This window comes from Lycium ferocissimum, chromosome 11 (assembly GCF_029784015.1).
Source record: "Lycium ferocissimum isolate CSIRO_LF1 chromosome 11, AGI_CSIRO_Lferr_CH_V1, whole genome shotgun sequence".
NCBI classification, from domain to species: domain Eukaryota; kingdom Viridiplantae; phylum Streptophyta; class Magnoliopsida; order Solanales; family Solanaceae; genus Lycium; species Lycium ferocissimum.
The window spans coordinates 24781276-24853364 of NC_081352.1; the positions used below are offsets into that span (position 1 = coordinate 24781276).

The window sequence follows — 72089 nt, forward strand, 5'->3', positions numbered from 1 at the left end:
CAAATTAACCATGGACTAGCGATCAACTGTGTAGTTTTGATCAGACCATCCCATTGTTCTTTTCTTTATTCAGTGGAATTGTACACTTACACCACAAAAATATCCCACTCCAGATTCCTAGCAATGTCATGGACAAGACAATGTGGAACTTGAGCTTCACCCAATAACACTGTACTTCTATAACCGCTTGGGTCCCAAATCAACCAAATTCTGCCATTTCTTGCTGCATTATAACTATGAGCCAATCCCCAAGCCTTAGTGATATTTTTCAGCACCAGTAGATTTACGTTGCTTCACCCTAGTCTCAAGTAATATTGCAAGCTTGATATTTTTATTCTTGAGATACTGCCTTAACTCGTTCTGTTTGTATCTCTAATTGATCCTTCTCGTATTCCAGAATACCCAACTCATTGTTGACATTTTGTTCATCTTGGTTTATCGGGAGGTTTGGGAAGTGTGTTCGCCTTATTGATCAACCTGGCATGGATTGAGACACAATTTTCTGAAGTAGATGCTATAATCTGATGTTATTCCGGACAGCATGCTTCATGAGTGATTATTCTCCTTTTTTATTTGATATTTTTGTAGGTCTTTGAGAGGGTGTAAATGGTATTGATATCAGACCGAGAGGATGCACGAGATATCACAACCATCTCCTGAAGTTGTAAAGAGCAAGCAAAATTCCTGACGACTAAGAGGTAGGGGTGGGCGTTCGGTTCTTCGGTTCGGTTTTTTCAAATTTTAGTTCAGTTCTTCGGTTTTCGGTATAGGAAAGCGTGTACCGGACACCGAACCAAATTAGTTCGGTTCAGATTTTTTAATTCGATTTTTTTTTTTCGTTTGGGCCTGACTAATGGGATATTTTTCTGCTTATAAAATGGGCTACTTCTTGATTAAAAATGAGCTATTTTATGTTTTTAATTCAAAATGGGCTATTTTAAGGTTCGAAGCTCTAAGTTTTGTGTTATAAACTACACTTTTCTTAGAGTTTCGAGAAGGATTCATGATGATAGTGGACTAATCTCACGGAGGAAAAGCCAAAAGTAGTTATCATGTTCATTCCTTTGACATACACCTTCTACATTACGTTCCTACTAAAAAGAGGAACTTGGCATGACCTGCTAGATTGCCCACTGGGGACAACAGAGCCATAATTTTCATTGGAATTCAATCACTTGAAGGATTCATAATTCACAATGCACATACACCATACATTCACGAACCAGCAGCAGCCAAAGAACAATGTGCAAACATGTCGTTACAAGCAGTTATTGAGTGGCAGTGGCTGTCTGAGTATTATATTTTTTGAGCTCATGTATACAAGTTCGGTTCTTCGGTTAAATGAAGAACCAGGACCCCATAACCTAAAACCGAACCGAACCAAAATTTTTGAAAAAAGAAAATTGTAACCAAACTGAAAAATCGAAGAACCAAAACCGAAGTGCCGAATTAATTCGGTTCGGTTCGATTTTTCATTTTTTGATAGTTATGCCTACCCCTACTAAGAGGCCTTTAGAATTCATCCATTATTGGTTGGCGTGGAGCTATCTGGAATGTTCGTCTGCCCGAATTTGATGAAACTTTTTGTATCACTTCGTCCGGCTTTGCCGAGAAACGACTTTGTGCATCCTTCCTTGGTGATTTTTTTTTTATACTTTGGTGAAGAACAACTTGGTGCTTCCTCCTTCCTTGAGTCTTTACGAGTTTGGCAGGACATTACTTGGTGTCTTTGCGACCATGTATTTGGTCAGACCGCTTAGCCACAAAACTTGGTGCATCCACCACTCTTGTGGTGCTAGTAGAGACCACTTGGTGTGTCCTCTTTCCCTGGTGCGTTGGTAGAGAACATTTGAAGTATCCCTTTCCAACCTTAGCGAAAAAGAGCAAAGAGCATCTCATCGTCGCGGATTGGCGCAAGAAGCACATATGGGGTCCTCTTCTTACAATTTGGTGAAGAAGTCCATGGAGCATCCTTCTCGTATCTTGATGAAAATACATGAGGTGTTTTATCCTTCAAGATTTGATGGAAAATTACATGGAGCGCCTCTTCATTGTGGCTTGGCGAAATACACTTAGAGTATCCTTTTTTTTTTTTTGTGCAGCCAGAGCAAGCAAGTACACATAGTTAGTTGATGATTCCCCCATATGGAGTACAAATGGTCTTGATATCAAACCAAGCAAATGTAAGTGATGTCCACAAAATTGACGAGGAACCACTTGGTGCATCGACCTTTCAAGCAGTTTTGGTAGAAACAACTAGGAGCCTTCATTTGCTTGAAATGTTGATAGATTAATTACATGGTGTATCGCATCCTTGTGGCTTAGCAAAATGACACTTGGAGTAGCCCTTTCTAACTTCTTCAAAAAGAGAGAATGTGGCGCATTCTATCTCTCTCATTTGTGACTTGACGATGAAACACTTAAAGCGATCCTTCTTTCATCTTTGGCCATTGTGTTGAAGGAATAAGTTTTTTTTCTATCTCTCTCATTTGTGACTTGACGACGAGACACTTAAAGCGATCCTTCTTTCATCTTTGGCCATTGTGTTGAAGGAATAAGTTTTTTTTTTTTACTCATGTGACTGCACTTAGAATGAAACTCTAAGTTGCCTACGTACCTTAGTGAAGAGGGTCAAGTCATTACGTAGTTCAGAAGGAGTGTATTTTTTTAGGGTTTTTTTTGTAGGTAGTTTATACTCGTGTGGTATGGAGTATTAAAACATGCAGTTTTATATTGTGCTAAAAAGAGTGTAGAAACTTGCATTTTAGGCTAGTGTGTGAAGAGCACTGGATTTGCAATTTAAGCTCGGGCATCGAGGAGTAGTTTGGGAAAGAACACCAATAATGTAACCGGCCTTCGAGCACTTTAGAATGAAGCAATATTTTATTTTTTCAGTATTTGACATCGTGCCTCTTTGTGGTTGAAGAGTATTTTCACTTGATGTTGTATCGGCTTTTGGAATTCGATTCTCAATAGTTCCTTTGATTCTTTTGCCATTTGTGAGTAGCCAAAGTCCAAGTTTCACCATCATTTTGGTTGGAATGGCCATCCACCTTGCAAGTGTTTGGAGTTTCCTTTAATGCGAGAACTTTAACTGGTTCAACTCTCCCAAATTGAAACATGATCGTTCCCTATCCAATCTTAGAGGTCGCAACAAAACGCCTACTTCTTCGAGTTTCTGGCATCGGGCTCTCCTTGTGAAGATAAACACTAGCATGATTTGCGTCAGCTGTGTCTTCTGAGTCAATGATATTTTCCATCCCCAACCAACGCCATGATCTTCTCTTTCAGGATGAAATATTTTTTAGTTAGATGACTCACCACGCGATGGAATTTGCAGTATTTGGGATCATTGACTTTATTCACTTCATGAGGTCATTTTGATGTAGGAAGTCTAATAACCTTCTTGGTTAGCAACTCGTCAAGAATTGAAGGGACATCGGAGTCAGGAAAAAGGTAAGCTTTTGCTTTTAACTCCTTCAAGGCTGGATGACGCTTTTCTTCTAGAGGATGTTGACTTGTAACTTTTTCCTTCATTTTTTTGTTTAGCAGAGACTTTTACAAATGCTGCTCCTACGGCCATGGTTTATTTTGTTTGGTGCTTCTATGATCACTTGAATTCTTTTCCTTCATTCCTTGGATTGAAAACATGTGAAGTCTTTCCATGACTTGCAATGCTCAACTCGGTGTCGTGTGCTCGTGTATCCAATTTTTCAAAAGTTTGTGGCTTAAGTCCTTGAAAAATGTATGCAAGACCCCAATGCATTCCTTGGATACACTTTTCAATAGTAGACATTTCTGAGAGACAATCTTTGCAGTCTAAACTTAAAGATCGCCAACAGTTGATGTAGTCAATCACTGGTTCATCCTTTCGTTGCTTGGTGGCCGTCAAATCTATCATGTTTACCATTTGACATGCGTTGTAAATGCGGTTGAGGAACTCCTTTTCAAGTTGCTCCCAACTATCAATTGATTCTCGCTCGAGATCGGTATACCGATCAAAACTTCAAAGAGCGCACTAACTGCTTAACCAAAAGATCATTATGTGTACCAGATTACTGCAAGTCTCTACAAAATGCACTATAAGTTGCCTCAGATTCCCTTTGTCGTTAAATTGTTGCAACTTTGGTGGTTGATATCCAATTGGCATAATTGACAATCGATCCTCTTGGTATAAGGTTTTGAGTAGTATAACGAGCTTTGTGACGATCCGTCATATTGAGCTCTGATGGTGTTTGTTATCATGTCTTGCAGTTGTTGGACAGACAGTGTGGCCACTGAAGCGGATTGATTTGTATTTTGAGTTTGGGGAAATAAATAACTGCAATCATAAAACAAATGTGAGAAAAAAAAATCATTTTATTAATTTTTTTGTGAGTACAACGTAACTATCTGGATATATCCCTTGATTCTAATCTACATGTTGTTCACCTTGATTCGAGGGCCAATGTAACATCTTTCTCGAATGAAGGATGAACTTTTGTTTATATGCTGAATCTTCGAAAAACTTTGAGCAGCACTTTGGATTGTTTTTTAGGGAAAACGTATCTCAAACTCTCCTTGTTGAAGACGTTTGGAGGAGACTTATGTAGGCGTTGTTGCTCTCCTCTACCTCTAGTCAAGATGCTATGCAAATTTCAAGATCTCCTCAAAAGGGAATGTGCGACCCTTTTATATAGGTGTGAGTTAGATCTTGGGGGTATTTTGATCTCCAAGTAATTCAAGCGGACCTTGGGCTAGAAAGACGTGGGTTGGACTCGTCTTGTAGAGGCCCAATTTAATGGACTAACCCAAACGAATATAATTTGAATTTCATTCAAGTCATGTACTTTTGACTTAAATAATTAATTCGACTTATTAACCAAAGTTTAACTTGGTCGACATGTTATGAATTTAGGATTTAATCCAAATTTATTATGGATTTGGTCCAATAAAATTTGATGTCTAGAGTTTCCGATTGAGATTTTTTTCATACCTAGTACTAGTGCTCGAACACCATATCTCTCATTAAGAGTAAGAATCACTTTTAGGCTAAATTTATTTACCCTAATCGTTAGGGATGGCGGGCAGGAAAAAACCTTAATGGGACAGGGCAGGGCAATTTAACGGGGTGGGGCGGGTAGGACGGGTCAAAGCCCATTTTCAGAAAATAATAAATGGGTTAGGTAGGGGGCAAGCAAGGTTTTAGCAAACTCAAGAACAAACTAGAATTTCTTTTTTTCCAGTTGGGTGTGCCGCTTTCTATATCTTCTTTTGCAATGGTTACATTTAGGACCCGTTTGGCCATAAGAATTTTTCACCTTTTTTCGGAAAACGTTTTCACTTTATTTGGAAATCAACGTTTGGTACGAAATTTCAAATGCAACTTGAATGTATTTGGAATTTGAAAAACACCTAAAAACCTGTTTTCACTTTCAGTATATTCTAACAACTAAATATTTTTTGCAAAAACTATAACCAAATACAACTCCATCTTCAACTTCAACTTCAACTTCAAAATTCCAAATAAAGTGAAAAATATTTAGTTTTCGGGGCCAAACGCCTACTTAAATTTATAATTAATCCACAAAAGATTCTTTTCTGTGACTTAGATATAAGATCTAGACAAGATACGACAAAATTTATTCTAAAGCACACCAACTGGACAATTATCAGTTTAGTGTGACTAAGAGACTACAGAAAATATTGTTCTTTATTTAGATTCATTATAAAATAGTGACGACTGACGAGTCACTTTATTACTAGTTAACAGCTGGGCATTTGGTAGCTGTTTTCTGTGAATTTCAATTCTCTAGATTTTGGCATTTTTTAAAATGTTAATGATTGTTTTTATATGCCTAAATAAGAAAATGAAAGAAATTAATGGAAGTACATGTACATAGATTAGTTTTAGATATAAATTTTAAATTATAAAAAGTATTTCAATAAAACTAATCCAAACGTAACTCTACGTAACGTGAAGTTCAAGACTTACTCAGAACTCATTCCTCTTTCTTTTTATCACATGCATGGATAAATCACAGTCAGTTAAAAATAAAAGGGAGTACAATGACCTCCCTTAAAACTAGTTTTGGTTAAAGAAAAATCAAAATAAGGGAGGTCATTGTAATATTTCAAACCACAAGAAAACTAAGTGTTATGAAGGCAAATCTAAAGGAAGGTAAGTGTTATGAAGGCAAATCTAAAGGAATGTCTCTAAAATTATCCCGAAATAACAGAGCTATACGGGTCGGGGCAGTGCTAAATAGGGCGGGGCAAAGCAGATTGAAAAACAGAAAAATTGTTAAACGGGGCATGGGCGCTGGTTGAATCTTTGATAGGGCAAGACTTCATCCACCCTGCCCTACCCTATTGCCATCCCTACAACTGAGTAATCCTAGATCTCGCTCACATGGTCCCAAACGAGAGTTATGCTGCGACAATTTCCACCATGCATGAACGTTGAACTTTTGAAAATTACTTTTAGTGTTATCGGTTCGGTTTTAAATGTTATCTGTTTGACTTATTGGTTATTGGTCCGTAAATATGCTAAATCAATAATCAAATCGACAAGATGTTGGTTGTCGATTTATCGGTTCGATTTCGGGTTAACTGATATGAGCTAGACAATGAAATTCTAAATTGTTCAACTGACCAATATAGCATAGAAATTCTGCTTTCTTCATTTTGTAGACGAATATTGCGCGTCTATAACTTTTGTATTAATATGGTTGGCAGCTTTTTATGCTGTCATCTATTAAAGAAATGGCCTGTTTTTCTTGACATTGCAGCAGCAGCAACAACAACAACATACCTAGTGGCGGATTCAGAATTTTCACTCAGGGTGTTCGGAAAAATAACTGGACCTAAATATACACTGTAATATATGTTCAGGCTGTTCAAAAGTTAATATATGTACATGAACACAGAAAATTTACCCTAAATATACACTGTAATTTTTTATCCAGGGTGTTCGGGTGAACACCCTGGCCTCTTACTGCATCCGCCCCTGAATTTACATACCCGGTATATTCCCACATGGTGAGGTCTGGGGAGGGTAGAGTGTACGCAGACCTCACCCCTACCTTGGGAGGTAGGAAGGCTATTTCTTAACATTGCTGGATACTAAATTATAAGGGTAAGATTATAGTTTAATAATTATTATCAGGTTATCGGCTGGACTAATCGTTACCGAACCGATAACCTGGTAATAAACAAATTCTTAACCGTTACCGAACTGTTAAACCAATAATTCAACATGGGAGATTATCAATAACATTTTTTTGGTTCGGATTATCGATTTTACCCGAAATATATGCACACCCCTAGTATGCATATATACAGGGGCGGCTCAACTAAATTGGTGGCCTAAAACCAAATTTCAATATGAGGCTCCAAATTTATTTATTTTTAAAAACAAAACATGCATACATCATTTGATGTGTACTTTTCTAGCTTTTTAAATGCAAAGTTGTTAGTTGTTATTTCCGAACGTACTAATAAACAAAGTGCGTCACATAAATTGAAATGCAAGTATTAAAAAATTACAAATTAAAAAGAAAAGACATTAAAAAATAGCAAGTTATTAGAACAATAGAACCTAAACTCGATATTATACCAAAATTTAATGACTTCTATCTGCTTACTGCTATGCATGACAACCCGAGAAAAAATAAAAACGAGTGCAATTTGATTCACTTTTACCCTTGTTTTCGTGAGAATAAATAATTTACTAGAAGGAAGAAAAGAGAGTATTAAAATACATATGTTTTTTTTTATGAGAATAGAAAAAAAGAACAATAGTTTGGATTACGTATGTAAATTACCTCAAATATATATAAATAAATTTAAATTACATAACAAGCAGTTCTATAGATCTTATACCCTTTACTAGATTTTTTCAAAATATTTACACAAGACCAACTTTTAATATACTACTTAATTGATATGGGGCCTAAAATATTTGGGGGCCTAAAGCGGTAGCTTTATCCGCTTGGCCCTTGAGCCGGCTCTGCATATATATGACCAAATTTAGCAAATGATAGGTCATTATCATATTGTTCATTGGGAATTGAAGAGGGGAAAACGAGTAGACATATCAATTTCAGGTCTATTATTTGTTAGGAATCTTTTTTTTTGACAAAAACTTTTAGTGCCCCTAAATTAATAAATATTGGAATGAAATGGTTATTTGTTAGGAATCTTTTCTTGACAAAAACTTTTAGTGCCCTTAAATTAATAAACATTGGAATGAGATGGATGCAATTTAATATTAATGGTTCTGATCATGCATATAGCCTAGCCCAACCACCTTAAAATTGTACTGTAGTGTATAGTAGTTGGAGATATTGCTGTCAAATGACGAGCTAATTCGGCAAGTAATCTTTTTTTGGAATATTATAGTTTGACTAGAAGCTTCTTTGAAGTCATTATTTACAATATTTAACCACTTAAAGCGTCGCTCAGGGGTCAGGTCTGTTTTAGCATTTGTCATTTAGTTAACAAGGGCAAAAAACAATAGCCGCCCATTAATATTTGCAGTACTGGCATAGCCCTAAATTTTAGTTTCCACAAAATAACCCTAAAATAGTATAGCCATATTAATTAGAATTCGGCTAAAGATCTCGTTGATACAAAATTAACTACCGAAAATTAAGGCCACGGATTTATTACTCATTCCAAGATAGGCATGTATATCTAGCTGATTTTAACGCAAACTACAACGAATTCCATCCACAGATAATTTTGTGTCCAAAATTCAAAAAAAAAAAAAGGAACGTCACAGCAAGCACTGGGGAAAATTTTCATCTATTAACCTCCAATAACAACATAAAAAAGGGATATAATTGATGTATATGTGCGCAAGAGACCCAAAATTCAGTTACCAAAACAAGTCTGCAACACCCATGCATAATTCATGTATATCCAATCTATTCAATGTATACTAGGTGTGGATACCTTATACATAAATTATGCACATATTCGATGTGTAACATATGTATATATGCAATGTATAGTCAGTGTGTACACCTTATACATTGATTATACATTAATAAACACTGAATATACAATGTATAATGTGTATACTTCACGGTGCACTCAAGGTACTTTCTCTCATTGCACTGACGAAGGAACCCATCGGAGCAACAATAACGCCACCTAAACGTCCATTACTTTTGACCATTGAACAACTTTTTAGGAACTTCCACTTTCACCACTTTTTAGACCAAAAACTCTACTGCTTTCATTTTTTTCCTACCAGAGAACACTTTGAAGCTTCTCTATCAAGCATCCAAAGTAGATGAAAAATTCATGAATTTGAGAGAGAATAATACCAGACTTTTACTAATGACGACACATAAATCTAAGAAGTTGGTGGTGGATTTGTGGAGAAAAAAATAGAAGCATCAATGAGAAAAGGAAGAAAGGTAATATTACATTGGGATTGGAAATGTTGAAGACAAAGATGATAGAAATAAGCGGTGGTGTGAGACAGTGTGAGATACACGTTCTCTAGTTTATGTGTATAGTAATTACTGATTTTACTAGTTTGAAGCTGGCATTTGTTACATTAAAAATGTAGGCTTAGATAATTATCAAAAGTTATTTCCTAAAATGTAGGCTTAATTTATGGATCACTGCGTATTGGATTAATAGGCTTAAAAAAAAAAAATCATGACCGAACAGTTAAAAAGGGTAGAGAAAAAAGAATGAGGCTATTTTGAGTTTATTGATAATATGGGCCGCTATTCGAGTGAATTTTTCTAAAAATAACCTGCTAATATAAAATTTGTTTACACTGACAATGTATATTACTCAAACTCTATCAAATATCATAGCTCAACATATCTTTGTGAGCTTGTGCAGTGACTAAAGTTAAGGATATTTTATGCGGAAACTAAGGTATAATAATATACGATTTGTATATCACTTCCACATGCTATTACGTACATGTTTTTGTTTGTTGTAATTAAATTATAACATGCCTAATATCTTTTCTATATATTATTTCCACTTATTTTCCAATAAAATGCTCATCTACAATGACACAACCAGCAACGTAACTAAGTAATGTCATCAGTGAACGGATATACACATATTTTAATTTCCTTGCCTAGCTTGAACTTTTCTATATAAACCCCACATTAATATCAGCAATTTCATACCCAAACTTGATTTCTATTTCAATTTCTAGTCCCTCCACCTTAAGCCAATCCATTTTTTCTTTTGGTATAATATTTTGTACCCGATATTTACTAGCCCGACTTTCAAACTAGCTCCGCAAAAGACCTAAGCTACCTTTTGTTCTTCTCTTAGTAGTAGAAAATGAAAGACAAAAGCAAGATCTTAATAATTGGAGGCACAGGCTATATAGGAAAATACCTTGTGCAGGAAAGTGTAAAATCTGGTCATCCAACTTGCATTTTGGTTAGAGAAAGCACACTTGCAAACCCTGAGAAGTCAAAACTCATAGACACATTCAAGAATAATGGTGTTACACTATTTTACGTATGTAATCATTAATTTTAACACTGACGATAATGTAAATATTTGCACAATCACCATATTTTAATATGTTGTAACGGTTAATATGTCTTGTTTCTACATTACTAATACAATTTAGAATTATTAGGTTGGGGTCCGGGGGTTTGGGGCGTGGGGGTGGGATGTTCTTGAGCCAAAAAACGAAAGAAGTTTGAAAATATAAATTTCTTATAAGTACTTCAAAAAAGGTTTTTTATCGCTCTCCATCCGTTACTTGGCCCCCATGTTATCAAAAAAAATTTTGGACAATTTGATAAGGTAAGATCTTAATCCTTATTCGTTTGGTGTTTTGGGTTCTAGAAGAAGGGAGCCTAGTTTTGTAATTGATAATCTGTTTTATGTTATAAATTACTAACACGGTCACACGGTGATTTGATGGTGTAAAAATACTTTTATTAAATTGTGAGTGTGACATTACCTTGACTTTCAGTCTTATATTTCAACTTCCTGACAATTAGGGAGATATATCCAACCAAGAAAGCTTGATCAAGGCAATCAAGCAGGTTGATGTGGTGATTGCCACTGTTGGGGGAAGTCAATTTGCTGATCAAGTGAACATCATCAAAGCAATCAACGAAGCTGGAAATATCAAGGTAATTAAGGATATAGCTTCTTGATATATACTACATTTAAATTGTTTGAGGATACACACATTAAAAATATTAACCAAATTTGCTTAAGCCGCTGTTCCCATTTCCTCGCTGACCCATCATGCAAAAGGTACGCCGTTAGAGTGAGTGCTCTTTACATAAAGTAAAGGCTCTAAGCTCCGCTCCTTCGACTGATTGTTCGCATCAGATCTCAGGTTCTCTATTGCACTCCCTAAATATTACCACAAAAAACCGTGGCGAATGTCAGTTCTGTGGGTTTCAACTGATATCATTTGATTTCAGCTCGAATGATATTTACTTATAAAAGAGTTAAGAGGTATTCTCATGTTTGGTTGGTTAAAATAATATGAAATTAAAATATTTTCTTTGGGAAAACAAGTTTCAATTTAGGAAAATAATTGCCCTGATTATCGATAAGGAAAATAAGTTCCATAAGTGATTTTCCACGCTGATTGTCTCCTCAATGCTGCCCACCCCCAACCCTCAACCCCACCTCTATCTCCACTCTCCCAGTGTTTGACTAACTTATACATAATATTTTCGAGATAATACTTTCTGCTTACTTATCAAATACCAGAAATAAATAGAAAAGAACTCTTATTTTTTGCTTCAAAAATATTTCGTACCAAACACAACCATAAATCTTTGTTCAATAGCATAAAATGTTGTGAGTTGCAGAGATTTCTTCCTTCAGAATTTGGATTCGATGTGGATCACGTTCATGTAGTTGAGCCAGCTGCATCACATTTTGCTCTCAAGGCCAAAATCAGGAGGATGATAGAGGCACAAGGAATTCCATATACATATGTCATCTGCAACTGGTTTGCTGACTTCTTCTTGCCCAACTTAGGGCTCTTACAAGCTAAAAGTCCTCCTAGAGACAAAGTGGTCATTTTTGGCAATGGAAACCCCAAAGGTAATTAGTTAATTAGAGAAGAGTTTATGCTATGTGCATTGACAATACAACGTATTTAAACTATCAGATTAAGTTGATTTACAATGACACGTAACTTTCTGTGTCATTCTTGATTATAACAGGCAAAATTGCACTAATCAGGTAAAAGTTCTTTATATATTAGCATATATTGATGATGTAGAACTTACTTTAAAAGATAATTGGAGGTGACTTTAATTAATAAGATTAATAAGTAATCTAAAATAAATGGTAAGTACCCTACCACAACATTACACTAAGCGTAACAAAATGAATCTTGGGTCTAATTCAACTAAAAAACTAGCTCAATAGCTGAGAATTGATCGAGTCATATAAAGAGACAGCCCATCCCATAAGAGCCCGATGTGGGACTCTTCAACACCCCACTCCCCTCACGCCCAAGACATCTGGAGCGTGAGCAAGTTTTATTATAGAGGCTCAGCATTGAGAAACGAAAATTAGGATGAATCCTGCTCTAATACCATGTAAGAAATGGATCTTGACCCTAACTCAACTCAAAAACTAGCTCAAGAAGTGAGAATTGTCCAAACTATATAAAGAGACCACCCATCTCATATGAGCCCGATGTGGGACTCTTCATAACAATTCATTATACTGTGAATATATATAACCTAAATCCCTAACTAAAACTCATTGTAAAGAGTTAAATTATGTGATAGAAAATTTTTACGCTCTATCAGGTTGAGTTGAATTGCAACAACAGTAACTCTCCATATCCTGTTTAAATAAAGTAATAATTTGCTATAACCGGCTTTATCACACTAACAGTGTAAAGTTGAAGTTATGTAAGTGCCTTGTGCTGACTGTTTATTCTTTCTATTTCACAATGAAAGCAATATATGTCAAGGAAGAAGACATAGCCACATACACCATTAAAGCAGTAGATGATCCACGAACCTTGAATAGAACTCTTCACATGAGACCTTCTGCCAATATTTTGTCCTTCAATGAGATAGTGTCCTTGTGGGAGAAAAAGATTGGCAAGACCCTCGACAAGTTGTATCTTTCAGAGGAACATATTCTCCAGATTATACAAGGTAATGTAATAAGTACTCCATTCGTTTTTTATTTATGTAACATAGCTTAAATTGACACGAAATTTGTAAAAGAAAGGTTTAATACATCACCAGCCTCTTAAATTTGTTAGTAAATTTCGTTTAGATACTCAAATTACGGCTTATTTAAATACATAGTAAAGTATTCCTTTTTCTTTTCTTATTTTTTTCTTTTAACTTTCGGTTCAATTTTTTTTTCGGGTATTCTCAAGTGCCCATTACGTAGATAAGAAATGAAAAAAATAAATTTTCTTTTATTTATTTTTTAAAATATGGTACGAACCTTGGCTTTGATCATCCACCACTATTTCTACCTTCTACTTTCTAGAATGAAGACTTCAAATGGTAATAACTGGATTCTAAATCTATATTTAGTAAATTTCTTGATATAACAATACTGTTGCAGCAAAAACTATATATATTTAATAAATTTCTTGATATAACAATGCTATTGCAGCAAAAACTATGAATCAGGGTTCAGCTGAATCCATATTCGGGCTTCTAGCTCTGCCTCTCCTAATAATTTCCATCTTGTGATTTTCTTTTTCAACTTGTGTTTTGCAGAGGGACCTTTGGGATTAAGAGTAAATTTGGCGATATGTCATTCAGTTTTTGTTAAAGGAGATTCTGCAAACTTTGAGGTTGATCCTTCTACAGGCGTCGAAGCCACCAAGCTTTATCCGGATGTCAACTACACAACTGTCAACGAGTACTACAATAAATTTGTCTAGGCTGTGGACACTGCAATCTACTATATATGAACACAGATTTGATTAAGTTGAAACTGTTTCTATTTAATAAATAATGTTAATATTGTAATTTCGATTGTATTGGATGTTTTTTTGTTATGGTCTCATCACTATTTTAATCGAAAAGCTCTTTTTATCTCATAATCTTCATGTCATGATCGTGATTGTTGAAGTTAATGAAATATATTCTTCACATGTTATATTATGTGGCCAAATTTAATCCCATGGTTAACAAAGTTTTCAAAGTTACCCTCAAACTTAACAGATTCCCCTAATTATCATTTTAATTATCCGACTTCACTTCATTAATTAACCCACAAATCGTAAGCCATGACCCGTTTGTCCCATACTGCTTTAAGAACCCATTGAATGGCCTGACAAAAACCCAAGAAGAACCACACTGCAGACCAATAAAATGAGTCACAAACCCAAAATTCGGATTTCACAAACAATCAGTTGCGGAGCCAAAAAATTTTCTGAGGGTGTTCAAATTTTGAAGTAGTAAATAATTTTAAAAAAAAAAGATCATGAGCGAGTGCACAGAAAATTTTAAATCTAACTACCTAATATTAGCTAAGTCATAGAAGTCTTGTTGTTTTATTTTTTTTAAAGGTTTTCCCCTTTTCTAAAATAAATTTATTAAAAAAGTAAGATTATTATTCAAAAGCCTTGTATTTTGACGTAATTCAAACCATAGAGTACTCTATTTTTTATTACAAAAAATAAGTAAATCAAGCCAGCACTTGGTCTGTCTCGTTTTAAAAATAAGTAGGCACAACAAAACGGGAAACTCGGGATCGAACCACAACCCTTAGGGCGTTTTGAACACCCTTAACTGCTGGACGAACTCCTTCTATTGTTTGAAGGGTGTTCATTTCACAATATATCTACAAATCCAATAAAAATTTACCTACATACACAATACAATTTTCTGGTGAAGGGTGTTCGGCTGAACACCCTTCTGCTAGTGTAGCTCCGCCCCTGCAAACAATTCATTTTATATAAATGAATAAAAATCTAAAATTTAAACTAAAATAAAGTGAATTACCAGCCAATGCCAACCAACAAGACCAACAAACCTATCCAAGACCAAATTGATGATCAAATCTGCAAAATGGGGATTAGGTCAGGGGTTAAATGGGTTATGAGTTTATGAAGTAAAATTGGATAATCAATATGGAAATTCGTTAGCTTTGAGGATATTTTTGAAAATTTTAATAATAGTGGGCTAATTATTTAATCACATAGTATAACGGAGGATGAATGTGATTAATATTTTAAAGATGGAATAAAACGACAATCTCTTACATTTGTAAATAAACTTGGTCAATTTGCACGATTGTCCTTCATTGGGGGTGGTCTTTAATTTTTGTCATTCGCTTAAAACACCCCAAGGTTCTGAGTTCGAACTCCGGTTTAGACATAAAAATAAAATAAAAAATCGCAAGGCAAGGCTTTGCAAAAATCCTGTCTTATGCGGCAGACTTTGCCTTAAGGTATAACAAAAAGTTCTAATAGAGACGAACACATGATAAAACATTCTTACTATAGGGCAAACTTTTAGTTATGCCTTAGGGAAAAGTACGCCTAACTAAAGATACAAATTTGGTTAAGGCATAACTAAGCAGACTGTTAGTTATGCCTTAGCCAAAGTTTGTTGTATAAAGCAGACTTTTTGCAAAGCCTTGCCTTGCGAATTTTTTTTGACTGAGCGGGGGTTCGAACCCAGAACCTCGAGATATTTTCGGTCACCTTTTTAAGCGAAGGCCAAAAATTAAAGACCAGCAATTTGACGGACAAAAATTAAAGACCACCCCAAAAGAAGGACAATCCGCGCAAAAAAAGTAGAAGAATAAACTTCACTTAGACACTCGAATCACAACATGTTCCAATTGAGTACTTGAACACATGATAAAACATTCTTACTAAATACCTCTGACTCAATAAACTGTAAAACCTCAAACTTGTTCCAATTTAGGTTGATATGTATAATTAAAAAAAGTGACATATTTTATGTGATTAATCTATTTATGTAATAATTATTTTAAAACACCCGCATTTTTTATTTTAAATTTTAAGCTGAAAATATTTAATAATAAGAATACTTTATGACATCATCGATACTCAATTAAAACAGACACTAAATTGATACTCCTTCGGTTAAAAAGTGGGGAAAATTGCAATAATGTACAATCCAGCATCCAAAATTATATTTGCGTAACCATATTTTTAAATTACACCCCGTATAGCAACTTTTTCACGATATATAACATTATACAACTTTATACACCTGGAGTAGATAATGTATCAACCTTGTATAAAAGTGTATAATAATGTATAAGAGGTGTTTATACACACTTTTACACTAGTGTACAATATTATACAAATTTATACAAGAGGTGTTTACATATGAGGAATTTATACAAAATGTATAATAAGTGTTTATACACACTTTTACACCGTATAAAAAGTGTATAATAGCGTGAAAGCTGCATATATCCTAAATTTGTAACAATCACTGATATTTGTTTTATACACGTAAGCTATAAACTTAGGAATATCACATGAAACAATTGACTATGTACAGTTGCTTTCAGCAATGATAAACAAAGCCACAGAGCAACAACAAAGCTATAAAAGTTGGCTAGCTTGGGTAAACAAAAAAATATTAGCTAATCCGGGTAAATAGTTTCTTCAAAGTATCATACAGTGTTATTTTTCCTAAAAAGAGTGTCCACTTAGCCATTTGCACAATTCTTAAAATAATATTATCAATTTCTAAATAAAAATAGATAATTTGACTAGACTACCCCTAAATAAATAAGTATTAAGATTTGGTTAGTTAACATTTAATAAAAATTAATCTAAAAAAAATAAAGTAGATAAGTGAACACTGTTTTTTGAACTAAAAAAAGGGAAAGTTTCAGAAATATCCAAGTTGGTCACTTACATTGCAAAAAAATAGCCCAAAATTTATATTATGAAAAATAGTAATATTGAAAATATACAAAATATAATTAACAAATATACCAATATATACAAACATATATATAATGGCAGAAAGAGAGAGAGAGTGAAAGAGAGTGAGAGAGAGAAAAAATTGGATCATCTTTTGTAAGAATTAAAAAATGGGTCAATTTTAATAGTATTGTTGCCCAAATGAACGTACAGTATAATTTGCATAAAAAATAAAGGTAAAGTTTGGGAGAGAGTCTGTATCTAAATAAGATTTGTGGCAAGTAATTTAAAGGAGTAAATTTTGCCCTCTTCCCCTTTGTCATATTTGTTTGGGGATCCCAATTACAGAGAGTAATACAGAGCACTCCAAAAGCAGTTCCTCCGTAGTTAAGTTGCTGATATTTTCAGTTGTTTAAGGTTGCGGTTGAGATTCAATTATACATAACCCTCTTCACCCGCCTTACAACAAGGTGCTACTTTTTCCCCTAACATTTATTTTTCTGTTTCTATCTCATAATTGAAACTTGAAAAGGCATCAGTTTCGATATTCACATGTGTTATTTTATGTCTATAGTAAATTCAAGTTTTGCTGAAAATCTTGTCTAGGTCTAATATTTGCTCCATAAAAAATGAAATATACTGTTCAGAGTTTCTTATATATGAAAAATTAAGCAAGGAGATAATCTTTTTCCTGTTTTAATATCACATTTCAAATACTGATTGTCAAATTTGAAAAGGCATTAGTTTGGATATTCTCGTGTCGCTTTTCCCCCTATTTTATTATGTCAATTGTTGGATTCTCTAGTAAATTCAAGTTTTATTGAAAAATCTCAAAACTAAGTAGGCATTTGGCCATCGATTTCAAATATTTTTGTGCTTTATTTGAAATTTATGAAGTTGGAGTTGTGTTTGGTTATACTTTTTTGGCAAACTAGTGAAGAGAGCATTTTATTTGGGAACTATGAAGGTAGAGTTGGAAAACTGGTTATAAGTTAGTTTTTTCAAATTTGGTATCCAACTTCAAGATGGATTTGAAATTTTTCATGGCCAAACGACTTTCAAATAAAGTGAAATTATTCCCCAAAAAAAAAAAAAAGTGAATTATTTTCATGGCCAAATGCCTGTGTTGTTACGCAAATGCCTCGTAATTATAATTTATGGATTTAGATTATCCAAGTTAGTGAAAGACTTGGGCTTTAATTTCTAATGCAGGAAGTTGACTTTTGAGCATAATGTCTTCCTCGTTGAAGGAGTACCTAAAAAAATATGAAAGTAACAATGAAGAGGAAAAGAAGAAACAGAAGAAAAAGAAGAAGGTTAAACCTACTGTCAAAGGTGTCGGTGTCGTTGTCGTTGATGAAGATCCTGTTTGGCAAAAGCCTGTAAAAATTGAAGATGAAGAGGATGAGTCAGCTGGTAATGTATTATTTCAAAGGTTTGTTTTTGTTGATTTTTGTATCCTTTGATGTTGATATATCTGTCTCTTAACTGCGTATTCTTTTACAGGCGAAGAGCTGCCTCAGGTAAATGAAGATATCGAAGTTAAGCGCATGAAGAGATTGGAACAGCTTAGAGCTAGACGTCCATTCGGTTCCGTTTCAGAAGATGGAAGTGGTTGGGTATCTGTTCCAAGTACTTCTAATAATAATGACCAAGTTTCTGATTTGTCCCCGCCACGGAAAAGACTTGGTCGAAATGATAGTCCCTCACCAGAACCTCAATTTACCTCATCAAGTCCCGCAGCTGGTTATTTATCACCACCACGTAGACCAAGGGCTCGAAATGATACACCCTCTCCTGAACGTGGGCCCCGCAAACGTGGTGCCAGGAATGATACACCTTCACCTGAACCCCAGTTGAGGCCTTCAAGTGCAAGAGATGCTGATATGTCACCACCACGTAAAAGGAAGCCTTTGAGCACTGGATTTGTTGATATTTCACCACCACGTAGACGAAGGGCCCGGAATGATACACCTGAACTTGATATGAAGTCTTTGAGCAGTAGAGATGTGGATATCTCACCACCAAGGCGACGTAGGACTCGAAATGATACCCCTTCACCAGAATCCAAAGGCAGACCTTCTTCTGATTTGTCACCACCAAGACGGAGGCAAAAGTACGACCAAAGTCTTTCAGATATCTCTGATGTTTCTCCTCCTCGACGAGGTTCCCATGCTCAAGGTGATTCGAGAGCCGATCAAGCTACAGATCTGTCGCCCCCCAGGAAAAAGAAGGACCAAAATGCATCAGACGTAGACCTTTCTCCCCGTAGGAAGGCACGTCCACATTCGCCCACTACAAAGCAGGGGCCAAAGACTGGTTTGGTTAGTGGCAAAGATATCAAAGAAGAAATTGATAAGACAAAGAAGGAAGACTGGTTGAGGTAATTCTATACTACTACTTCATGTGCAATATCTTTTTTTCGTTTTTTGCCTTTCTTCAGGGTTAGTTTTGGAAGTACAGAGCAAGTAAAGTAATGTGGGAAGAGAGTGGAAAATCTTTTTTTCTGGGGAGGAAAATGTTTGATCCCACTAATGCTTGATCCTTGCTCTAGCTAATTTTATTTGATGAATCTAAGTTAACTTTTATTGGTATTTTAGGTTTCAGGAAATGGATCCTTCGATTAGTGGCCGAGGGGCTGAAGCAGTATATCGGGATAAAATTACTGGTGCGTGAACTATATAAATTATTCTTATAGTTACTAAATATATTCTTTCATTTGGTCTCACTCTGTATCACTGCAGGAAAACGAATGTCAAAGGAGGAGTTCTTGAAGAACAAGAAGAAGAAGGAAGAGAAGGAGAAGCCAAAGGTACTTTTATCCAAAACGTTTTATTTACATGAATAAGTTGTCAACCTTGGAGCTAGTCTTTCTTAAGCATTACTCATCTTCCTGTAGACCTGCAAGTTTTTCAGAACTCAGGGCAAATGTTTCTTCCGATTTCTGCGTCTTAGTCAAGCCAATATTATTGATTACAATCAATAATAGATCTCTTTTATACAGATATTCCAGGAGCTTAAACAATTTGGAGGTATTTCATTTGCTAGTTAGTGTGGGGTAGTAGTAGTGGTCTTCATCACCACTCTTTTAATTTACTCATTGTCGCTTCCATCTCCTATCTTAACTTCTCCCAGAGTCGTCTATGCACAAATGTTCTGTAATTTGCTTCCTCATATTTTATGCTGCTGACAAGTGCTGGTAAATTCTGAAGTCTTATGCCAATGAGTGGTTCTCTGCAAATCAAAAAGTACTCTTAAAGTAGCACACTTCTTCAATTATGTTTTCCACCGGCGTGGAATAACTCCTTATTCTTTAAAAATAATCCAATTGATATGCAAGGGGGAAGATGAATGTTATTTCAGTAGTAATTCGTCAAGGAACATCAGTTGAAAGCTAAGGATTTGGTAGTATAGGATTGATCACAAGCCCCTTCGAACCAGATTCACTTCCGGCCCGAAAGTGATTTGACTATCCTGTCCTGCTTAGGCTCCTCTAAAGCTGAAGTTAAATGTCTGTATCTAAGAAAGTTTGTGAAGTGTGAACATTCCTTTTGTGGGGCGCATCAATAGAGATGGAACCTGTGCTTGAGAAGAATGTATGCACTAAATATTCACTCCTTGTCTAAAGTTCTTACCTGCTATTTGCATTGCAAGGATCTCTTTGCTCCCTCGCAGTGGGACTATATACAACAACATACCAAGTGTAATCCCACAAGTGGGATCTGGGGAGGGTAGTGTGTACGTGGACCTTACCCCTACCTTGGGAGGTAGAGATGCTGTTTCCGGTAGACCCTCGGCTCAAGGAAAGGCATATCGAAGAAGTACGAGAAAATAAATAACGGAAATGAAGAAGCCACGGCAAAATACTAAAGGAAGCATGACAAAGATTTTGAAAAAAGAACAGTAACTACAACCAAATAATACGATAATCATGCAGCCGGACAATATGTGGTCTAACAATATAAAGCACAAAAAAGTTTTATTATAAAGGACGTAATTTCATTCCTATCCAAATAGAGAATCCTATAACCATCAATCGAATCCTATTTTACATTTAGAGTCCTTCCATGAAAAAGTGTCTAAGGAAATTAAATTTTAGTCGATTTCAAAATCCTAATATTACCAATTTTGTCAATATCAAGTTAGTCCCTTGAATGGATGGTTTATTTGGAAAGACAAAAGTCGATCTATATTTCGGGGATATTTTCATCGTTCGGCGTATCACGTCTATGTTGCTCGGACTCTTCACTTTCGGTGCCGCACCCTTGTCGACACGACATGGGTGTGGGTGTGGGTTCCACAACCAATTTTGGGTACTTTGACCAAAATCGAGGAGAAATTAAAATGATTTTCAAAACAAAAAGCTATGGTGAAATTGAAGAAAATGGAATAACTTGTATATAGAAATTTCTATGTCACAATCTCCTTCCGAGATTCTCCTCTTGATCAATATTTTCTCCTCAAGTTTCCACATAATATCTCAAAATTTAGGTTTTATAACTCTATTTTTAGGATTTTGAATTATTTTTTTGCCGATCCCCGCACCCGTATCCGTAAATCCGTTGATCTTAAAATTTAGATCGTGATGAATCCGACCTCTAGATCCGCACCCGTATCCGACACCCGCACCCGAGTCCGAGCAACATAGTATCACGTCTTGAGAATCGTGCTTTTTTTTAATAATATATAGATGTTCCATAGTTTTATATTTAATTGATCAAAAAAATAATATATAGATAAATTATCGGTCTCACAACCGATCTTTTAAACTTACCTTTCACTTATCCTACTCTATAAGTAGGAGCATTTGTACTTTGTTTTGGGACACTTGACTTGGGGCATAGCACTTTATGATATGATTTCTTTCAAATTTTCTGTCCTCTTCTCCGTTCTCCCTTCTCTCTTCTCCAAGCCTCTCTTTCAGTGCTACATTACTTAGTCTTTTTCATGACCACAATCACCATAGCTCTCCTCCTTCATCTGGGCTTAAAACAGGCTATATTTTTTGAAGTGCATTATAACACAGTCAACTGCTGCTAAGCTGCTTGTTAAGCTTTTGTGAATTTTCTGTCTCAAGCATTTTTTTAATCATTGTATCAGGAAATAAAAATTGAATGGGGAAAGGGCTTGGCTCAAAAGCGCGAGATGGAGGTTAGGCTTCAGGAACTAGAAAGTGAGAAGGACAAGCCATTTGCGCGGAGCAGGTATTTAATTACTAGAATATTCATTGTGGTAATTTCTGTAAGATCCATCAATGTGTCTTTAATATCTGAAGAGCAATATTTCTGTCAACGTGTGTTCATTAGTTCTTGAAACTTTTGAAACTTCTTTCTGGATTTTATCTAACATGTAACTGTATAGTGCAAGAAGATGGAATGTTGTACTTGTAGTTATATTTTAAAGATTGGGCATCCTATATTCCTATGTGCTTTTAGTAACCTGGCCTGTTTGTCAGTACAAATTTAGAAGACTTCAAATTTTTCTTGCTGGCTGAGATGAGTTTAATTGCATGATATTCACATTTTGTGGGGCTTCTTTAATAAGCCCTGAGTTAATAAAACTAGGTCACCCATTAGGAAGCATCTTATTAAGTTCTATGGAGTTGGCTGAGGCACTATTACATTTTTCATCGGATTTGTTCAATCTTGGCAGTCTTGCATACTATTTGTTGAAAACGCCATAGTCTGTGATATATTTAACTGAGAACCCACCTGTTCTTGAATAGATTATATATCTGTCTCCTTTGGTTTTGTGTGCACAATTTCATTTCTGTACTCAATAATGTGTTTTAAGACAAATTAGGGGTCACCTAAAATTGAGAATTTTGTAAATCTCACACTTATCCTTTCATTGACATACACATTTCTAACAAAAATGAATGGACTCCTATAAACACTACACTTGATGTAAGTCTACCAACAACTAAACCTCAAATCCAGGCTTCCAGCTAGTTGGTATCCCTACATGGATGCTTTGTCTCTACTGTTCTGTTCTTCGCTAAGTTTGCATGAAATTAGTCCTTAACTTGTTAAATCATCTATCTTATCATCACTTTTTCTATGACACTAATCTTGTGAATATGTTGGTTTTAGAGGCCCAAACATGCTCACATATAACATTGCTGCTCACACACTTTCTTCTTGTGACTATCCTCCTGTCACAAAATACCTGGTAGCACTTTTCACTTCAGCCATCGCATGTTAATTATATATAGTACATCTTCATCTATCATGCATTCTATTGCAAGATTGAGCGTAGGTAATTTATGTTAGGATTAGCCTAGATACTTCATTATTTGTGATTTAGGCACTTCAAAATCGCCTAACGTCACCTCAATTTCATCCCTATTATGTGGCTAAACTTGCAATGCATATATTTTGTCTTATTTTGAACTCTTTACTTTCTAGAGTGTTTCTCATAGTTCAAGTGGTTGGTTGACGTGATATAATTATGTGTTTATTTTTGCATTGCAGAGATGATCCAGAACTTGACGTAATGCTGAAAGAAAGAGTTCGATGGGGTGACCCCATGGCACATCTGGTTAAGGTGATTTTTATGGACCGCTTTCTTTTGATTGCATCTATTCTATTTGTTTTGGGGTGCATGATTGCCAATTACTGGATTTCTATGTATTTAGTTTGTGACCTCTCTCTGTCTCTCTGAATATGATTTACATTCTTGAATGTTGCAGAAAAAGCAGTTGGAGCCAATTCTGCGGGACTTTGGGGATAATGAGAAAATGAAGGAGTCAGGTTTTATAATCCCTCAGGAGATCCCTTCTCACAGCTGGATAAAAAGAGGATTGGATGCAGCACCCAATCGTTATGGTATAAGGCCAGGGCGACACTGGGATGGGGTCGACCGAAGTACAGGTATAGGATCTTTTATTTATTCTCAGTTCTACTTTTTCTATAAACTTGATAGGTAGATGGCTGAGTTAAGCTACATATATTTTTCCTCTTTGGCTAATATTGGTGACTTCGATGTTGATTATCTTCTATAGGATATGAGAAGGAGATGTTCAAGAGGACGAATGAGAAACAAGCAACCGAAAGGGAAGCATATCTGTGGTCTGTGTCCGACATGTGACTTGTTCCTGTATTTTTAACTTTTTGTATTTCAACGAGACAATTGCCTCCACTTCTCTTCAGTCATTTACATAGAAAGATTCTTTTGTCTTACATAATACAACATGTGTATTGCCTTTAGTACCTACCGCATAAACTGCTAAGCCTCCTCTCCTTTTATCCCCCCTCAGTTTTGAGAGGATTTTTCTTTCTGGGTTTACTTGGTGGTTTCTCCCAAGGTAGTCTTGTTTCATCCATTGTCATTTTAGTTGTAAGTAGATGTTGAATCTGTTGCTATAAACCTTCTTTATTTGTGGTTAAATTTTGATTGCATGCTCAAATCTGATAAATGGGGTTTTGACGCTAATTTGTGATGTTTGAGTATTGGAACCGTTCGTTTTTGAGTTTTGAGCTGAAATTTTCAGGGTATTGTTTGTTTCCTATGCTTTTGGTGGATAGGTTTTTATGCCAATCGTTCTTCTTGAGTACTGGAAATGGGTCTTTGTGTTTTGAGCTAAAATTTGTTGTGTATATTTAGTTTCCTATTCTTTTGGTTGGTTTGTAAACTTGTAGCTGTCAGAAAAGGCTCTGTGGGCGATGAAATCGAAGGTAAGAAAAGGAGAATTGGGAAGGGGATTAGGATTTTAAACGAGAGCACATGAAGGGAATTGTAAGAAAAGGGGAGGATATGAAGTAACTGAATGTTGGAAGGTTTTGTCAATGAAGCACAGGTTACAAATTTAAGAGCATATCTTTGTCCTCCAACTCCCTTATATTTATACGGAGAGCAAGATGTCAAAATATTCGAAGGTAGGAAAAATTGAAACATGAATCTTTTCCTATACAATATACTCCTTCTGTCTCAATTTATGTGATACACTTTCCTTTTTAGTTTGTCTAAAAAAGAATGATACATTTCTATATTATGAAATAATTTAACTTTTAAACTTTTCCTTTTACCTTTAATGAAATGATTTACAGTCATACAAATATTTATGACTAGTTTTAAACAAAAGTTTCAAAAGTCCTTAGGAACTAGTAATAATAACTAATAAGAACAAAAGAGATACCCTCCACATTTCTCAATTACTACAAGTCTAGCAGCTGCAATAGTATGACACCATAGTTGTAAATATCAAGACATCAGCAAAGAAAACTTAAATTTCTTTTTATCCAACTGCTAATATACGATAGATAATTAAGAGGTCCTGATTTAACAAGAACTAATCCTAAAACCTTGGCCTCAAATACTTTTACCAATATGTTGCTTGGTCTTATGTCATGATGTATTACACTAGGTCTTATTTCTTCGTGCAGATAATGGCATTTATCCCTGGAGAGTAAGGCAAACATGCGTTACAATTGAAATGTCATCTTTTACAGTCTCATAACATTATATAAACCTATAGGAAGTCTCAAAACATGAAATAGGAGGCTAATACTAAACACGAGAGGCCAGGTTGTTATAGGTTGTAAGACATACTAACAAGTCCCAAAATATCATAAATTCATAGGAAGTCCCAAAACATGAAATAGGATGACTTAACACAAGAGGTCAAATTGTTATAGATTGTATGACTTTTAAACCTTGTGTCTTTAAGTATATCATAATATTATCAAAGGGAGTGTCAAATAGTCACATCTAAGAAGGAAATATTACTAAAAGTTTAAATGTGAATTAAATAAATTGTACCAAAATTTAGGGAAAATGTGTTGGCCGAGGAATCTTCCTTTCAAAGGAGACAAGTAAATTACTTCTTGTCCAGTTGTCCTCGACGATATGCATAGAAAATTCAGGACAGCCTACAACGTTAATAGATGCTGGCTGATACAATGTATTTTACGTAAGCAAAGGTTAAGCATATATTTTTCTGCTCCAAAACGTTAGTCATTTTGATGAATTAAATTTATTTTAAAATTCTTTTCAATCCATCTTACTATTTTAATTAGTGGGGTGTTAATTTAGTGAGACATCCAAAGAATAAATAAAGAATAGTTTAGGCCACCATTAAACTATAAAAAAACGCGATCTAGGGTGCAACACTTAGGTACGCTTTACCTAGCAGCACGACGCTTATATTGCTCTGCCACAACTTTGTTAGCACGATTTAGGCTGCTTCCATTTCGCTTGCCGCTACTATGCAAATCGCTTTTGCTTTCTTTTCCTTTGGAAGATTTTTCTTTAGATATATTTATTGTACACTAAATTGTATATTATGCTAAGTGCAGGGTCATCACCTTCTTATCAACAATCACTATTGCAGAATGACATAGTCGCTTCGTCGTGCCATATAACATTAATTTTAGTTGTTATCCCTACAAGCTTATAATTTTGAGTGTGAATAGAGGCAAAAACTTAAAAAATTGTAGCGATCGAATCTTCATAAACGTCATAACCATGAATATACATACATATATATATATATATATACATATATATATATATATATATATATATATATATATATATATATATATATATGTTCGGCGAAATTTTCTTCAAGATTATTGAATATATATATAAATGTTGTGGCGAAATTTTCTTCAAGATTCTTAAATAAATAAGTGGGTAAAAACATTAGACAAAGAACGCTAAATAGGAATTGGCTACGGATTATTTGTCGCGAAACCAGAAAATTCTGTTGCTAATCCTATTTAACAACATATTAGCGATAGATTATTGAAAATTTTGTAACTTAGTGATTGATCCTTAGGTTTTCTTTTTGTATTGGAATCTAACGAGAGGAAGCAGAGGCGGACCTATGTGGAAAGGAGAGGGGTCACCGAACCGCGTTAACTTCAGAAAAGATTTTGCATATGTATATACGCAAACCCCTTAAGAAACGACCATATTTTGTTTGATACCTTTAAATACAAAAACTAGCTAGGGGCACCGGTTAAAATCGCTGCTTTTAGCGCCTCTACTCGAGTGTGAGCTTTGTCAATTTATGTCGTTTAATTCATATATATCCATTAGTGCATCAGTTCTATGCGTGTTTAATAAAATATCCTAACCAAGCAGTATCAATTGGCACCACTTTATCGAACGCGCATTTGCCCTTGGTGGTGCCTCGTCGTCCTCAAATCCCGGGTCCGCCTTTTGGGAAGAAATACAATATTTATCAACAATGGGATATTCCTCCATCATTTTCACTTGATGTCTTCCTACTTCCTAGTTCTAATAAAAAAGCTGGAATATTTTTTTTTTCTAGTGCTTTTATCGGCAAATACTAGCTGGTGATTGATATTCTCGTTAACAACCTTAGTTTTTTCAATTTTTTTAACTTATTGATACTAATTTCTTGTCTAAGAGCTTCTTTAAAACAGAATATCCTTTGAATATCCAGTAGTCCACCCAAAGTTTCACAAAAAAATTTCAGCTAAAATGGAGAGTTATTATTCAGCTTCTAACAGAGCCTTACATTTTAAAAGTTCATCATGTGTGAAGCAATTTAGGAAAAGCGGATACGAGCCATCCGACACAGACACCGATTGGCAGGAAAGTCCAAGCCTGGAATTGAATCTTGAAAATGTATTAACGTTCGATGTGAGTTTAAATCGTAGAAGGCCAAGCAAGTCCCCTTATACATGGAGACACAAGGGTGATGTTCAATTTCCACCACTTGATCTACGAAAACAACGTGTTAGTAGAAATGCGAGCCCCTTTTCAAAATCCGAGTATCGTAAATCACCAAATGTTCGTAGAAATGTCAGTCCCTTTTCAAAATCTGAATACCGACGCAGACATGATACGCAAAGCTTTTCGAGTTCAAATAGGAAGCAAAATAATGATGAGGGTGCAGTTACTGCCAAAGCAAATTATAGTCACAGGTAAGAGTATCAAATGGGCGGATCAAAATAGACTAAGTTAATAAATGGACGGGTTATTGACCTGCCCAAATGTTACGTGGCTGAAATGGGCTAAAAGTAGGTCATAATCCAACCAGCGCAATTTTTACTAAGTTTTTATTTATTTGTTTGTTCTTTTATAACTTTTTAGTACCTAATAAAACTATTTTTTTTCTTTATATGGCTATATATAAAACATATCAAATAAAAAGAAATACCTATTTGAAAATATTTTAACAAGATTTCTCATGCGTCAATTTGGGCTATATATCAACCCAATTTTTTGATGGGCTGAAATGGGTTGGGGGAGCTGATGAATGGGCGGGGTCAATGACTAGCACAAATTTGGATAGATCATGTTTTCATGAGCTAATTTTGCCACCTCTAATTGATAGGGCTCTTTACGACACTTCCAGGGATCGAAGCAGAGTAGAAAAGGAAAATTCGCGCAAAAGTGAACCTTCAGTAGGTGAAATGAATGTAATGTTAGCCAATGCAAAGAGCTTAAGAGGCCCCAATAATGCCATTAGTCTTAATACTAATAATATGTTTCAAAGTACTGAATCTATTTCACCAAGTGATATTTTCTTTACTAAGGGGTGTTCTGTTTTCACCCAATCAAGCAAGTGCGATCCAATGCCCCGAGCATCGAGTGATAGGAATGTCAGTTCTGTCAACAAAATCAATCAGAACGGCATTAGGATTATTTCATCTAGTACAATTCTGACCCGAACGAGGACTATGAACTCAAGCTCTACTATAAGTAGGCAGAGCAGTAATCTAAGTAGAAGTGCGAAAAAGTTCACAGTAAAAATGCAAGTTAAGAGTCAAAAAGAAGCATGGTGTTCTTGTATCAAGAAACGATATTCATGTAGAAATTCAAGAAAAGATCAATCTCCCGAAAGAGGGAGGCATATCGATGAAGCTTCGTTAATTGAGAAGGCATTTGTTGTTGAAAGATTGAGACAATTCTGGGCGGATAAGTATCAACCTGCTTCATTGGAGGGATTGGAGGGATTCACTTGCCACAAGCAACAAGCTTTACTACTTAGTCATCTTGTAAGTGCCTTTTAAAAGACTTCTTTGTGGCAACTGCTTTTGTCGCCCCAAATAAGTTTTAACTCTTAACTTATGTCTTGAGTGATTTTTATATAGGAACTTATTCGGAAATACTGTAGTGAAAGGAATACAGGAATTTGTGTCTAGGTATTTGACTGAATATGATCATTCAATTCCTATAGACCCTATCACTAAAATAACCCTAAAGGGGATAAGTCTAAGAGTTCATTACGCCTTATGTACCAAACCTTTTTAGGACACTAGTTTACTAGAGGGAAGTAAACCAGCTGACTGCAAAATTTTACATGATCAGGTCACTTAAAAGATAACTGCAAGTAACTGTTCATAAAAATTGAGATTAGTGACCTAAAAATAGGTCTGGTTACGGAAACATAGTGATTATTATCTTCTCACATTTTCTCTGCTTTCTAACAAATCTTTTTATAGGTATCTTCAAATGAACCACTCCCACACATCTTGTTAAAGGGTCCTTCAGGATCTGGAAAAAGAGCACTCTCAATGGCTCTTCTGCTTGAAATCTATGGAGATGCAATTTGCAATGTATGTATTAAGCTCTTCTAGTATTTTCCTATAGGCTAGAATCTTTTTTCTTTACCTTTTTGGGTTCATTACCAGAACTATCCCAGCTTTTTGTTTTGATTCTTTTTGCAGACATCGCATGATCTGAAATACTTCCACATTCAGGTAAATTGAGTTAATTTCTCAAATGGTCTTCGAACTTTCAGTTTCACCTATGAAAATTACTACTAAACTATTTTTTATTACTATAAAGTCACTTGTAAATAGCCTCTCAGAAAATAACTATGGCCGGAAAACCAACTAAATCTCTCTACAAAACCACATAAGCAATCCGAAATATTACGTTAGCTCAAATTACCTCAAACACATGAAAGCAGGTTGCATACTTGCATTAATTAATTACTTCTTTTTTCTTAAAATATTAAAGTAATTGTTGGATGTTATATGTGTTGGAAATCTTACGGAAAATACTTCATCACGAACACGTGTAGGGACTTTTCTTAATCACGAACACTTGTAGGAACTTCTTTTACACTTGAGGAAAATGCTTGATCACGAACAATTGTAGAGAATGCTTCGTAGCTTGAGGCATGCCAATGGCACTGTCCTTAAGGATATTTCACCCCATGTGGGTGTATCCCCCAGGATTCAACAAGCTCTTCTAGTACAAAACTAGGAGCCAGAATCTAACAAAGATTTTACAAAAGTAGAAAACCCAGCATAACATAATATAGCAAGAACATGTTTTTGTATTTCTACTACACTAAAGAAAAGGACTACCGATATATATCGTAGAAGAACTCAAATGGTTGCAGCCAAATAAATTCCCCAAAGATGATTCCCAAGTAACGGTAATATAATAATAATAGCCATTCAATGTATTAAATTGATAAGTGAGTAATACTCATTTAACACAAATCAGCAAACGGACAATGATTTGAGTGCCTTTCAATAATCAAATATGGCTAATTAAGTAATATATTAAAAACCGATTAATACGATATTAATAGTATGCGTTTAGACATAACTTTGACAAACACAAAGTTTGACAAAGAGACATTGTATAACGTTTAGACCATTATGAAATCATTCAACCACAATAATCAATTTGGATAAAACATATTAATATTGTAAAATAATGACTCATTAATTTATGCTAAAATAATGAATTAAAAACTTCTTTTTGAGATATTAAATTCAATATTTTCACAACAATCCCCCACATATCTTAAAAAGAATATTAAGTAATAGAAAGAAATAAGAAGTTTTGCTGGGTTTTCACATAAGAGTATAATGCGTCGAATCTGGTGTCTCGTAGACTATGAACCAGACCTAGATAAAATAAGATTAAACTTACAGAATAATTGGTGAAGTTTAAAACTTCTATGAACCAAAAATTCTTTTGTAAGTCTAGAGTCTTATTCTATCACATTATACTCGCACAATCTTTGTCGTTATCGCGGTTTTGCGCTAAGAGGCCATGCGCGTGTCCTGGTATTCATGAGTGCTCTAGAAATCTGTCACAATTTCATAGAAGCGGCACCACTCCACACTCATATAGGTCCACCCATCAAGTGTACTCTGCAGAGCAATACACCACCTATAAAGGATATGGTAATGGATTAAGAGTTTATAACTCAGCCTCACTTTACCTTGCAGAATTGCACTATATTCACACACCATAGGAAGGGATATAATTTTATAGTGCACACTTGATCAACTAATGACTTGTTATTACCCATATGAACCTAATTCATGGGATCTCCAATCACATAGGTTGGGTTACCATCATTGTTGATCTTCTCAAATTGACTTAAAAATCCATTCCCCTCGATGTTTCTTATAGTCTGTGAATTGATCAGATTCACCTCCGACTTCACATAATTTACATAATTAATTTCATTTCATAGCAGCTGCTTTAACACATTATGTCTCAAATACATATGTCTATTTTTTCCATTCAAAAATTTATATTACAGTTATTGTCGCTTGATGACCACAATATATAGACACAAAAGATGTTGGCTTTATTCCAATTGGAATACTCACTAAGAGGTCTCTTTAACATTTAGCCTCATCACCAACCAACTTCAAAAATTCACTATATTTAGTACCATAATTATAGTACCTCTCAAATAGATATTTTTCCAAAATCGAGGAGCATAACATTATAAGACACCCCCACACTTTCAAATATTTCAATCTAAACATAAACATATGTAGATGAAAATTTGCAAACATCTTATCATCCCAAAACGTCTGGTAATATTTGAATATAATGAAGACCATAAAAACTCATCAAATGGTGATTTAATTTGTCAAACTAAAATTCAACGGTCACCTTTTTTTCTCATGTTTAATAAGAGCCATTAACGCCAATAAAACTAATCATTCAACACAAAAGAGTCAGGATGATGAACATCAAATTCTTATCTTTAAATTCAAATGTAAAACTGTCACAACTATTACATTTAAAAACCATTCAAATGATTGCAGACTAATATAATATCCAAATAACGTATACAATTAGGCATATAACAAATAATGATTTCATCATTAACACCACATAAAGATTATTCAAGGCGATTTAATATATTAAATATTCTGTTATAACTTTGCACAATTTGAATAGAGAGACCATTCAACTGGTTTGATAAGCTTTTAAAGCTACGTTTGAATTGTAAAATAATGCTCCATTAATATAATATTAAAGTAATAAATCTAGACAAAAACTCTGCAACATCAACTTTATCTATTTCAACAAGAGAAACTTGAATTTGTATTTTCTTATATAAGAAAAACTAATATATCCAAGTCTAACTTACCATAAACTAAATGAAATAATCATGTAAACACAAGTACTAGCATTTTCACCTTGGAAGATATTAGGCACAAACAAATCATGATTACAAAATTCTTTGCCAATAAAAACATTGTTTTTGGTTAACACAATTATCAGGCTCAAAATAAACTTTCACCCCCACTTTTCCTAATAATCTCATAGAAACTAAATTGGTTAAATCTTAGGAACGTGCATGTACCACCTCAGTTAATGTCAATGTTTTTCCAAATATGTGTTCAAGAAGAGAATTTTCCATTCCAAGAACTTGAGTAGTTCTAGAATCACCAACATAAATCAATCATTCTTTTTCTTCAACTTGGGTGTAGAACACAAAATTATTTTAGCACAAATATGCTTAGTAGCACCAAAGTCTAACACCCAATCTCTCACACTAGCCACAAGATTCGCTTGAGAAATAACCACAACAATTATATCATCCGCTTAGCCACACTTATTTTACTTAGCGAGATTATCATTTCTCCGAATCTTCTTTTACATTGAGAGATATAATGGCTTAGTTTGCCACACATGTAATTATAGTTATTTTCAGAGAAGATTTTCTTATTGATTTTGTGTCAACTAACCACGTTTTCTTTTCTCCAAATATAAACATAAAATATTGTCATACCTTATTAGCCTTTCCAAGACATGCACATATAAAGTTCTCGACCTCTTCTTGGTACTTCCCAAACACGGGTGCATGGTTACTGACATTTCCCTGCCTTAGGAACTTAGCGAAGAAGAGGTCGGCCATCGCAACATACTTGACGTCCCGACCAAACTTGTCGTGGACCAACCGATTCCACCAAATGCATCCCCATTGTCCCCAGTAGTTCAAGTAATATTTATCGCTAGATGCCTTGTTGGAAATATTATAAACCGTATTCTCCGTAAGAATAGAGAATAAAAATATCCTTAAGATTGTTGGAAATCTTACGGAAAATACTTCATCACGAACACGTGTAAGGACTTTTCTTCATCACGAACACTTGTAGGAACTTCTTTTACACTTGAGGAAAATGCTTGATCACGAACAATTGTAGAGAATGCTTCGTAGCTTGAGGCATGCCAATGGCAGCATCGTCCTGATATTTCACCCTATATGGGTGTATCCCAGATTCAACAAGCTCTTCTAGTACAAAACTAGGGAGCCGGAATCTAACAAAAGATTTTACAAAAGTAGAAAACCCAAAGATAACATAATATAGCAAGAACATGTTTTTGTATTTCTACTACACTAAAGAAAAGGACTACCGATATATATCGTAGAAGAACTCAAATGGTTGCAGCCAAATAAATTCCCCAAAGATGATTCCCAAGTAACGGTAATATAATAATAATAGCCATTCAATGTATTAAATTGATAAATGAGTAATACTCATTTAACACAAATCAGCAAACGGACAATGACTGTGAGTGCCTTTCAATAATCAAATATGGCTAATTAAGTAATATATTAAAAACCGATTAATACGATATTAATAGTATGCGTTTAGACATAACTTTGACAAACACAAAGTTTGACAAAGAGACATTGTATAATGTTTAGACCATTATGAAATCATTCAACCACAATAATCAATTTGGATAAAACATATTAATATTGTAAAATAATGACTCATTAATTTATGCTAAAATAATGAATTAAAAACTTCTTTTTGAGATATTAAATTCAATATTTTCACAACAATATGTTACTTTAGTTTGATTAAAGATGATGTCAATGAATTTGAATTCTTCTGATTTATTAGTTAGTGATATGCTACATTTGTTTCTATTTTTATTTTTATTATTTCTCCTTTGTGTTGATAGGAAATGAGGGCAATGCAAGTTGTTGTACCAGTAAGCTCAAGTCCTCACCATACGGAGCTCAATGTTCATTTGGAGCCTAATGCTAGATATGCATTAATGGCTTTGGTTCAGCAAATAAGTAGTGAATATGCACTGGCCTCAGAAATAAGCAGAGTTAATGTGAAGGCAGATTCCAAAGGTTCATATCTATATAGTACATGAGAGCTGTTATTAACATTCGGGTGTATTTGGTACGACGGAAGTCAAACAATATCAGAAAATGACTTTTCCTTGCTTATTGGTGGAAGTATTTTTCCTTTCAACCATCATGATTCACAACTTTTACCTTCAAATTACTTGGTCCGGTTAATACTTTTACATTATTAACAATCTTTAGTACTCAAAAGTTTCATCAATACGCTTTCCCAGTTGCTTTACTAATCTTTAGTACTACATCCATCATAATTTATGTGACATTGTTTGATGGGACATGGAGATTAAGAGAGAAAGACTTTTACCACTTGTAGGAGGGGCATATATCTAGGCTATATAATACGGGTTTGGCAAAACTCAATAGCTTTGACTTGTGATCTAAATAACAATCCTGGATCTGCCTTTGACTTGTGGTCTAAAATAAGTCTTGGACATCTGTATAACTATAAATCGTATCATTAAGGGCAAAATAAAAAACTTTAAAATTAAATTGCTTTTAAATATAGAGATAGACATTCTATCTGTGGGACAGACCAAAAAGGATACTGTGTTCCATAAATTGGGAAAGAGGGAGCTTATATTTTATTGCATGAGATATTTTCCATTCACAACCAAACACAGGAAAACATTTTTCAAAAGAATATTTTCCAGGAAAAATGACCTCTATTGTACCGAACACACTCACAACATTGCTTTTATTTTTTGCCTAATTGGATATTGTGTTGCTGTTTCAGTTTTGACCTAATTAGATATTGTATTGCTGCTTGCAGTAATAGTTCTTTATGATGTGGATAAAGCTGTTGAGAACATGCAGCACTTAATAAAATGGATCATGGACCGTTATTCAGATGCTTGTAAGCTTATTCTCTTGTGTGAAAGTGGTGCATCTATAATTGAGCTAGTGAAAAGTCGCTGCACAACTATTGAAGTAGAAGCTCCCTTAACTCATGAAGTAAGTGTACATGTTTTTCATATTAGTAGTATGCCTTCTTTGTGTCTTGAATTCACAATATCGTCAGTACATTTTGACCTTGTTGATTGAGAATCGTATACGTGACTATACTAATGGTGTTTTACTAGTCTACTGTCTGTCCCCCAATCTCGCTGACCACGTCCTATAGGGATCATAAACTAGTTGTATTACAGTGCTTTTGATCCAAATTAGAGATATGAGAATCACTTGTGTCAAATTCTCAATTTCAAGTTTGTTTGGATTGATGTGACCAACATGGATATACTAAGGTGTAACTTCTGTGCACTAACACGTTGGACTTCTTTACACCATCAAGTTAAAGTGACCTATATGCTAAGTTTCCTATTTAAGACAGCTGTGCAAGTATTATTACAATTAAGAAGTAACTGTCTCTTGTGCAGATCGTGTATTAAACTATTTCTCCTATAAAAATAAGATAATCCCCTTTGTAAATTACGATGTTTATGTGATCCACAAATGTAACTGTCTATAAATAATAAGTTTAATAGTGATAATTTAGAAAAAAAGAAGTAAATAACATGCTTTTAATAGGATTTCATTTGTCTTCACCACTTTAATTTTCATAAATCCTAACGAAGTTGCTTCTATAGCGAATGTTTTGCGGACATGCAGAGATCTCGGTTAAGTTCATCCCCAGTATCTCACTAACGGACAGTTCAGTGTACTAAACTCCCACACATATTCTCAATAATAACGTTTTATTTTGCTTTGTGTAGATCATGGAAGTTCTCATTGAAATAGCAAGAAAGGAAGACCTTGAATTATCTAGAGGCTTTGCTGCTAAGATAGCTACCAAATCAAAGCAAAACTTGCGCAGAGCAATTATGGCTCTTGAAGCATGCAAAGCACACTAGTAAGATTACTCCCTCCGGTCCCAAATGTTAGTCATGCAGAGTCGGGAGTCGGGATTTTCACTAAGAAAATTTTATCTTTTTTTTTTTTTTTTAAAAAAAAGTAAACGTACAAAAAAGACGAGGATTCAGATGTATATAGGTAAAAAAATTCATTTTGACATTATATGTATAGTGCAAACTTCACTAAGGGGATTGATCGGTTGAAGTCCTACCGATATCCTAGCTCCGGCCATGATTGAAACTGCAACCATTTCAAAGTACTTAGCGTTTTGGAAAAACCAACAAGTAATTTACAACTTAAAGGGCAGTCCGGTGCACAAAGACACAAAGCATTCTGAGTTAGCAGGATCCGGGGAAGGGCCGCATCCCAAGAGGCGTGACGTAGACAGCTTAACCCAATGCAAGCATTAGTGGCTGCTTCTACACCTGTATAGTTATCTTTTAAAAGACAGATAATATAGATCAGAGGTAGTGAATTATTTACGGATAATTTGCTTTTAAGATTATGGATTAATGACACCAACCTTCATATAGCTATCCGTTTGCGGAGGATCAACCAATCTCAGTAGGATGGGAAGAAGCTGTAGTAGAACTTGCAGCAGAGATTCTAGCTGATCCAACTCAAACAAGGTATCTCTTTTCCTACTTTAATCTTTTTCTTTATATATATATATATATATTCACATTAAACTCTCGAACTTCGAACCGTTACATGTAATGTTGTGAACCTAGCTGAATCCATAAAGGCATATGGGTTAGATGTGGTAAATAAGACTGATCCAGTTAAGATTATTGGGCCGAATAAAAGGTTAGAGAGTTTTATTTGAGATTCAGACCCAATTAGTAACTATTAAAAAGGGAAAGGGTTTGAAAGAACGGGTTATGCTAATTGTGATGTTTAGTGTTCTCTCTCATATCCGCTTCTGTATCAGTCTAATTCTCACCTCCTTCTTATCAGTTTTTCTATGTTATTTCCATTGCTATTTCTTTGTAATTATGTTTAGTAATTGCAATACTACAAGTCAATTTCTTTGTGTTTCAATTGGTTATTTCGAGTCTGTTACACGTAAATTTGGACATTAGGAGTAACAAATAAGGAGGTCTTCATTTTTGAAGCAAAACCATTTCCAATTAATCACATTCTTCAGCAGAAATATCAGAATTAACAGTAAAGTTAATATGCATGCTTTAATTAATCAGGTTATTCTCTATTCGAGGCAAGTTCCAAAAACTTCTGGCGGAGTTTGTGCACCCAAAACTTATTCTCCTGGTAAAGTATACATGTACTTCAATGAGTAATTGAAACAATACTCCTTCTGTTCTAATTTATGTGGCATTTTTCGTTTGTCGAGAGTCGAATTAACTAATTGTATTTGAAGCTAAATTGAATTAGATCAACTCAATATTTTAAAATTAAAATTTATATATTCGAAAACTATACGAAAAATACTATAAGTTGCAATTCTTCTCATGTAAATATGATGAAAAAATACATTTTAAAATATTAGTCAGAGATCAAAGTTCACATAGTTTGAATCTCAAAAATTGAAAAGTGCTACATAAATTGGAACAATGAGAAATATTTAGGGAAGTTATGAAATGATTCTGTTGAATGCACGCAGAAACTTGTTGAACAATTCCTCAAGAAGGTTGATGCAGGTTTAAAAAGGGAAATATATTATTGGCATGCTTATTATGTAAGTTCTATCGTATTTCCTCAGTTTCAATTTATGCGATATTATTTTCTTATAGTCCGTTAAAAAAGAATGACCCATTTAATTCTATATTTGGAAACAATGTAATTAATTTTAACTTCTTGTTTTGCTCGTCATGATAAGCTGTTATAGTCACACTAATGTTATGGAAATGTTTAATAGCACAAATTTCAAAAGTTTTATAATCACACACATATTATGGCATGTTTAAAACTACAATTTTCAAAAATCGTTTTTTTTTTTTTTAACTAATTATCACAAAATGAAGATCATTACATGATGATGCATTTCTAAATTTTATAGACTGAATTACATGTGCAATACTTTAGATGATGCATTTCTAAATTTTATAGACAGAATTAAATATATAAAAAAGATAGAAAAACAATATGTTAATTCGTTCAAAATTGAAAAACAATTGGTAGGGTCTAATAAAGAAGAGAATAAATATGTTCTAGTTATACAATCCGGCCTACCAATCCTCGTGTCACATTGTTAAGTTTTGTTTGTTTTATTTCAGTTTTCTTAAAAATGACTACAAAAGGCTAAAAAAGTGCTAAGAGCGAGGATCGAACCACATACCTGCATGTCTCAAATGCACACCCTTACCGCTGGACTGTCACTCTCAATTGTGAGAGAGGGTGTCACATTTCACCTATATATATGGTCTAATTTTCCGGCGAAGGGTGTTTACTTGACCACCCTTACTTGGTTGTAGCTCTGCCCCAGCATACAAATCACATACACTACCTCTGCATATACCAGTTTGAAGAATTGAGCATTCTGGGACTTCCCCTTTAGCGCATTTGATGGTCCAGGCTAGGTGATTTGCCCATATATCAGTTGCTCTCCATTGCCTCTTTAGCCATACCATGGTTCTGGTTGACAATCTCCTAGTAAGCTCACATTCGACATACAAGTGATCTCTTGATTCACGGAACAGTTGACACAATTTGCAAGTGGGATCAATATCCACTCCCCAACTTAGCAGTCTATTTGTGGTCTGTAGTCTATCCTGCAGTTGCAACCATAAAGTGAATCTTTTTTTGGTCTAGCGTTTGGGACTTGATGAAGTAAATGTGAATCCATCGGATCCAAAGTTTATCTTGTTTATGTGCATTGTGCAAGATTTCAACAAGCCTTTGCTATAGTTGCTTTATTCCGTAAGTGAATGTTAATAAGGTTTAATCCTCCAATATACCGACGGCCACAGACCTTGTCCCATGCAACCAGAGCTCTATTAGTGACCAAACCAAACAAAACTCCGGTAATATGAGTCTATGAGTTTGACGATCTTAGTTGGAATAAGAAACAGCTGAGACCAATATGATTGAACACCAAATAACATGAACTAATTGAATCCTCCCTGCATAGGAGAGTTTTCTGGCTGTCCATGAGGAAACTTTTGCCACTATTTTAGGCACTAGAGGCGACCACTGGATTATAGAAAGTTTCTTTGTAGAGAGAGGAATACCCAGGTATTTGAATGGAACGACCCAGTGGCGGAGCTAGGTTAGGCCAAGGGGGTTCAGGGTCTGAACCCCCTTTGGCAGAAAATTATACTCTATATATAAGGTTAAAATTATTTCTTGTGTATATAGAGTAGATGTTGAACTCTCTTGGCTTTTTCGTGTGTTTAAATCTTTATATTTTTTAACCCCCTGAGTAGAAATTCTGACTCCGCAACTGGAAGGACCCAGCTGTAAAGCCAGTTTCTTGCAAGATTCCACTTTCTCTATGTCTGAAACACCACAAAGATAGATTTATTTCTTTCTTATACTCCGTGTTGAGTCAAAGTACATTGCATAAATTGAAACATAATGAGTACAATGTTTATTTGAGAAAAAATTGATCGAGTAACCCAAGGTTATTTGCAGGACAAAAGACTCCCAATTGGAACAAGCGCTCTATTAAAATTAGAAGGTACGTAACTCGTAATTTCTTACTTATACCAAATAAAAAAAAAATTAGAAAAAGAAAAAGATCTTGCTTACATTCTTTTTTCACACGATCATCTCCACTGTTTATTTACATTGTTTAGTTATGAGTTCTGAGTATATAGCGGAATGCGAATTTATTTAAGAAAAAACACCTCACGGCTGTTGAATTTATTGAACATAAAATGCAAGAATGACACACATGAAATTCAAACATGAGACCGAAAGTAATTTTGAGCTACCTTCACAGCTATACTTAAAGTTTCCATTATGATAAGACGATTCAACAATTTATTTATGTAACAAGGAAAATGTTTTTGCCCTGTTTCGACAATAAAGAGGATTCAGTTGAACGCCCCTCGTACCATGTAGCTTTGTATTATGTCGGTTGTGTAGCTATAAAAGTTTGTTGTTAAAGGTAAAATGAAAGTTCGAATTAAATTGTTTCCGAATATAGAAAAGCGTCATTTTTTTTTCGAGACGGACTAATAATGAAATTGTGTCATTCTTTTTTGAAAAGAGGGTGTATTGCTTTTTTCTCACCCGTGTTAATGATTATTGATTTATATGTATGGTTGCAGAATTCGTAGCAAAATTTATGAGCATGTACAGGAAACAGTCAGGCAACATTCACCAGTTACCCTAACATTGAGGCAAGTCAGACTAAAAGGAGGCTAAAAATTCAGGCAACAATTCTGTCCATTTCAAGTGCAAATATTTAATGGTATTAAAAAGCACCTGATTGAAGTTTCCTAGAGTTTCTGCAGTAAAATTGATGCATATGAGTAGCCCTTGTATTATGTTCTTCTATTAAAAAAAATGAGAAACTTATGGCGCATACATGTTATAATTTGTTACCAATTCAAATGTTACAAAAATTATGCAACAGAAGAATAAAAACGTCATAAATCCACCACAATGATGTCCAAATCGATGAATTCCATTGTAAAATCGTCACAAATCTGTCAGAATTCTTAAAATTCATAAGTAACATATTTTTTACATATCATTATAGTTTAATCCGTTTCTATAGACCCATACATGCACAGTAAATTATTGGACAGTCGATTTTTTCCTTTAGATTCTCTACTTTTCCATATGTATAACTTGTATTTATGAATTCTCATTTATAGGAACTGATTCTTGGTCATGTCCTATAGCTTCAGGACTTTGCGTAGAATTAGGAAGAAATCCCTTTTGTCTGCAAGTCTCAATAGCCCCCCGATACATGTCCTCCAAATTGTACTTGAATTTGAAACCCATATCTATCAGCTTCTTTGATACAAAAAACTAATTACTGGCAAGTCCTTATCTATGCCCTTAAACCTGTCAATTACCCAAAATTTAAGTTGAAGACTTAACTTAAATAGTCGCTTATCCAATCACTAAATAAAAAATAGCCGTAGATGTATAGTTATCTATATAATTTATGTACATATAATATGTATAGAACCATGTATAATTAAGATATAATCTATGTATAACGAGTTAACGACTAGAAAAAATAACAGTATTTGACTGGCTATTTGTGTAAAGATCCTAGTTACCAAGACATGTTTAAATTTACATTGAACATACAGGAATGAAATCATTGTTTTAATTATAGGATTGAGCTTATGTATATTTATGGTATAATAAATTTTAATACTCCATCTATTGAAGTGTGTGACTACCTCATTTAAAAGTTATTGTTAAAAAGAGTACACTTTGTATTATTTAATTATGTCTTCATATGCCTCATCACGTGCAGGCTCGATTTCTTGCAATGAGCCAAGCACGCGGAGATTCTTTTTTATAAAGAGTGGCGGTGATACTCAATCCAAGAACTCTTGTTTGCTCTAATACCATGTTAAAGTGTGTCATCATCTTATCTAAAAGCTTAAACTTTTAGATGAGCTTGTCATACACTTCAATAATATCAATGCATTATCCTAACTTGTTAAGCATGGAACGTGCCTTATTTCGGGGTTATTTACAAGAGATAGTCACACATTTTAACATGTATCAGAGCAAACAAAGTTTCTAGATTAGAGTCTTATCGCTATCCATTATAGGAAAAAGATTACGTGCTTGATTCATGAAAAGAATCAGTCGGGCACGTGAGAGAGCATATTGAAAATATAATTAACAAACAACAACAATGACATACTCACTGTAGTCCCACAAGTGGGGTTCGGAGGATAGGATGTATGAGGTAGAGAGGTTGTTTCCAATAGAGCCTTGGCTCAGAAGAGCAATTTCCGAAACAGAATTATAAGATTGAAAATGTAATTAAGTATATAAAAATGTGCTCTCATTAACAAATTAAGTTTTTAGACCGAAAGTCGGAAACCAAACACGTGGAGATTCTTTTTGATGATGTGTTTGGTTTTTCCGCTTGGAAGTATATTGTCCTACATTTTTTTAAAATCGACAAAATTTAAGCGATAAAAAATCAGTTTAATTAGTTTGGTTTGATTCCAACATGTGAAAACCCGACTTAATTGATTTGATTTTCTTTTAGAAAAAAAATCGATTCAAATCGAACCATGATCAAAAATCCTAATCAATATATAAAAGTGGAGAGTCTTACTCAGAAGGGATATTGTAGTGTGGCCATTTCTCTCGAACCATGTTTGCAGCATCGTATATGGTAGCATGATGAGAAGAGCAAAGGAATCTGCCTTGTGCCTTGCGATTCTCATACAAGAATATGTGAGCCTCACAAAGATCATCCAAGTGCACATATTTACCTTGTTTAATTATTGAGTGGTGTGCTTCATTTCCTGCACATATATATGCCTCAATCTGATTTTTTTTTTTTTTTTTTTAAATAGAAGGGTTCAATTAATTACTGTTTTTTTTTTAATCTTTCCTGCTTAATTTTACCAATACTATAATAGAATCTTTGTGCTAATAGCTACTTAAAGTAAACTATGACTATATTGCAAGCACATGTCATAATCATAAAACTAGACTAATATATAGTGCTATAAGTTTATATATTTAATTTAAATTAATTTAAAAAATTAGGACAATAGCGTAACGAACTTTAATATTATAAGGGTAAGTATCGATTATCACAGATTGTTTATCAATTTTATCATTTTTTTCATGTTACGAATTAATTAAATAATGCTAGCTTACAACAGAAAGTTAAATGTATTGTTTTCAAATGACCTGATTGTGTACATAAACTTTTGACATCGTTAGCAATAACTTGAACAAATATAAAGTTGTTCATTAAGTTTTGTGCTGACGGTATAAAAATATTTACTCAATCAAATTACTTTAAAGCGTGCATGTAACTTTATTGTATAGCACTGATTAATAACTTCAAATAAATGATAATATATTGCTATAACAAGTGAAATCGCATCGATAGTGTAAATTTTTTATCATATTATCAATATATATAATTTAAATCGTACCAGTAATTAGTGAAAGGGCAGTAATTAGGCTTGGGCAATTCGCAGAATTGCCCTTCGTTTGGGGTAGTCTTTAAATTTTGCCCCTCATATTTGAAATCTTTAAATTTTGCCCTTCGCATAAACCCATAGGTTCCAGGTTCGAACCCACGCGTTAAATCAAAATTTTAAAAAAAATTCGCAAGGCAAGTTTAAATTTCGCTATGCCCCCAACGGCATACACTTGTGAAGGAATTACCAAAGTTATGCCGGACCCGGCATACTTATGCCTTATGGGCAGACTTGGCATAAGTATGCCGGATCCGCAGAACTTTGATAATTCATTCAAAAGTTTATGCCGGATCCGGCATAAAAGTTTGCCCATTAAAAGTATGCCCCCACCGGCATAACTTTGTGAAGGAATTACCAAAGTTATGCCGGACCCGGCATACTTATGCCTTATGGGCAGACTTGGCATAAGTATGCCGGGTCCGGCATAACTTTGATAATTCCTTCACAAGTAAAAGTTTGCCCATTAAAAGTATGCCCCCACCGGCATAACTTTGTGAAGGAATTATCAAAGTTATGCGGACCCGCATACTTATGCCAAGTACGCCCATAAGGCATGGTATGCGGGTCCCAAGATAAAATGTGTAATTCCTTAACAAGTGTATCTTGTTGGCGGCATAGCGAAATTTAAAAAAAGCGCCTTGCGAATTTTTTTTTAAAATTTCGAACGCGTGGGTTCGAACTGGGACCTATGGGTGTTAGGCCGGCGGCAAAATTTAAACATTTCAAATATGAGGGGCAAAATTTAAAGACCACCCCAAAAGAAGGGCACTCCGCGCAAAAAAATGATTAGGCTTGGTGGGAATGTTGGCGAGATGAATGGACCAACGACTAGCGTTGGTATAATGCTAATGAATTCTATATTCTTTGCTTTGGTTGCTTCCCATGCTGCCTTCTCCGCCAGCATTTTAGAAGCAAAATACATCTGCAGAAAAAATATATCTACATGAACAACCAAGTATATATCAAAGAATTGCTAAGTCTGTTTGGTACGGGAGAACCTATTTTTCAATTTTTTCATATTTAAATAATTAAAACATTTTGAAAAGTATCTTTTTTAAGAAAATAAGTAATTACTTTAAGATTCGGAAAATAGCTTTTCTGGCGGGAGTAAAAAAATAAGTTTCATAAATGACATTTTAGACTAATTATTTCTTTTCCACTCCAATTATCCACCCCTTGCCCCCACCCTTCAACCAGAGACAGGATTTTTAATTATGGGTTCTAAAACCATAATTTTTGCTTACTGGGTTTTTAAATAGATTACTTGTACATATATTTAAATGAATTTTAATATTTAAATGAATTTTTAATACAATTGCTGGGTTTGAGCCAAAATTATTGAAATATGCCGAACCCGTAGCTAGCATTGTGGCTCCGCCACTACTTCCAACATCCCACCCGAGCGCAGTTCACCAACTCGTCCCCCTGGCTACCCAACCCAAACCCCACCCCACACTCACCCACACCAACCAACTCCCCACTAGCCCACTCCACTTCATCATTTTAGTGTTCGCCTGAATTATATATAAATGTTTGGGATAATTTTTTTTGCTTACTTATTAAACATTAAAAAATAAGTAAGAAATTCACTAATTTTTCAGAAAAGATATTCTCTTGGTAGGTACGCACTCTTAAAGAAAGAAAGAAAGAAAAGGAATAAGCACTCAATAGACTTCAAATCTTGAATCTGCCTCTGACTCCATCCCATCACTCATCCCTCGGCCGCCCAACCCAAACCCCACCCCTGCAATCACACCCACCAACCAACTATAGTGTTGTGAAATAATATTTTCGATTACTTACTAATTATAACATTGAAAATTAAATAAAAAGAATCATTTATTTTTCTTCCAAGGAAGCACACTCTAAAAGAAGATGAAGAAGGAAAGAAGGAATAGGCAAAAGATGGAAATTACCCATCCTGTCATCTTCTTAGCATATATAAAATCCAAGTCACTCCAATTGGTCTCATCATAGACAAGTTTTTGGTGGTCTTGAATGTCCACTGTTCCAGCAGATGAAGTGAAAATTAACCTCTTCACTGTTTTTGCCTTAGCACATGATTCTATAATGCTTAACATTCCTCGCACCGTTGGTTTGATTACTTCATTCTGCCATAGATATAGATACGTGCATGTTAATTAAATTAGTGAACTATATCAACTTTAATGTTAATATGTTATCATAGTTTAACTTCGACATACCAATCGTGTAAAAAAAAGTTTTCAGTTTAACTTCTACATACTAATCGTGTAAAAAAAGATTTTCTAACTAGCGAGTTATTATTCTGTGTTTCATTTGTCAATTTTGGAATTTATAAAAAAATCTTAAAGAATAACCTTACGTATGTCATAACATTTATTTGTTTATAAAGTCGATGCTAAGCGTAAAAATTAAGAAATAATTTAATGTTTACTTTTCAAACACTCCAGTTTCCATTTATGAGTTTTCTCTATTAAGTAATAATTAACTCTTTAATTATAACATCTCCCATGGCAAGTTTAAGCTCACAAAATTCCGAGGGATTTTAGTATATTACAATTTACATATATCATTAGTTTAATACTACAAGATTCAAAAAAATTCTTTATTTTAAATTATGAACAGTCAAACTAAAACACATAAAATAAAACAAAGAGAGCATAATAAGGTGTCTTCTTTTGTAACGTATTAAAAAGTAAACACTGGGAGGGACATGAAATAAAACATATGGAGTACATAATAAATGTAGTATTGGAATTTGAAACTTCATATTAATTAATAGCTATTTTTTAATTACAGAGACTGAAAAATGATTAATTATGAATTTTAATTACCTCTGGGTCCTTGGATTGAAAATCCATAGGGGTGGCCACATGAAATACTCCTGCACACCCATTTATGGCTTCATCAAAGCTTCCTTCTTCGCTCAAGTCTGCTTTCCACAGCTTTAGATTTGTATCAGCTTTTGGCAACTCCAAAAGATGTTTCACCTTCTTCTTGTTCTCTACAATTAGTGTCATCTTTATATATTAAACAATCAACTCAGCTATGTTATATGTAGACTTTAAAGGGGCTTTTATTAATCACGGGCGCTAGTCAAAATATACAAACTTATACACTAACTATGTATATTCTATGTATCTGTTATGTATATTATATGTATATTTATAATTAATAGACCTAACTTATACATTTGCTAACTATTTTATAAATTATATCACCGAAAGGCATTGGACCGTAAAGTCTACCCCTCTGCACGTAAGAATTGATCGATGGGTGTTAAAAGGGATTTACCCTCTCTGGTTCTATTTACGTGAACTGCTTTGGTATATGTTTTATTATTATTAAAAGACATTATGCCCTTCGGCCATTGAAGTTTATATTGTTTTGATTGGGTATATGCATGTATAGAGTTTCAGAAGAAAAAAAATTAAAGATTTTTGACATTTGTGGTTTTAAACATGGTATAACAATTGTATGGATATATATACGCGATGTTTGAAATTTGTGATCTTAATTAAACATGCCATAATATTTATGTGGCTATAAAAGTTTCTCATTAAGGATAATGTGAGAAGTTTAAATTAGATTGTTTCCAAATTTAGAAAGAGACCATTCATTTTGGAATGAATTAAAAATAGAATAATATCGCATAAACCAAAAAGGTTGATATTCATATAATATAAAATTGCAGGGTCATCTTGCACACTCCAATTAAGCAATGGCTCACTGGCTTATTAACTAGTATAACTTGATTGTTGATCCCAGTTGATTGCTAGTTTATACACTGTGTAAACAATTTTTACACTTACCTCTTAACATGTAATTTCACATTCTATAAACTAGTCAGTTTATTTATCTTTGAGGTGACTATAATTTTTTTTTTTAATATACTTTTAGCGTAAAGAAGTTAAACTCTTAAAGGAACAGGAAAATCGGTATACCAGGATCACGAACAGTAGCATGAACATTATAACCGCGTTCAAGGAGTTTCTTGACAAGCCAAGAACCAATAAATCCAGCAGCTCCAGTCACACAAACTGTTACATGATTATCAGTAATCTTTGCCATTTAATTCTGAGAAAAGATGAAAGTATAAGAAAATAGTCAGTTTGTTTACTTTAGCTATTAACATGCAGAAATAATGTGATCTATTTATGCTTATATTTTCAGTGTTAAGTAGGGTAAAGAATGGTAATTATACAATATTAGTTGGTAAGCACGTGATTTTGTGAACCACTCAACAAAAAAAAAAAAAAAACGACTAGTAGGTAAAGTCAGAGTGCATCGCATGTTAGTATGTAAGTGATCAATAGTGCAGTGTATGCATGGTTATTACTTTTCTTTCTTTTATTACTCCATTTATTTGACATTGGTCCTCGATCAATAGAAGTGTCAAATATGTGCGTTGAGTTGAATTTGAGCGGATTAAAATGAGCTGAATTAAAAATGGGAGGATCAATGGCCTGCTCAAAAATTACTTGGGCTGGAAAAAAGGGTTGGCTTAAAATGGGCTAAAAAAGTGGGTCACGACCCAACCGGCTCAATTCTTTCTAAATTTTAATTTCTTTGTTGTTTCTTTTACAATTTTCAAATACCTAATAAATTACTTTATTTTTATTATGACTATACAAAACATTTCAAAAAATAAAATGTCGTTTTAAAAATATTTTGACAAGGTTTCTAATGGGTCAATTTTAAACAATACATCAATCCAAATCTTAGATGCATTGAAATGAGTTGAGCTAAAATGAGTTGAGCCATGACCACTCAAACTTGAACAGATTAAGCAGATCATATGTTTATGGACTAATTTTGCCACCCATAGTGCGGAATATTGTTTTCTGATGAATGAAGTGCAGTTTGTGGAGTATGGTAAAATGACCATCTTTTCTGACTTGCTAGATGACTATTTATAGGGAGAATAACCTATAAATACGTAAGAATAGGGTATATTTACAAGATATGACGATATTTTTCAGTTTACAAAACATACCAATAGATTTCTTACAAAATATATACGAAAATTTGTGTATGAATATTGTATGAAATGTGTATATCTTGCTCAAAGCTTAAAATTTTCGCTCAGAATTTTGTGTATGAAAACTTTATGAAATATTTATATCTTTCTCAAGACTTAAAAATTTCGCTCAAATTTGTGTATGAAAATTTTATACTATGAAATATGTATATCTTGCTCAAAGCTTATAATTCTCACATTTTTGTGTATGAAAACTGTATAAAACCGGTATGAAATATGTATATAATTGTATAAATTTTGTATAAAGTTCATTTTAGGCTTTTGGAAATTTAATACAACTACAACAACATTTTATACAAATTTAATACAATTTTGTATCTCGCTTCAAATTTGGATGAAATTTAATACAACTATAACAACATTGTATACAACTGTCATACAATATCAATACATTTCCAAATAGTCCAAATCAGAACAGAAGTTTTTGTTTCTTCTGAATTTCTAGAGGGGCAATAAATTCAACTATCTTGTGTACCCAGTAAATTTGTATAAACAAAGTTCTATCTAATGGGCAAAATTGAAAAAGAGAAAGCCAAAACATAATGAAAACCCTATTTTCTGTAAACAAAGTTTTCATCAAAAAGCAGAATTTCGTGTTTTAATTAGGATAAGATTGTGAAAAAACATAAGTTGAAAGATGACAAATAGAGAGGTATACAAAACACGTCACATGGAGAAAATCTCAAAAGTTATTTGACCTTGCAAAAATAAAATTCAGAGAAAACAAAAGGCTGGGGTGATGACGGGATAAGTAGCTATTCCCGCTATTCCCACATAGTCGACTTCTTCTTTTTGTCTTACAGCTGTTTTTATTTTTTCCAAATCTGAGAAAATTGTGTGAGAGAAGGGGAAGGGAAGGGTGGCTTGTGTTTTTTTTTTTTTCCAGATCTGGGCAGATTAGAGGAGGGGAAGGGAAGGATGAGCTTTTATTTTTTCAGATCTGTTATATTTTGTAATTAAGTTAGTATGTTTTGTAAACAAGAAAAAGTATTCTTATGTTTTGTAATATAGAGTCTTAAATAGTATTATTAGATCATTTTCCCCTATTTTATATGGGGTGATGGATTGTTTCTGTGAAAAGACTTGGAGTCATACAAGATTGGATGCTGCCAACAAAGCCCAGATAAGGCCCAGTGGGCTCAATAAGAATTAGGCCCAAGGCCTGCACTCTACTGCAAAGCTGGTAAGTCTCTCCCCTCCAATTGCTGAGCAGGAAACTAAAATATGAGTGAATGGTAAAAATCACACCTGAACTATCACTTTTTGCGAGTTTCACATTTCAATTATCAGTTGTTGCTTTTTCTTCACATCTCAATTATCAGTTGTTGCTTTTTCCTATCTGAACTATCACCATCTATATATCAAAACACACCTCAACTATCAGTTGTTACGTTTTCCTAAAATTTATTTTTCACTTTATTGCTTTATAAACAATATGTGTTTGTTCTATAGGTAAGTCCATACTATAGCTAAAAAAAATAAAAAAATAAAAAAGCAAAAATATTATTGAAAAGGTAAAAAATAACAAAGGTTGATAATATAGAGGGTAAAATAAGAATTTGGCCGGTTGAGTGACCTTTTGAGTGATATATATTTAGAGGCATATTTAAGTGACTTTTTTGTTACATATAAAAGAAACATGACTATGCTAGATAAGTTTGGACAGTTAGGTAACCTTCTGGGTAATGGACTAGATTTTTACACTATGATCTAAAAGATTCATAAATTACAAAAAGTTTTCTTTAATCATTTACTGACAATTGTCCTAAAAGAGATACATAATCGGTAAAAAAAAAAAAAAACTGTTCAATCTATCCTTGTGTTGACATTGGAGAGAAGAGGTCTTTTCTGAATAATTCGAAAGTGAAAACTATTTGATACATTCTGCTAAAAATATCTTGCACGCCGAATATTTACATCAAATCATAAAATTTATCATAGTTAATTGATTTAATGAAGTAAAATACATACTAATTAATTATAATTGAATAAAATATATTTAAATACATAACATGCACATAAATTTTTATAGTAGATGTGAGTTGTGACGGTCAAGGCTCACATAATTTGCAGGGTCAAGAATCGTGGAAACTTTACTCTGCTAAAGTCCGTATTACGACAAATTTTCATGTGCCTGCTAAGTCCAGAGAATCTAGGTGGGGGTCTCAATTCCCCCATAAGAGCTACCAATATGTCCACTGCGCTACGTTTTCTCTTATTAACATTCTTGAATAATAATTAGCGGATTGAGAATTTAAATGTAAATTTAAGTTTAATAGTTTAGTCTTTACTACTACACACATTATACTTTAAAAGTTTATAAGTTCATAATAGCATATCTAAAATTAAGATCTCTCTCACAATGGATGGTTGTCGGTGAAAATAGGAGGCAGGTTTGGCTTGGACATAGGTCAAAAGTGTCTTATTGTCTTAACATATATATATATATATATATATATATATATATATATATATCTTGTTTTAAATCACAAAATTTTAAAAGTTTTCGTTCCATTCTTAAATTTCAAACTCAATCAAACACCGTCACTTAAATTCGGAAGAAAAAAGTACTACTCCCTCCGTCTCAATTTATTTGAAAGTTGACCAGTTTAGAAATCAAACAGCTTTTTATTTGACTGCGATTTTTACCAACTATTTTCATATATTGTGAATTACTAATTATGCAGACTTATAGTACTTTTTATGTAATTTTCACATATTTAAATTTTATTACAAAATACTCGAAGAATCTATATTTAAAATTAAGTCAAAAAAAAAAATGCTTGACTCTCAAACTGATCAACACAAATTGATACGGCGAGAGTAATAGTTATTGGAGAAAAAAATTAGAGGCTAATAATCAAATTCTTCCTCTCTCATCAATCATGATAGTAAATTGATAGCGTCTCTTCCTTCTGCCCGCGGCAAAATGCAAAAGACATTGATTTCGCAGTACAAAAAGCAGAAGGAATATACTCCCTCTATCCCAAGAAGATTATCCTATTTTTTTATTAGTTTGTTAAAAAAAGATTGATATTTTATATATTTAAAAACAATTTAACTTTATGAGATAATTTATAGTCACACAAATATCTAAGGTTTGTTTTGAACCATACATTTCAAAAGTCTTTCTTTATTTCTTAAATTTCATGCTGTCAAACTAAAACAATCTTTTTAGGATGGAGGGTATATATATATATATGTAGGGTGACAGAGATCAATTTGGTAGGGGATTGTATTCCCATGCCAGGTGGCAACCTCATATGATTCGTTCGTTGCTTTATCGAGTAGTGGGGGCTAGCAAATTGAGTCATCGCATTGCTGCATAAGTGATTTATAAAAAGTGTGTTTGGGACCAATCTTTTCTTGTTACATTTAACATCATTGTATAGTTTTTGCTAAATTTTATGTCTCATCAAATACCGTCACAATTAGCGGTGTTTCTTCTTATCATAGTATAGTTCTCCTCATCGATCATAAAAAATGAGTAATAATCGCTAAAAGAGATTGATACAACTCAATTGAACATTTTGTCCGTGCAAATTTGATTATATCGTAGCATTATAATTCGAATTAAGTTTACCGTTGAATAAATGGTAGTAGGGTGGATGGCGCTAATGGCAAAGACTGCTAGGCATTTTCATAGTAAATTGATAGTCTCTCTTGCTTTTGCCTGCGGCAAATGCAAAGACATTGATATCGTAGTATAACTAGACTAATCTATAATAATCATTCTCTATAATTATATTTTCTCCGTCCCAATTTAAGTATCTTATTTTCTTTTTTGATATGTTCCAAAAGGAGTGTCTCTTTTTATATTTAGTAAGTTTTTCAATCACAAGGCAAGTTTTAGACCACAAGACTTGAAAAGACACATCTTTTATTTAGGATCACAAGATTTAAAAGACTACACACATCTTTTATTTAAGATCACAAAATTCAAAAGTCTCCATTTATTTTTTAAATTTCATGTCTAGTTAAACTAAGACACTTAAATTGGGATGAAAGGTGTAATATTTTTCTATACGTTTTTTGTGGAACCGATATTTCTATATTATGTTATATTATATGAGTATTTTTTATAACAATATTTCACCATAACAATAAGAAAAATATTTGGACAAACAATATTACTCGAGAGGTTTGAATACACATAGGCAACAAAGACGATTTGGTAGGGCATTCAGCATTGTAAGTCAGAGGCCGTGCATTCTTTGAGTTATCGTATTTTGTTGGAAAGCGATTTAGTGTTGGGACCAATGTTTTCTTGTTATTTTGTCTGCCCACCGCTCAACATTCAACATCCTAACTTCCAATTTGGCTCTCTCAACTTTTAATTAGTTGTCTTATCACTTTGCTTTTAGTTTTTTGATCAAAGATAACAGAGTTTACACGGTTGGCACGTTGAGTTCCCACATAGACAGAGATAATTAATAATTTGTCGCTTTATATGATCCCAAATAATTTTCATCTAATGAGTTAGTTTGAGGGTCAAAGTAATGCTTAATATTCGTCTTTTTATATGTTATTGCGCATTTTTCATCTCATTAGCTAGCTTTTGAGATTGTATTAGGCTTTAAGGTCAATTTCTTGAGCCTGTTTGGATGGGCTTAAAAAAAGTTGTTCATGTTTATAAATTTCAAATTTATAAGTCGCTTTTTGCCTAAACCAAACGGGCCTTATTTTTTTTGATTTATTTTTAAGACAAAATACTTATGTTCGATCACCAAATACTTAAAAAAAAAAAAAAATAAAAAAAAAAAAAAAAAACCGAAAGCAACTTATAAGCTAAGCCAAACGAGTTCCTTATCAAGAAGCACTTTTGAGATTATGTTAGGCCTTAAGGTCTATTCTTATCAAGAAGCACTACTCTCACCACATCAATCTTTGTCTAGAGTGAATTGTAGCTATTCAGTTGTGGGTTCATTTGAACTTAGTATTTTCGACGCGAATCATAAATTTATCTGTAAAAATCGACTAAAATTATACTACAACTAGTAGGTCCGAACCCATAATTTTAAAATTACAATGTGTGCAATATCAAAAATCTTAATTGTTGATATCCTAAAACTTAATCCTGAATCTCTGATTAATATAGGGTCATTTTTTCAGTTTAAATCGTAAATAGTCAAAAAACATCATTTCTCTAAAATTACGGTGAAAATGTGTATTTGTTACTCCAACGATACAAAATGTGGACAAGTTTCTTTCTAGAAGTTTGAGGTGGATCGAACCTTGCCAAAATCGTAACAAAAAGCTTCTTTTTAAAAAAAAAAAAATTTTTTTTTTTAAATATATGTTTAACTAACTAGAATTTTCATTTCAATTTTTCCTTCTTCTTATGATAAAATCGCTTAATAACTTTGTGATATAGATACTGTCAATCAAATAAAACATCCCTAAAATCAAATTGGCTTCCGAACTCGAAATATTTTGAGATATATATTAGTGAACAATCACTTGATGGTAAGTCCATTTATTTATTTGCATTTCTTTATTGTAAGCTGCAAGAGAAGGGCACAATTTAATGTTGTCCAAAAAATGGTGCCACATTTCAAAAGACTTGTCTTTCAGTTGTCACTGTTGGTCAGGAAGGACTATTGAATGTACCTTTTCAGAGGGTGAAAATCTGGTTTCTTTCTTCTGTAGCTCAACTCAGTGAAAGGCTTAAAAAAAGAGAGACAACAAAGTGTTTATTTTAGAGAGTTGAATATCTTGAAAAGTTAAAAGAGTTTTTATTTTTCATTAAAAATAGTGTTTATTTTGAGAGTTGAAATATTTTTTTTAAATTTTTAGGGGAAAAATAAGTGTTTTGCATTGTAGCTTAGAAACCGGAAAATGTATTTTTTTTTCTTTTTCCGGAAGCACTTTTGAAACCTTCGCCAAACATAAATTCATGTTCTAATTTGACAAAAGTGTTTTTCAAACTAATTAGCCAAATAGAAATTACCACTTTTCAAAATAATTTCAAACAATAATCTTAAAAATAAGTAAATTTTAAAAATTTGGTCAATTAGGCCAGATGAGTTGTTGCAGAGTTCAACTTATTGCTGACAACTTTTAATTATGTAAGAATAAATCGCGGAGCGAGAACAACGAATTGTGTATCTTTATAACGTAGAGGAAGAATCGTTAAACTTTCCATCGAAAAAGTTACCCCAAATCTAATTTCGATTCACTAGAAAACGAAGTTTAATCCACAAACTAAATGTTTGTTCTTGTGTGTGTTTTTGTGTTGGATATACAGAGAAATTTTCTTCCGTTAAGAAGAGAAGAAGTGGTTATATATATAATTAACCCACTGCAATTACAACAACTATCTTGCAGTAATTTTTCTTGTTCTTCTTTCCTAACTGGGCCGGGTTATATCCCACGTGGGCGATCCACGATCCAATTCCAACATCTCGATTCCATATATCATACCATAATTATTTATAGTTATAACTCATTTTATGTAACATAAAATAGATCTAATTTGTAACATTATATGGAAATATGAGTAATAAGAAACTCACACAAGACCCAAGCCGACCAAATCCCATGGATATTGGAATATGGTGCAACTGTGTAAGTCGGTCACCACTCGGGACTCGGGAGGCAGTGACATTTCTTCTTTATTTAGTTATTTATTATTATATTATTTATTTCATTGTTTGTTTCATACTCAATCATTTTCTTTTAAAATTTGTGTTCCTTCTAAGTTCATTAAAAGACTAAAAATGAAAGAATTTGAGTATGCTGATGGTGAATTATTATAATGATAATGAGTTAAATTGTATTTGGTATTATAAATGATAGAAATTTCTAATGAACATAAGTTAAATAATATAGCAGTTCATTGTTTTATTACTGGATTGAATTTACATCTGGGAGAAATATAGGTTATATTTATTAGATCCAACTGAACACAATAATTTGACAGTATCATAGATACAGCTAAGAATATTCATTTTTGATAATCAATCGTGATTAAACATTGATATTTACTTTTTCCTCTAGGTTAATTTACAAGTACTCCTCAATTTCCCTATCCATGGTAGTACTAGTTTGTTTATACAGGAGCGGAGCTAAAAGGCTACCTATAGGTTCGGTAAAACATGATGCTTTAGTATGAATCATGTATTTATATTAAGGAGTTCACTAAATATTAAGAACAGATGATATTGAGTTAATACACTAATAAAAAATAAGAATTAGTGACAGACAAATTTTATAGCTAAACAACAAAATTTGTCGCTAATTTTATTTAACGACAGAATCAAAAAATATTGTTAGTTACGAACAATATAGTGATGGGTTGGTCACTAATTTCATAGCCAATTTCAGTTTTTGGCAGTGATATTGATGAAACTAGTTATGGAACGAATACGATATTCCTTTGTCATGCATGAATGGTATACAAAGGATTTTAAAATAGTAGCCTAGAAAAAGCTATTCATAAGTTGCAAGTCGAACTAGTATAGATATATAGGTCAAAGTGAATTCTCGTGTATTTAAGACCCTATATACAAAACATTACTCATGTTTCATAGTGGACCAAAAAAATATCGTTGAATATCTTCTTTACCATTTGACCAAGAATTACATTAATAGCTTTAGATCCTTTTCATCTTCTTTATGAGGTTTGAAAAGCTATATAGATGAACTGCACTAGTCCATAATTCCTTGATTAGAGGAAGGCTATAAAACCTCAAAATGGAGTAGATTAATACCCAAATATATTAACACCATAATGTGAAGATCTTTCTCTTGGATATTTAACAAACATTCCATGTTGCTATACTTACGTATCCCAATGGTAAACTAAAGATTTCACAATATTCAACATTATTAGGTTATAGGAAAATGAACCATAGTTACTTTTGTAGCATTTTCACATATTTTAGTACTCCTAATGTTAGTTAATAGTTACCACCAAGAATGATGCATTGGTTAAAAAATGTATAATTTTAAATTAAGTTAAACTTTGAAAGAGAAGGATAGAAATGACATTAACTAATCATAAATTATTAAATTGACCTAGATAGTCATATGAATCTACTGTGTTACCCCCATTTGGGCCATTGTGGCTGAAAATAGTGTGGCAAAAAGACCTTTCCGTAAAAAAAATTCACCAAGATTTTTTGAATTTTGTCCCTTAATCCGCAGCCTATTCCAGATACCTTAATCTTTTTTCTAAGAGCTTTATCACATTTAACTTTAAAGTGAGGCAAACGAAAACTAAAACTTATCGCTAATCGGTTAGAGAACTTTTTGATAAGAAATCATAATTAGTAGGCCAATAAATTTTGAAGGCTTAATACAGTAAATTTCATTTAGACATTCGAATATAATTTGTTTCAATTGGGCACCTAAATACATAATGAAGGGTTCCTATTAGGTACTTTCGTTTTACATTAAATGTTTTTGCGCATGTTCTCAATTGTGTCAATTAGATAGATAAGTTACAACAACAACATACTTAGTGTAACCCCACAATTGAGATCTAAAAAAGGTAAATTACATAAATAAGTTAAACACTTAAAATATGTCACTTGTGTTAATAAAACACATTAGATCAATAAATCGTAAAAACATCAAGCATATTCCAATTGAGGACAATATGGATAATTTAACGAGATGATATATTTATGTGGTTAATGTAACTATCTAATAGATGCTCGAGAGCAAACACAAAATTTCTTCAAAAATTGAACCAAATTGACTAATAAAAATAATTTATCATGTGTTAAGATGGTAGATGGTCAATGTGTCTAAATGAAACTATTTTAAGGGACTCGAGTTGTCGATTTATTAAAGCCAATTTGGAATATGGAATACAAAATGGTTAAAACAAAATTATTCTGCTGCTTACTCCGTACCACTCCTTATTCCCTCATTTGACTGGTACCACTATATAAGAAAACGCCAAAACCTATTCTATTGTACTGCAAATAAATCCAAAAATCCTCACCCCTTTTTCAAGCCTCCTCTTTCACTAATAAACCAAAAAGTGTCATAGCCATTTCTCTACTTTTTGCATTAATACCACTATTTCTCTGTATTATCTATTTTCCTTCCTAATTTTCTCGGAAAATTTTGAAACTCTAGTTCTGGACTGTTTGATTTTCTTTGCTCTTTCAGTTTTTCTTTCGAATTTTCTCGGAAAACTCAATGTTTGATATTCAAATTCTAGATTCTTCAGCTTTGTCACATTGCAAATAATGCTATATTTTCTCTTTTTTTCAAAATTTTGAAATTCTGGTTCTGGATTGTTAAATTTTCTCGCAGAATTCGTACTACCTTTTTTCAATGGATGCTTGCGATTTTAACTGTGTGAAAATGGAGAATAATGCAGCGATTATGAAACTTCACAGTTTCAAATGCGTAGCGAAGTTTTTTCGCGGTGTAGAGTTTTGCTTTGTGTTTATTCTGCTGTTATGGATTTTCACTAAGTTGCCTTTCGCATTGAAGATTTCCAGCGACTATTTCCTTCAAATCGTTGAAGTAATACTTAGTCCTCTATTCATTTTCATCCTATGCAACTTCATCATCATCACTATCTTATTTAACTCTTCGAAGTTACACAATGTTGCCGAAACTGAAATGTATAACTCTCCGTTTCTCGAAAATGCCGAGTTTTCGAGTGATTTTCAACTGAAATCTCGAAAATCTGTCTATGCAGATCGAGAGATTGTGTATGAAGATAAACAGATGATATTTGAAGAGAACACAGTGAAAAATCAGGCATTATTCTGTTCTGAATATAAACAGGTGATATTTGAAGAGAAAGCACTGAAAAATGAAGTATTATGTGGAAAACAGATGATTTTTGAAGAAAATACAGGGAAAAATGTGGATTTCTTCGGTTCTGAATATAAACAGATGATATTTGAAGAAAACACAGGGGAAAATGTGGATTTTTTCGGTTCTGAACATAAACAAATGATATTTGAAGAAACTACAGGGAAAAATCAGGTATTATGTGGACAGATGATATTTGAAGAGAACACAGTGAAAAATCAGGAAAAACTGTTCGGTTTCGACGAAACGGAAATAGTTACTACAAACAAAGCATTGATGAAACCGAAAGTTCTAAATCAATCAGAGAAGATGATTAAGCAAAATGTGGAGGAAATCTCGGTTAACTCTTGCCGGAAACTCACAAATTCAGGCGACTTTTCGCCGGAGACGGAGAAATTCCAGCCGGAAGTTACAAATTCCGGCGAGTTCTTGGCGGAGACAGTTGAGAAAGTAAATGAGTTAAGCAATGAGGAGTTTCAGAAAGCAATAGAAAACTTCATTGCTAAGCAAATCAAGTTTCATCAACAAGAGAAGATGGCTATTGTTCTTCATAGCCAAGCTTAACAACTTTGATTTGCAGAAAAAAAAATGGATACAGAAAATGAGAAAATTAGTGCTAATTAGTATTAGTCTTATTCATAATAATAGGAACCGTAGATTTGGTATAGGAGAAGGGAGTGCTGGTTGATCTGAGCCGTTGATAACTGAAGAGGATGAAGATTCGAGAAGTTCCATATTAACATGCATGCAGTGGTTACATTTTTTTTAGCTTCAGAAATTAATTAGAAAGTGCCGATTAGTTTTCTACGTTTGTATTGAAACGGAGAAATTTTTGGCCATAAAAATCAAATACTATAGTTCACTTCATTTAGAATTTGTAGTTGTGTTACTATATTTCACTTCATTTTGAATTTTTGAATTTGAAGTTGTGTTTGCTTATAGTTTTTGCAGAGAATATCTGATTGTTTGAATATACTGAAAATAAAAATAGGGAAAAAAAGTGAAAACATAATTTTAGATGCTTTTCAAATTTCAAATACAACTTCATGATCATAATTGTATTTGGAATATTCATGGCCAAACCCTGATTTCAAATAAAGTGAAAAAATCCGAAAAAAATGAACAATTCTCATGGCCAAACAGGTCCTAAAGAGCAAATCAAGTTTAATAACTTTGATTAAAAAACAAAAAACTAAAAAGTAATCCTTGTCTTGTAATTACTATCAGTGATGTAATTACACCCAATTCTCAACTCCCCCCCCCCCCCCCCTCCTCTTCGAGAATTACAGAGTGTAATTACACTCAATTTCTGCCTAACTATGTAATTACTTGATCAAACAAATAGATCAAACTGTGTAATTACACCCAATTTCAATTACCCGGGTGGCTTTCCAAACATGCCCTGAATAGATTTCTTGGAGCTAGCTATTCTTTCAAGGTCAAGTTAAAGAGTATACCTGCACAATATTACGTACTATGCACAGGCATATATATTGTTTCGAGATAACCTTTCATGCAATGGATACCAAAGTGATTATTGTAAAAAAACTCTCCGTTTTAACTTTTCCAATTTGGATGAAAGAGATGACTTTAGAATACATCACATGAAAATATGGCATGTCACGTTATTACTAGTACTGCATGTTGCAAAAGGCATTTGATGATTTGAAAAGACAAAAATGAAATTATGAGATTTTAGCTCTAAAAGGAAGCATGGGCAGTTGAGAATCATTATACTCTCTCTTTCAATTTGTTTGAATCTATTTTCTTTTTAATTATAGGCCAAAATAAATGACCTCTTTCCTAATTTGAAAATAAATTTTAATGAAATGATTTATATATATACACAAATTTTTTTTAGCGCTTATTAAAAACACAAGTTTCAAAAATCTTTTCTCTTTCTTAAATATCATGCTCAATCAATTGGGTTCATATAAATTAAAACGGAGGGAGTATATATATGGATTAAGTCTAGTCCATTGGTAATGCTTGATCAAGTAATGACAAACTTATTTTCAAGCAGATTAAGACGTGCGACGTGACATTTCCCATGTTTTACAACTATATTATTAGAATTGGTTGATGAAGTAAATAACGAACTCTAAGTCCATTCTTGCTATTAAAGACTAATATCATTGCCAAAGGCTTAATCTTTCCTTTCTCGATCATCTTTTGTTATGTGACGAAATTTGATTTGACACGGTAAATTATTAAAAGAAAAAATCTTTTTCTGAAATATGTGATGTTAAAATCATGATATTGTTGTAACTATAAAAGTTATGATTAAAATAAAAGTAAAATATTTTTAAATATAAAAATATGTTGTTCCTTTTCAAATGAAGCACTAATAAAAAGAAAGTGCCGGGTAAAATAAAAAAGAAAGAGTATTCTTTAGGTAATCAAATATTATTACAACACCAAGACTTTCACATATAAGCAGAGGCGGATCTAAGATTTTAAGGTGGCGGGTGCTATAATTTTCTTCAATGTATGTACATCTTTTTATGAACGTGTATTTGTGTCGGATTCATCTCTTTTGAGTTTATTCGAGTCAACTTAATAGACCTTTTTTATTTGCAAATATGAAAATTACATTTCAAAAATCAAGAAACGAACATAATTAGCATTTTAAACAAGGAATCGCACCCATTAACAACATAAGTAAAATCAACATTTTCATCAAGGGACTTGCATCTTTTATGTATATTAAAAAATAAACTTACACAAGTAAAATAACATCTTTAATAAGGGAATTGCACCAAGCAAAACAAGAAAAATAATAGAAACTCTTCAATAGGTAAATTACACCCCATAGTAAATGTAGAATTAGATAAACTACAAGTTTTCAAAAATAAATCATAAATTTCATGTTTTTCCTAAGCAATGCTAACGAAATTTCCATCACAATTTATTTCATTGTTTTTTCATACCCAATCATTTTCTTTTAAAATTTGTGTTCCTTCTAAGTTCGTTCCAAAGACTAAATATGAAAGAATTTAAGTATAATGATGGTGAATTATTATAATGATAATGAGTTAAATTGTATTTGGTATTGTAAATGATATAAATTTTTAATGAACATAAGTTAAACTCATAGTAATATACCAGTTCATTGTTTTATTACTGGATTGAATTAACACCTGGGAGTAATATAGCTTATATTTATTAGATCCAACTGAGCACAATAATTTGGCAGTATCATAGATACATCTATGAATATTCATTTTTGATAATCAATCGTGATTAAACATTGATATTTACTTTTTCCTCTGGGTTAATTTACAAGTACTCCTCATTTTCTCTATCCATGATAATACTAGTTTTGTTTATACCGGAGTGGAGCTAGATGGCTACCTATAGGTTCGGTAAAACTTGATGCTTTAGTATGAATCATGTATTTATATTAAGGAGTTCGCTAAATATTACGAAACGATAATATTGAGTTAATGCACTAATAATAAACAAGAATTAGTGACAGACAAATTTTATAGCTAAACAATAAAATTCGTCGCTAATTTTATTTAATGACAGAATGTCAAAAAATATTATTTGTTACGAACAATATAGCGATGGATTGGTCACTAATTTCATAGCTAATTTTGGTTTTTGGCAGTGATATTGATAGCTAATTGTCATGCATGAATGGTATACAAAGGATTTTAAAATAGTAGCCTAGAAAAAGCTACTCATAACTTGCAAGTCGAACTAGTATAGATATATAGGTCAAAGTGAATTCTCGTGTATTTAAGACCCTATATACATAACATTACTCATGTTTCATAGTGGACCAAAAAAATGTCATTGAATTCCTTCTTTACCATTTGACCAAGAATTACATTAATAGCTTTAGATCCTTTTCATCTTCTTTATAAGGTTTGAAAAGCTATATAGATGAACTGCACTAGTCCATAATTCTTTGATTAGAGGAAGGCTATAAAACCTCAAAATGGAGTAGATTAATACCCAAATATATTAACACCATAACGTGAAGATCTTTCTCTTGGATATTTAACAAACATTCCATGTTGCTATACTTACGTATCCCAATGGTAAACTAAAGATTTCACAATATTCAACATTATTAGGTTCGGAAAATGAACCATAGTTACTTTTGTAGCATTTTCACATATTTTAATACTCTTAATGTTACTTAATAGTTACCACCAAGAATGATGCATTGGTTAAAAAAAATTCACCAAGAGGTTTTGAATTCAGTCCCTAAATCCGCAGCCTATTCCAAATACCTTTAACCTTTTTTCTAAGAGCTTTATTACACTTAACTTTAAAGTGAGGCAAACGAAAACTAAAACTTTTAGCTAATGGGTTAGAGAACTTTTTGATAAGAAATCATACTTAGTAGGCCAGTCAATTTTGAAGGCTTAATACATCGATATAACTCCTTAAATTTATCAGTAAATTTCATTTAGACATTCGAACACACTTTCTTCCAATTGAGCACTTGAATACATGATAAAGGGTTCCTATTAGGTACTTTCGTTTTAAATTAAATGTTTTTGCGCATGTTCTCAAGTGTCAATTACATAGATAAGTTACAACAACAACATACCCAGTGTAATCCCACAAGTAGGATCTAAGAAGGGTAAATTACATAGATAAGTTAACTACTTAAAATATGTTACCTGTGTTAATTAAACACATTAGACCCAATAGGCCCTAAAAACCTCAAGCATATTCCAATTGAGGACAATGTGGATAATTTAATGAGATGACATATTTAAGGGACTCAAGTTGTCTATTTATTAAGGCCTCATTTATTTTCATTAAGATTAAGATGTCTGAATCTGAATGCACATTTGAATCATTAAGATGTTGCCTCTAGGTCTGAACACCGAATGATTAAGACTGTTTATTTTTCAATATCTGAATGTGCATAATGTGTTTATTTAAACATAATAAATATACAATTCAAATTAAAAAGTAACTGAATAGTAGAAAATAAATACAAATTTAATTAAAAAAATTATTTGATAAAAAAAAATGAAACATTTATGTTCACTAGTAATGGTGGAGATGTTTTGTAGTCGTGGTGGGTGGTGGGTGGTTGGGGTGAGGGGTGGGAGGTAGTGGGAGTGGGGTTGGTGGTGGGTGGGGGTGGTGGGGAGTGGGGGGTTGGAGTGGAGGGTGGTGGGGTGGAGTTGAAGTGGATGGGTAGGGTTGGAGTGGAGAGTGGGTGGGGGTGGGGTTGACGTGGAGGGTTGGGGTTGGAGTTGGAGTGGTGATAAAAAGTTCTATACAAAAATATCATACTTAATGATATTAAGACTTGGTTCAAGATCTTAATGATTAAGACCTATTCAGATCCAATAAGTGCTTAGATCTTAATGTAAACAAATGCACTTAATGGCTTAAGATCTGAACCATTCAGATTTAGAACTCCAATAAATGCAAACAAATGAGGCCTAAGCCAATTTGGAATATGGAACTATTTATTAAGCCAATTTGGAATATGGAATACAAAACGGTTAAAACAAAATTATTGTGCTCCGTACCACTCCTTATTCCCTCATTTGACTGGTACCACTATATAACAAAACGCCAAAACCTATTCTATTGTACTGCAAATAAATCCAAAAATCTTCACTCCTTTTCCAAGCCTCCTCTTTTTTTCAGTAATAAACCAAAAAGCGTCATAGCCATTTTCTCTAATTTTTGCATTAATTCCAGTTCTCTCCCTTTCAAATTTTCTCGCAAAACTCACTGTTTAATACTCCTATTCAAATTCTGCATTCTTCAGCTTTACATCACGAATAATGCCCTAGTTTCTCGCTATTTCAAATTTTCTAACTCAGATTTTGAAATTCTAGTTCTAGATTGTTCGATTTCCTCGCATTTTCAATGGATGCTTGCGATAATGCAGCGATTCTGAAACTTCGCAGTTTCAAATGCGTAGCGAAATTTTTTCGCGGTGTAGAGTTTTGCTTTGTGTTTATTCTGTTGTTATGGATTTTCACTAAGTTGCCTTTCGCATTGAAGATTTCCAGCGACTATTTCCTTCAAATCGTTGAAGTAATGCTTAGTCCTGTATTCATTTTCATCGTATGTAACTTCATCATCATCACTATCCTAGTTAACTCTTCGAAGTTACATAATGTTGCCGAAACTGAAATCTATAACTCTTCGTTTCTCGAAAATGCCCAGTTTTCGAGTGGTTTTCAACTGAAATCTCGAAAATCTCTCTATGACGATGGAGAGATTGTGTATGAAGATAAAGAGATGATATTTGAAGAGAACACAGTGAAAAATCAGGCATTATTTGGTTCCGAATATAAACAGATGATATTTGAAGAGAAAGCACTGAAAAATGAAGTATTATGTGGAAAACAGATGCTTTTTGAAGAAAACACAGTGAAAAATCAGGGATTATGTGGATCCAAATATAAAGAGATGATATTTGAAGAAAGTACAGGAAAAAATGTGGATTTCTTCGGTTCTGAATATAGACAGATGATATTTGAAGAAAATACAGGGAAAAATGTGGATTTCTTCAGTTCGGAGTATAGACAGATGATATTTGAAGAAAATACAGGGAAAAATGAGGATTTCTTCGGTTCTGAATATAGACAGATGACATTTGAAGAAAATACAGGGAAAAATGTGGATTTCTTCGGTTCGGAATATAGACAGATGATATTTGAAGAAAATACAGGGCAAAATGTGGATTTCTTCGGTTCTGAATATAGACAGATGATGTTTGAAGAAAATACAGGGGAAAATCAGGATTTCTTCGGGTCCGAGCATAAACAAATGATATTTGAAGAAATTACAGGGAAAAATCAGGATTTCTGCAGTTCGGAATATAGACGGATGATATTTGAAGAAAATACAGGGAAAAATCAGGATTTCTTCGGTTCTGAATGTAAACAGATGATAGTTAAAGAAAATACAGGGCAAAATGTGGATTTCTTCGATTCTGAATATAGACAGATGATATTTGAAGAAAATACAGGGAAAAATCAGGTATTATGTGGATCCAAATATGGACAGATGATATTTGAAGAGAACACAGTGAAAAATCAGGAAAAACTCTTCGGTTTCGACGAAACGGAAATAGTTACTACAAACAAAGCATTGATGAAACCGAAAGTTCTCAACCAATCAGAGAAGATGATTAAGCAAAATGTGGAGGAAATCTCGGTTAACTATTGCCGGAAACTCACAAATTCCGGCGACTTTTCGCCGGAGACACAGAAATGCTTGCCGGAAGTTACAGATTCCGGCGAGTTCTTGCTGGAGACAGTTGAGAAAGTAGATGAGTTAAGCAATGAGGAGTTTGAGAAAGCAGTAGAAAACTTCATTGCTAAGCAAATTAAGTTTCATCAACAAGAGAAGATGGCTATTGTTCTTCCTAGCCAAGCTTAACAAATAACAACTTTGATTTGCAGAAAAAAAAATAGATACAGAAAATGAGAATATTAGCGCGGATTATTAGTTTTAGTCATAAATAATAGGAGCCGTAGATTTGGCATCGATGATTGATCTGAGCCGTTGATAATTGCAGAGGATGAAGATTCCAGAAGTTCCACATTAGCATGCATGCAGGGCTTACATTTTTTTAGCTTTGTAGATTAATTAGAAAGTTTTGATTAGTTTTCTATACGTTTGTATTGAAACAGAGATATTATTGGCCATAAAAATCCAATATTATTCAGTTAATTTGAAATTTTTGAAGTGTGAGTTAGAAGATAGAGTTGTGTTTTGAAGAGAACACAGTTTTTTAAAGAATTTTTGGTTGTTGAATGTTTTGAAGGTGAAAAAGGTGAAAAATCAGATTTTATGGATCCAAATACAATTTCAAAGAGATTTGAAATTTTAAAAATCATCAAATTTGGTTTTAAATAAAGTGTAAGAAGAATTGGGAAAAAACTGAATTCTCGTGGCCAAATGCTAAGGAGCAAATCAAATTTATATTCAGGAAAAAAAGTGAATAAATCAAGTTTAATATTTGCAGCAAAAACAAAAAAAGAAACAGATACAGGTCAAAATTTAGTGCGAATTATTACTTTTTAGTCATAAATAATAGGAGCCGTATATTTGGTATAGTTGCAGCCTGTGCTGGTTGATCTGAGCCGTTGATTATTGCAGAGAATGAAGATTGCAGAAATTCCAAATTAGCATGCATGCAGTGCTCACTGTTTTTAGCTTTAGAAATTAAATAGTAGGCGTTTGGCCATATAGATAAAATATTTCTCACTTTATTTGGAATTTTTGAAATTGGAATTGTTGGTTATAGTTTTTGAAAAAAATATTCGATTGTTTGAATGTACTGAAAGTAAAAAAAAGTGAAGACAAAGTTTTGCGTGTGTTCTAAATTTTTAAATAAAGCTTTAAGTTGTATTTGAATTTTGATAGTCAAAAGCTAATTTTCAAATGAAATGGAAAAAAGAAAAAAAAAGTCAGTTGAATAATTTTCATGACCAAACGGGTCCGTAGTTTTATTCATAAATAATAGGAGCTGTAGACTTTGTATCGAAGAAGGGGGTACTGATTGATCTGAGCCGTTGATAATTGCAGATCAGAGGATGAAGATTCCAGAAGTTCCAAATTAGCATGCATGCAGTGGTTACATTTTTTTTTAGGTTCAGAGATTAATTAGAAAATGCTGATTAGTTTTCTACGTTTGTATTGAAACGGAGATAATTTTTGGCCAGAAATATCAAATATATTTCACTTTATTTGGAATTATTGAAGTTAGAGTTGAAGATGGAGTTGTGTTTGGTTATGATTTTTGCAAAAAATATTTGGTTGTTTGAATATATTGAAAGTGATAAAAAAAAAAGAAGTAAAAACATGGTTTTAAGTGTTTTTTGAATTGCAAATACAACTTGAAGTTAACCAAACTTTGATTTTCAAATAAAGTGAAATAAATCTCTGGAAAAAAATGAACGATTCTCATGGCCAAACGATCAATATTTAGTACGAAGTACTCCCTCTATTACAATTTATGTGAACAATTTACCTTTATGTAATGATTTATAGCCACACAAAATTTATGTGACTCATTTAACATCACAAGTTTAAAAATCTTCTCTTCTTTCTTAAATTCCGTGTTCAAGTCAAATGAGTTTACATAAATTGAAACGGAGGGAATATTAGTTTTACTCATAAACAATAGGAGCCGTGGATTTGAGATTGAAGCAGGGGTTATTGATTGATTTGAGCCGTTGATAATTACAGAGGATGAAGATTCCAGAATTTTCATATTAACATGCATGCAGTGCTTACGTTTTTTAGTTTCAGAGATTAATTAGAAAGTGTTGGTTAGTTAAATTTTTTAGTTTCAGAGATAAATTAGAAAGTGTTGGTTAGTTAAATTCTACGTTTGTATTGAAACGGAGATATGGTAATTGGGAATGTAATCTCAAATTCCCACTACTTATTGTCAAAAGAGAAATTTTATTTAAATTCAAGAGATTTTATTTTACTATGGTGGTAAACCAACGAGAAATTATGCTATCTGTGTTTAACAATAAACCTGTAGATGCATGGCATTAAAACAAAATTTAGTAATTGTCAGTTCGATTTTTTTTTTCCACCAAAAAATTGAAGCACAAAAGGGTGATTAACTTGTACTCCGATCCTTCGTCTTTTTTGTTATCAATTTAATGTTCGATACTCATTTTGGGGTTCAGAGCTTGAACATGAAACTTCTAATAATAAATGAAAGAGTATGTTTATCACCCAGCACAACCTTAAATGGTATTCGTCCTTGTCAAAAAGACCAAAATAAGATATAAACACATCTATTGTACCTATCATTTGCCTAATTAGATCATTAAATCAATTTCTTGGAGCTACCTATTCTTTCAAGGTGAAGTAAAGAGTATAGCTGCACAACATTACGTACGTACTGTATTTATTATGTATAGGCATATATATTATATCGAGAGAGCCTTTCATGTACCACCAAAGCATGTGTGCAAAAGATCTGATGAAACCTTTTCCATTAACCAAAAGTTTCGAAATTATGATCGCGGGTATGAAAAAATCCTTGGTAGAGAGCGTTTCCCGGAATGGGCCCTACATGACATGAATCCGGATTAGTTGGGCTCCAATGCGGATACTGGACACCGGAATTAAAAAAAAAAAAAAAAAAAGAGATAGCCTTTCATGCAATGGGATACCAAATTAAGTGATTCTTGTAAATCTTCTTCTCCCTTATAACTTATATCTTTTTCGCCCTTATAACTTTTCCAAATTGGATGACAGAGATGACTTTAGAATATATCACATGAAAATATGGCATGTCATATTATTACTAGTGCTGCAGGTTGCAAAAGGCATTGATGATTTGAAAAGACAAAAATGAAATTATGAGTTTTTAGCTCTAAAAGGAAGCATGGGCGGTTGAGAATCATTATATATGGATTAAGTCTATTCCATTGGTAAACACCCAACAACCCATGCTTGATCAAGTAATAACAAACTTATAATAATTTTCAATCAGATTAATAACAAACTTATAATAATTTTCAATCAGATTAAGTGGTGACATTTCCCTTGTTTTACAACTATAATTAGAATTGGTTGATGAAGTAAATAACAAACTCAAGTCCATTCTTGCGATTAAAGACTCATCATTGCCAAAGACTCAATCTTTCCTTTCTCGATCATTTTTCGTTAAGTGACGAAATTTGATTTGACACGACAAATTATAAAATAAAGAATCTTTTCTGAAATATGTGACGTTAAACTTATCATAATATTTTTATAACTAATAAAGCTATCATTAAGATTAAAATAAAAATATTTTTAAATATAGAAATATGTTGTTCCTTTTAAAATGAAGCACAAATAAAAAAGAAAGTGTCACGTGAAAAAAATGAAAAGAGTATTCGTTAGGTAGTCAAATACTATTACTACACCAAGACTTTTCACGCATAAGAGCTGGGTAAAAACTTAGGCGCACCTGATGTTTACATCAACTGATCAATCGATGTATGGTATGTATTTGTATATAAGCCTTTAACATTTAATCTTGATTAATTAGCATGCATGTTTGCCTCATTAAATCAATTAACGATAGTAAATTCATATGATTTGCTACAAATACCCGACACTAATAACTATCTACCCACTTGAAGAAGGTGGGCTTTCAACTTTTCCGAAAAGAGGATTACACAACAAAGGAAAATCAATTAACGATAGTAAATTCACATGATTTCATACAAATACCTGACACTTACATAATTCATATGTAAGTGGCATTTCTCTCATTTCTTTCCAATAATAGGCAGTGAAAACTATGCTTTGTGGGTTAGGTCAATGAGACTAGCCTTAATGGGGAGAAATAAATTTGGTCAAGTAGATGGTTCTTGTAAGAAAGAAAAGTTTAGAGAGGAACTTTGGGATCAATGGGATAGAGTAAATGCAATTTTGTTATCTTGGATAATGAACTCTGTTGCTATTAATTTGCTAAGTGGGGTGATGTATGTTGTTGATGCTTGGGCTGTCTGGGAAGAACTGAAAGAAAGATTTAATGAAATAAATGGTTCAAGAACATTTAGTCTGCATAAGGATATAGCAACGTTGACTCAAGGAACCATGTCAGTATTTGTGTATTTTACTAGGCTCAAAGGCTTGTGGAAGGAGTTTGAGGCTCTAGTGCCATCCCTTGGGTGTAATTGTGAAAAATCAAGAGGATTTTGTGGTATAGTTACAAAGGTTGAAACTGTACCCAGTTCTTGATGGGGTTAAATGAGTCTTACACATAACCTAGAAGTCAAATTCTGCTGATGAGTTCTTTGCCTTCAGTAAATCAGGCCTATGCAATGATAATAAATGATGAGAGTCAAAGGGAAAATAATGTTGTGTCTACTGGTTTGCTTGGGGCAGGTCCATCTAATACAATAAATTCAATGGTTAACTTTGAACTGTCTGGTGTGTATTCTAGAACTAGTGGTAGTCAAAGTGTGAATCATTTTGAACCTTCAGCCATGTATTATAGAAATGGTGGTCAATGTGGTAACCTAAACTACAAAAGAGACTACAATCTCTGGTGTGATGTGTGCAAGTTGAAATGGCATACTAGAGAAAACTGCTACAAGGTAGTGGGCTATCCACCTAACTTCTAGAAAATGAAGTATGGCACTGGAAGTGTGTTGACATCTAATTTTCACCTCATAAGATGCGTATTTTAATTTTCAAATTTCCCGAGTCAAAGACGGAGTAAGGATACTTCCTTTCAATTTTAAAATTTTTTAATTCCGAGAAAATTGCAAAAATGACGTTTAATTATTATTTCCTGAAAAAAAACTGACAAATATAAGAAATATGAGTTATTTACTTTCATCCCGCTCCGTCTAGTCCAGGAAATTGTTAATTTAAACAACGTATTAATTACGGCTCATTTTGATCGCATTTTTCACATTTTTAAATGTCCCCCGGAACTATGTCAATATTGGGCTTGTTTTAAAGCTAATATTTTAAATTTATGAGTTTTGAATTTTAATTTTCCTAAATAATTATTTTACTTAGCAAAATGAGTATTTTTAATATATGGTTTAATATGATTTAATTTAGGGAGGGGTGTGGGGGGGTGGGGGGGGGGGTGGGTTATTTCTTATTTTAAAACTAAGGGGGTTTAATGTTTTTAAAAAAAGGGGGGTGTGAAGTTTATTAAAACAAACTTCATACCCCCACATTATCATTTCATTCCACCCGACTCCCTCATCTCCTTCATCAGGCGATTTGCGATTTTTAGGGTTTCCTTAACCACGACTAATTCATGGCGATTTGCGGCCATTTTTGGCCAAATTCTTAAGGGCTTTTATGCCCAATCATGAATACTCATGATTTTCAGGTTTATTTTTATTCGAATTTCTTTTTTTTTTCATGCCTAAATTGAATTACTAGGTTTGTTACTCGGATTCTTTATGTGTTTATGGCTACCATGGGCAGGGGCTTGAGCCCTTGGCCATCTTGTGCACCATATGCATTAAAATAAAGAATCTAGGGGAAACTTCCTAGATGCTTCATGGTTAAGGTGTAGATTTGGGGATTTTATCTTCATTGTACTATTGGTACAATTGTACCGTTAGAGTGGTACAAAATTTATTGTATTCGTACTATCCTAGCATTTCTGATTTTTTTTGGATTTTTTGTCGATTTTAGGGTACAATTAGTTGTCATTTTTGTTGTCTTGTCTATTGGAAATTCAAATTTTAGGAGGGAAACAAAAAATCTGGGGGTTTTGGGGGGAAAATCTAGGGCTAGGTGTCCATTGTTCCATTCCTAGGATTCGCTAAATGTGAAGTCTACAAATAGAAGGAGAAAAGACAAAGAGGGGATCTTTCTTTTTTTTTTTTTGAAATTCAAGAGCATAAGCCTAAAAACCTAAGAGTTATACCAAATTATATATGTATACACTATACATACATAAAAGAGTCCAGAAAAATACTATAAAAAACTAGAAATATTCAATCAATATACATAGATATATATATTTAGAAAGGGGATTTTGAAGATAAAAAGGGGTTTTGTTTGCTTGAAATTGGAGTTTGAATCCTTCTTTGGTCTTTAGGTTGCCCCATAAGAGGAAAATCATTTTTCAACTTTTATCTTACTTTCAGTTTAGAATATTTACTATTTTTTAGCTTGCTTATATGTGAAATGTTATAGACTGTCAGTTCTTACTTATGATGATAGTTTAGTTCATGTTTTGATTACTGAAGCTACAAAAAATGAAGCTAAAAGCTAGTTTATATTATACTAAGTAGATTCTATAACTTGTCAAGCTTGAAAATGAGAAGGAATGGCTTTAAAGGGAGGGATATAATGATTCCAGGATTTAGTTTAAGTTTAGCTAGTTTAGAGGGGTGTATTAGGTTGTTTTAGTTGACTATAATCCATATTGTTTTAGTTGACTATAATCCATGTTTGGAGTTTGATTATTATCATTTCCCAAATTCTGTGTCTTGAAGTTTGGATTTTAAAATTGTTTCAATAAAATAGTACTATGCAGTCACTATTTAGTAAAAAATGAAAGTTGTTTTAGAATCTGGAGACAGTGTTTGGGATTTCAGACCTTACCTTGTCCTAACTTAGCCAAATCTGATCTTTGTTAGTTATTTTTGATTCCTTTTAGTGATATAT

General features: G+C 33.3%; 3 protein-coding genes and 1 pseudogene across 5 annotated transcripts; 3 read left to right on the forward strand and 1 right to left on the reverse strand.

Moving 5' to 3' along the window:
• The first annotated feature begins 10176 nt into the window (after positions 1–10176).
• Positions 10177–14023, forward strand: LOC132037248 (isoflavone reductase homolog A622-like). The gene is made up of 5 exons (XM_059427742.1): positions 10177–10488; positions 10983–11117; positions 11814–12051; positions 12924–13127; positions 13710–14023. Exons 1-5 carry the CDS (start codon positions 10306–10308, stop codon positions 13874–13876), a joined length of 927 nt encoding a protein of 308 aa, XP_059283725.1. The 5' UTR covers positions 10177–10305; the 3' UTR covers positions 13877–14023.
• Positions 14024–17203: 3180 nt separating this feature from the next.
• On the forward strand, positions 17204–24069 carry LOC132035929 (uncharacterized). Of its 3 annotated transcripts, XM_059426104.1 has the most exons (9): positions 17204–17322; positions 18065–18268; positions 18359–19235; positions 19453–19520; positions 19597–19664; positions 21953–22056; positions 23326–23398; positions 23544–23724; positions 23856–24069. In XM_059426104.1, the coding sequence occupies exons 2-9, from the start codon at positions 18085–18087 to the stop codon at positions 23939–23941; spliced, it is 1641 nt and encodes a 546-aa protein (XP_059282087.1). In that variant the 5' UTR covers positions 17204–17322; positions 18065–18084; the 3' UTR covers positions 23942–24069. The 3 variants fall into 3 exon arrangements, with proteins under 3 accessions (XP_059282087.1, XP_059282088.1, XP_059282089.1); XM_059426105.1 differs by lacking the exon at positions 17204–17322 and having other exon boundaries at positions 17975–18268; XM_059426106.1 differs by lacking the exon at positions 17204–17322 and having other exon boundaries at positions 18111–18287.
• A 3235-nt stretch (positions 24070–27304) lies between these two features.
• On the forward strand, positions 27305–40545 carry LOC132038156 (uncharacterized). The gene is made up of 11 exons (XM_059428875.1): positions 27305–27750; positions 28164–28827; positions 29275–29388; positions 34022–34199; positions 34984–35165; positions 35924–36060; positions 36596–36691; positions 37262–37331; positions 37684–37758; positions 39654–39699; positions 40295–40545. The coding sequence occupies exons 1-11, from the start codon at positions 27305–27307 to the stop codon at positions 40357–40359; spliced, it is 2073 nt and encodes a 690-aa protein (XP_059284858.1). The 3' UTR covers positions 40360–40545.
• Positions 40546–40632: 87 nt separating this feature from the next.
• LOC132038157 (dihydroflavonol 4-reductase-like) lies at positions 40633–47224 on the reverse strand (annotated as a pseudogene).
• Positions 47225–72089: the final 24865 nt, after the last annotated feature.

Bases quoted from the DNA above. Each gene is read 5' to 3' on its own strand.
- LOC132035929 (XM_059426104.1), top strand. From the start codon at position 18,085: ATGTCTTCCTCGTTGAAGGAGTACCTAAAAAAATATGAAAGTAACAAT. The intron at 19,236-19,452 runs GTAATTCTATAC...TTGGTATTTTAG, and splicing joins AAGAAGGAAGACTGGTTGAG to GTTTCAGGAAATGGATCCTT. The intron at 23,725-23,855 runs GTATAGGATCTT...TATCTTCTATAG, and splicing joins TGGGGTCGACCGAAGTACAG to GATATGAGAAGGAGATGTTC.
- LOC132038156 (XM_059428875.1), top strand. From the start codon at position 27,305: ATGGAGAGTTATTATTCAGCTTCTAACAGAGCCTTACATTTTAAAAGT. The intron at 27,751-28,163 runs GTAAGAGTATCA...TCTAATTGATAG, and splicing joins AAAGCAAATTATAGTCACAG to GGCTCTTTACGACACTTCCA. The intron at 39,700-40,294 runs GTACGTAACTCG...GTATGGTTGCAG, and splicing joins CGCTCTATTAAAATTAGAAG to AATTCGTAGCAAAATTTATG.
- LOC132037248 (XM_059427742.1), top strand. From the start codon at position 10,306: ATGAAAGACAAAAGCAAGATCTTAATAATTGGAGGCACAGGCTATATA. The intron at 11,118-11,813 runs GTAATTAAGGAT...TGTGAGTTGCAG, and splicing joins ACGAAGCTGGAAATATCAAG to AGATTTCTTCCTTCAGAATT. The intron at 12,052-12,923 runs GTAATTAGTTAA...TCACAATGAAAG, and splicing joins TGGCAATGGAAACCCCAAAG to CAATATATGTCAAGGAAGAA.